This window comes from Cotesia glomerata, linkage group LG2 (assembly GCF_020080835.1).
Source record: "Cotesia glomerata isolate CgM1 linkage group LG2, MPM_Cglom_v2.3, whole genome shotgun sequence".
Taxonomy (NCBI): domain Eukaryota; kingdom Metazoa; phylum Arthropoda; class Insecta; order Hymenoptera; family Braconidae; genus Cotesia; species Cotesia glomerata.
Genome location: NC_058159.1, coordinates 17,166,283 through 17,238,371, shown reverse-complemented (window position 1 = coordinate 17,238,371; position 72,089 = coordinate 17,166,283). Strand labels below are relative to the sequence as shown.

Genomic DNA, 72,089 nt, shown 5'->3' with positions numbered 1-72,089 from the left:
CTGCTGTCTAGCAATGCTAGCAAGGTTACAGGGAGTACGAAATCAGCCCAGATGGCAGAGAACGGACAGCTGAGCAACATTCCTCCAAAAAGTGGAGGACCTTTTGCCCCTGTCACTAATCAAACCTACCGAGGAAGAATCAACTCTGTACCGACCGTTACAGGCCAACAGTCACCAATGGAGAGGCTCGGCATCAAGATCGAAGAGTTAGCCGAGTTTATAAAGGACAAGAAGAATCTCCATCATTAGATTAGAAAATTGGTTACATCTATCACTACAGCATATAGGTTAGCCAACAAATCACCAGGCATGTCGGCCTCAACGACCCAAACAACTCCGAGTCTGACCAAAAAACCACAGCCATCTTTGGTCACTCCTAAAAAATTACCACAGCAAGGAAAGGACAATAACAAGAAGAGGCAGCTGTCCACGCCCAGCCCTTCTTTAATAATCGAGAAGCCACCACAGAAAAAGACAGCCCGGGAGGACGTCTGGACTGCAGTGGACCGAAATAGGAAGAAGAAGGAAAAAGAGCATGAAACAGCGGCTCCCCCTAATAAAGCTCAAAACCAGTCAAGTAAGGGTGCCTCTAAGAAACCGAGGAGAAAAAAGAAAACAACTAAGGCTGTTCTTGTCCAACCAATAGACGGCCAAACTTATGCTGATATCCTAAAGGAAATCAAGGCCAAGGTAAGCCCTGTCGAGACGGGCGTAGACGTAAAGTCTATTAAAAAGACGAAACACGGAGGCGTTCTCCTTGAAATGGCTCGAAAGACCGAAGACAGCAAGGCTTTTACCGATGCAGTAAGGTCAGCCACTGCAAACATCGGTACGGTCAAGACGCGGTCAACACCAACAGCAACGATCGAGATCCTCAACTTGGACGAAATCTCTACCGAGAGCGAAGTCCGTGAAGCATTCAAACGTCAATTCACTGACAGCCTGGAGGTCAAACGGGTAAATTTGACAAAACCCACACCACGAGGAAATCGGGCAGCCTTCTGCGAAGTAGACGAGGCCAGTGCGATTAAGGCCCTTGACAAGACCCATATAATGATCGGTTGGGTGAACTGTCGTATACGCCCAGTTGCAAAAGTAACCCGCTGTTTTAAATGTCTTAGTTTTGGAGACCAAACACGCCAGTGTGCGGGACCAAACAGAAGCAGGTAAATCAACACCAAATCAGCAGGTAAATCAAAACCAAACACCAAGACAGGAAAATCACCTGGCCCTGATGGTATCCCGGCATCGGTGATCAAGATTGTAGCCCTGGAACACCCAGGTATACTACTGAACGCTTTTAACACATGCCTAGCAACCGGCACGTTTCCAACGACTTGGAAGCGGCAGAGATTGGTTCTGTTAGACAAAGGTTATAACGGGTGATTATTCCGCTCAATTGGCGCCTTAAATTAATTAAATGAAAAAATAAAACTAACTAATGAATCTAAATTAATTAATAAAAGGGCGCCACCGGGATTTTTAATCGCGGTTCCCAGAACCGGAACCAGAGCTGGGCTTATCTACAGGGAGAGAGAGTGGAGGAAGGTGATCTGAAATGAATAAATTTTTAATTAACAACGGTACCAAAAATTTATTAACAACAAAATAGAATAACAACTTGTTCACTCGCACGTACACTGACTCACTTAAAACTAACTTAACACTACGATTTATTACTACCGAGGATTCCGGGCTAAAACCGACGCCTCAACTTAACCTAGGTAGCCAGCGAAACACCTCGTACAGAGGCTATCGTATACGACGGCGATGTGTAAATTCCTTATAACTAACAAAAATTCTTAATCCTACAGTACCCTCATATGGAGCGTCTATACTGCAGTTTCTAGCTTACTACCGCTGTACCCCAACTTGGCGTCTATACAACGGTTTCTAAGGTATGTTAATTACTCTACTCGGCAAAACATCAACAAGTAGAGAATGACAACACTCACACACACATATCCCGCACGATCTTCACACACATAACCCGCTCACACACACACACTGGCTCTACTTAACTTTTATTTTTGACTTATAAAATTAAACTCCAAAAATTACAACATTAATTTTTACTAAAATTTTCAGTCATTAGCTCGCAAATAAATCGTAAACCATTTTCACAACTAATAGTTTAATTCTCAAATAAATCTACACTAAAAACCGATGCTTGAATTTATTCCAAATTATCCACGAGTTTAATACTCAACATTAAATAAATTTTTAGGAACAATATCGACGCATAAATTTATTTCAATTCAACTTAAGAATATTTCTTTATAAAATTCTAACTACTTTTCTGGGACTTAATTCACGCCGTTCAATATTTTTATAAATAATTCCAATAAAATAATAATTTTAGTCTTCAATAGTTCAATGTATAAATGACCACGTGGAATTTTTCGATTTATAAATAATTAATAAAACAATTTATCTCAACGTAACATAAATTTACGAAAAATTATCCACGGGTATCCAATCTTAATTGCGTCGAAGTTCAGTAGCCAATTCTCAATAAATTATATTTAATAAATAATACTTTCTTGTAACAAATAATATTAAATAATAACAATTCAATTGTTCTTACTTATAAATTATCACGTGAAATAATTGCCAGGAATTTGCGCGCTCAAAATGGACGCCGATGTTCGTTAGTGCGTAGCAAGCCTTGACCTCGAGTATACGAGCGACGCTTGCCCGATCGTGAGCTGCCGATTGGAATTATTCTCGGTGTTCAGAAATTAATTAATATTTTATTAATAAAAATGAATTTATTTAAGCCAATCTAGGATGTTGATAATTATTAACCGGCCGAATCAATAATTTAATTTCTCACAACTCCTAAACCCACGAGGTCTAGAACATTCCTCGGGTAAAAAATCGCCCAAGAGGAATGCTCACAATGCTAACGAATCGAATCAATTAAAATAATTAATTATTATTGAGCAAAGTATTATAAAAAACAATTGAATTATCAAAATTTAATTAATAATGAGAAGTAGTAAAATTGATGAGCCGGGTATACGACCCCCTTGGCTCATCAAAAATATGAAAGTCTCAATACCTGGTTAAATTTGTGCTGAGGAAACTCTTTGTTCAAAACTGGCTTCCTTCTTGGACTTTTTGGCTGCTGATGTTGTTGAACTGAGCACTGCACTACTTCTAACTCACCGCAGCTACGCGATCAGCCAAGAAACCTCAGACTTACCCCCACTTAACGCTAATGGGTCCCGAAGACCGAGACGCACCAGTGCTGCGTCGAATTATTATCACGCGTGGTCGGTTTTACCGATACAGGGTAAATTACCCTGTTACAAGGTAAAGGTAGCCCTATAACACCTTCGTCGTTCAGACCACTCTGCATGCTCGACATTGCAGGGAAACTGCTCGAAAAGCTTATACAGGGAAGACTACGCAACGACATCGATCGTGCTGGAGGCTTTGCCACAAACCAACATGGCTTCCGGAAAGGATGGTCAACAGTCGGCGCGATCCAGAAAGTCGTAGGGACAGCAAGAGAAGCATGTCTGTTAGCCTCAAAGCCCGCAAGGCGTGTCTTGTCCTCACACTAGATATAAAAAACGCCTTCATTAGTGCGAATTGAGGCGACATCATAGATGCCTTGGAGCACAAATTTGACGTGAAGCCAGAAAATCTAGCAATAATTGATGACTACCTCTACCCCCGTACCATCCACGGGGGAAGAGAGAAGAGTTTTTTTTAGTGGGTAAAAATCCCACACTACCGACCATCATCTTTCAATGATAGCGGTGACTTTGGAAGATTTTTTTCGCTTCTCTATAAGAAAAAAAAAAAAAAAAAAAACACACACACACACACATACACACATACATACATGCATACAGACTAGGATGATTTTTTTTTACTTTATTTTTTTTTTTTTTCGGTTCCATCGAAAATTCTCGTTGGAAATACCCAAAAAAAAATTACCTGAAAGTTTGAGCTCTTAATATTAATTAACGTCCTCGACCAAGGCATGTGAATATTTCCCATTGAAAATAGACAAAAACTTTGATTTTTAATTTATGAATTTCTAAAGCTCAGCGGCATTTCATGGGATCACTTTGATCGAAGATGGTTTTTTCTTAGAATTGAACGTTCTACAAAAGTGCCCATTGCCGCAAAGTCGTAACTCACACTGGCGAGGCAGTACGGGTCACTGAACCTGATTTTTTCATAAAATTGGCGTTTTTTCGCATTTATCTCGTAAATATCAAGAGCTACAGAAAAAATGTTAATGACAAACTTGTAGAAAATTCAATTTTCAACAAAAAAAGTCCTATGGACCAAATCGCTAAGATCAATATTAAGCGAGATATTAAGCCTAGAATATATTTTTTCGTGAAATTTTGGCCGATCATTGATTTAAACTTATTAATATCTTGTTTACTTTCTCTGTTTTTTATATTTTTTCTTCAATATATTTTTTTAAGGCTAGAAAACTAAAGCAAAATTAATAATCTACAATATTTAACCTTTAATGATAATAAACATTTAATCAAACTCTTTTCTCTTTGTTTCTTCTCCGTCAGTAGGTACTTAATAATCTAATGGCAACGTTGCGATGTAACTAACATCGCGGTGATTCCCCCATCAGTTGATCAACAACGTTTGACAAAAAGTACGCGACCAGCGAAAGCTCAGTCATTGTTCGCAAATCGAAAGCCTCTCTCCTCTCCGAAAATTCCTTCTTTTACGTAACCTTGAATTAGTTTAATAAATCGCCCGCCTAATTGCAGCGCTTTCTTTGTTCTTTATTGTGTGATATTAATGCCGCAAATATCGAGAACAAAGCTCAGTGAACACTGAATGTACTCGCGTCGCATTAGTATGCTTTACGTTGCGTTACATTTTTCTATCATTTTTATTCTTGTCAAAGATGTCTGAACAAATCGGAAATAGAGTTTATAATTATTTAACAGGATTTGAAATTCATAATATTAATAATATTAAGTTACCTTCGTGTAGGGATGTATTGAATCTCTTTATGTACAAACATCAATCCTTAAAATTAAGTATACGAGCAAATGCTAGTAGTGTGATCAGTGATACGAATGCTATTTGGGCTAATCTTTTGATTCCAACTTCTCGACCTCAGCACAGTATTAAAAAATTGGAAAAAATTCACAGTGACCACATGAAACTGAAGAATCATCGAAGTCGTGCAAAGACATCGAAAAGACAACGAACAAATGTGGAACAGTTTAGCAAACGTCTTGATAAATTATTTGACATTGCAAATTGTGCTGCACTAAAAAATTTACCGAAAAATTTGCAGCAATTTTTGACAGATTGTCGTAAAGGAAATAGAAATATCCATCTACCAGCAATTGACGTTATACCAGAAGAAACTTCTGGAAATCTATCTGCGATGGAAGTAGAAACTCCCAATAATGAGAAAATTGGTTAGTTCTAATATTATAATAGTTTTGTTTAATTATATTTGATTTGTTTAACATTCAGCTAATATGCTTACTAATTCACTGTTAACATTTTTCATTTCAGGAATGAAATTATCCCAACAGTCGTCCTTAAATAGTTTCTGTAGTTCCATATCAAATTCCAGTGAATTGAAGCGAACTTGTTCAGACTTTGAAGATACAATGCCAGCGCCTAAGAAAAATAAAATTGATTTTCTGACTTCGGAATTAGTATTAGCACTAGAGAGAACTAAAACTAGTAACAGAAATGCGATGTACATCATTTCTGCTGTTATTCAAAGTTTAGGACTTGAGATTGATAAATATAATTTAAGTTACTCCACTATTCGCAATGCGCGTATTTCAAAAAGAGAAGAAATTGTCGATACGATCAAAGAAGAAGAAATTTTTGATGACTCTCTCGTAGTGGATGGAAAGATGCTTTCTGCGGGAAATGGTCAACCAAAAGCAGAACGATTATCAATACACGTCACCGGAATAAATACTGATAAAAATTTTAAAACTCCGATTCTCTCTGATGGCACAGGTGAAAGCCAAGCTTCAGCCATTTTTGAAACGCTGATAGAGTGGGATCTTTGCGATAATGTTAAAGCAATGTGCTTTGATACAACTAGTTCAAATACCGGTAAGTTAATGTTGTGGTTGAATGAATTTATATCACAGTATTTGTTTTTTGACTTGGGAAGAAATTTTCAAATAAGAATTTGATTAATTATTTTTACGAATGTTGAGTTAAAATTTAAGCTGAGTCAAAAATTTGAATAACTGATAATTAAATAACAGTTAATCAATAACTAATTCTTTGTTTTAGGTTGTTTTAATGACGCATGTGCATTATTAGAAGATAAAATTGGCCGTGACTTATTATATCTTGCTTGTCGCCATCATACTTCTGAATTGATGTTACGAAATGTTGCAGAAGTTGCTTGGCTAGTGACGAATAGTCCAAATGTACCAATTTTCAAAAGACTCAGAGATAATTGGGAAAAAATTGATAAATCTGCGTATGAAATCGGCACAGAGGAAAAAGATATTTCACTTATTTTAAATCAAAGAAAAGACGATATTCTTGACTTTATAGAAAATCAACTGAAGGTATTAATTAATTCATAAATAGTTTTACCATTGAAAGAATTATTATTTATAAAGTTAATTTCTTTTACAGTCATTAGATCTTTCTGATACACTGATAGAAGGACTTGTTAATATTTAATAAGCTTTATTAACTGTTAATAAATGATTTTTTAACATCATGGGATTTGATAAATATTTATTAACAGTTAATTAGTATTCATTACGTAGAATTTATTAACTGTTAATAAATATTTATTAATTTATTAATAGTTAATAAATATTTGTTAACTGTTAACAAATATTTATTTAGGATAAAAAGCAAAAATAGCAATTTTCTTTTGACACTTTTTATAACCCTATAACTGGAATACATTGATAATAATTCAATTCACTTAATAAATTAACGTTTTTAATATGTAAAAATATAAAAAATAATTATGAGCTGTGATAGAATTTGGTAGTTTACAATAAATGTTATTATAATGTAATATAATTAATGCAAATAATTTATAAGGATGATTTTTGTTTATAGACAATCTTCATATCATATGACATTGCAAGCCAAACAAATTCACTCAACCAAGTATTTATTAACTGTTAATAAATATTTGTTATCTATTAATAAATATTTATTAAATATTATTAAATGTACTTTTCTCCCTAATAAATATTTATTTAATGTTAAAAAATATTTATTAAATTAAATTATTATCTTCAAATAAATCAAATTATTAATAGTAAATAAATCCTTTTATCAGTGTAGTTATTTTGCATACTTCGATATAACTCGAATTTTTAAGTGATTTAGTTTTATAAATTTTGCCTTTTTAAATAATATTTTTTACTTTAAAATTCTGAAAATATCTTCTTTTCTGGCCGCAATTATTAAATTTTTCTTATTTTTTGTTAGAATCATCATCCGAGAAATGATTACAAGGAGTTTTTGGAGCTGAGCTGTATCTTTTTGGGTGGTATCAAAAGTCATAGAGCCGAATTTAAAGCACCTGGTGCTTTTCATCACGCACGGTGGTTATCAAAAGCTCTCTATTGCTTGAAAATATAAATGTTTAGAAACCAGTTTAAAATGGGAGCAAACGAAAAAAAAATTTTGCAGAAAATATGTGTTTTCATCGTAATATTTTATGTAAAAATATGGTTTACTGCTCCTAATGCAATAAATGCTCCAAACTCGGATTTGCAATTAGTAAAAGATCTTATTGACTATAGAAAAATACATCCAGAAATTGCAAATGCAGCACTCGATAAATTGTCTCGGCATTTGTGGTACTTACACGAAAATCTTGCTTGTTTAGCTCTTTTTGATGAAACTGTGTCAGTAGAAGAAAAAGTAAAGATCGTACAAAAAATAAATTCCCAGGTAGCGGTCAAAAAGCCTAATAAACGTTTATCAGTCGCTTATGAAGAAATAACGTCGTTATCTGAGAAAAACATAAGCGATTTTGTTAATCCAAACTCGCTGTTTATTTTTGAGCAATTTGAGCTCCCCTATGAATTTTTGCATACAGATCCAAGTTTGTGGGAATCAAATCTTGAGTATAAACGATGTTATGATACATTCAAAAAGTTAAAAGTAGTAAACGATACTGCGGAAAGAGGAGTAGCGCTAGCCGAAAGTTTTAATGAAGTATTGACTTATAATGAAGATGAAAGACAAAGAATTTTTCAAACTGTTCAGCACCATCGATCTCAATACACATCGTGTAAAAAATCACAGTATATTGACAATGAATTAATCTAACAATTCAGTTTTCTGCTTTCAATAATAATTAATTGGTATTGTTGTTTTTATTTTTATTAAATACTCATTGTTGTTAATATAATTCGAACTATTATAATTTAATAAACTGTTAATAATATATAAATTATTTAAGTGTAATTGAATTCATAAGTTTTATGCAGAAACTCGTAAATCCATTATTTATTAAAGATTCTTAAGATATAAGCTTTTTTAATGTAAGATACTTATCATATCCTGTTTTTCTAGCCTTAAAAAAATATATTGAAGAAAAAATATAAAAAACAGAGAAAGTAAACAAGATATTAATAAGTTTAAATCAATGATCGGCCAAAATTTCACGAAAAAATATATTCAAGGCTTAATATCTCGCTTAATATCGATCTTAGCGATTTGGTCCATAGGACTTTTTTTGTTGGAAATTGAATTCTCTACAAGTTTGTCATTTACATTTTTTCCGTAGCTCTTGATATTTACGAGATAAATGCGAAAAAACGCCAATTTTATGAAAAAATCAGGTTCAGTGGCCCGTACTGCCTTGCCAGTGTGAGTTACGACTTTGCGGCAATGGGCACTTTTGTAGAGCGTTCAATTCTAAGAAAAAACCATCTTCGATCAAAGTGATCCCATGAAATGCCGCTGAGCTTTAGAAATTCAAAAATTAAAAATCAAAGTTTTTGTCTGTTTTCAATGGGAAATATTCACATGCCTTGGTCGAGGACGTTAATTAATATCAAGAACTCAAACTTTCAGGGAATTTTTTTTGGGTATTTCCAACAAGAATTCACGATGGGACCGAAAAAAAAAAATAAAGTAAAAAAAAAAATCACCCTAATACAGACATAGTGACACCCTCGCGGGAATAGTCAGGGAAGCTTCCTAGGACTTCAAAACGTCGAGATCTGATGAAAACTCGATTTTCGAAAAACGGGGTAAAAACAATAACTTCCCGATTTTTGAAAATCTTCGATTTTCTTAGCGGGAAGTTAAAAAATTTGACTATAAATTCTTGGACTTAATATCCACGCTGATAAACAATTAACAAATAATTTTTAATAAAATGACGAATTAATTTATCTAAATAATTCCCTGAACTTAAGTTCAATTCAATAAATTACTACGTAGAATTATTTCAGTCTAAATAAGTAACATGTACTAAATTATCTCAACCTCAAATTAATTACCATAAAAATTCTTCGATTAAATCGATCATAAACGCGTTGTTATATTAATAAATAAATTCGCAATAAAATAATATTAATAAAATCAATTCAATAAGTCCATAATAAAATATTCAATATAAATAATTGACAAAAATTTGCGTTTTCGAAATGGATGCATGCCAAATATTCGTTAGTGCTTTAGGTTTGACCTTGGGTCCCGGATTATCTACAACGTAAAATTCAACCGCCACTTGACTAGGAATTCGTGAGAAGACAATGGATTTCGTGAAAAATTTTACTATTGGTTTTATCTGACTAAATTGTGCAATATAATTAGTACAATTTAGAACCGCTTTCAGATGTTAAATAATTTAATAAATTACTAGTTAAATTTTAATTTAATAAAAATAATTCTCACGAAATTAAACGAAATTTTTACCTTAAGGTATACTGAGTAACGCTCGGGTATAAATTCTCTTGAAAATCACTCAGTCCGAACTAACGAATATTGATAATTATAAATTAAATAAATCTTCAAACTGTTGTCAATTAAATAATCAAATTAAATAAATAATAAAATAGAAGAGAAGTAAACCGAGTATTAGGTAAACCGCGGTCTACTTCTAGCCCACAGAGTAATTTTTGATACCTTGATGAATAAAATGACGATCTAACTCACTGCTTGAGGATGAAGTCCTAGTTGTTGTTGGCTTTCTTCGTCTCGTATCAACTCCGGGGATCGGTCCCTCTTGATTCCCGGCTCGAAGGTCGAGACGCGCCAGCAGTGTTGCCAGATTAGGCTATTTACCGCCAATTGGGCTATTTGAATTGTCAATTGGTGGCTAAATTTTACTGTTGGTGGTTAATAGCCATTTGGGCTATTTTGAATTTCACATAATTTTATGCTACATGGAGAGAATTTTATATTAACCCTAACAATACTTGTTTTGTAGATTTTACTATCTTTGATGATAATAAATTTTATAAAAGTTAAAATGATAAATATAACAATTTAAATTATAATCAATACAATAATAAAATAATAATTCCTAAAATAGAGCAATCCCACTATTTGCTATCGAGATGGTTACATTTATGACCAACACCATATATACGTGATAGCGATGAACGTGATACGATGAAATTTGTGAAATAATCCCAATTTTTACAAAAATTCTTGGATAGTAAATAATATTATGATGTTTGAATATCCATTGTCCAAGAAAAGTATATTATGAGATTGCATGTAAGTAACTAGTTATATAGGAACTCAAATTATTATGAGTACCTTTTAAAACAGATTTAGAAAGTTATTATCGAGATAAAAAAACTATGTTTTTTTAATGTCTGCCATATTTTTGTTATATCATTGATAGTTTAATTTTTTATTTTTTTGTAAGATATTTAAAAATTTGGTATTTATTTCCCTCCGCGATTGGGCTACTTTTAGGCTACTTCAGCGCTGCTCATCGGCGGGTTTTAGAATAAACTTTCTGGCAACACTGCGCGCCAGTGCTGCGTCGAATAATTATCGATATCCGGTGACTTATCGATTCAGGGTAGTTTTACCCTGTTACAGAAGAGTTTATGACCTACACTGAGAAAAAAGTATTTTGATACTAAGGATATTTTTTTTGATAATCAAAATACTTGGTATTGTGCTACTAAGAATACGTAATATTTTGATAATCACAATAAGTTTACTGATTATCACAATACCTAGGTATACTGATTATCACAATACCTAGGTATACTGATTATCAGTATACCAATATAACAGACTATTAGATTTTTATAACCTCACTTTACTGGCACAAATCAATTGACTTATAAAACTAACACAACAAATAAAAATTAAAATTAAAAGTGTAATAATAATTTTTTTTTAAGCTAATATAATAAATATTATTTGAATTCTATTTTCACCAGTGCATAAATCAAATAAACTGACTGACAGTGTTAAAACTTCGATGGCAGTGACAGCGCATATATTATAGTATTACTGTGCTGAGTATAGTTCTTGAACTGATTTATATTTTGATAATTACAATACGTGGTATTTTGATTATCAAAATACCTGATATCCTGATTATCGAAATACTTTTTTCTCAGTGTACAACAAGTGTTGTGTTTTTTTCATAGTTTTAAATGAAAAACCGTAATACTTTTTGTTTATGACATATATAATAATAAATATTGTTTTTTTTTAAACGGGAGATATTTTTTTCAACAATTAATTAATTAATAAATTATAATTTACTTTCAACTTAACTTTTAACATATTTTCTATACGTCGTATATTTTCACCGTAATTCGAAAATTCGGATCCATTATTAAGGATTTGAGTTTTTTGTTAGAGACAAAAATATTAATTTCAAAATTACGGCAAAATTGTTTGTTATCAAGGAAAATTATTATGAGATATTTTTTTTTCAATTTAATTTTTAGCAATTTCTTTTCCAGAACTTTTTTTATACAGTTAATAATTTCACCGTAATTTCAAAATCAAGATTTTTGTAATTATCAAAAATTTGAATTATTAATTACGATTTTGAAATCATGGAAAAAATATAAATTTATTTAAGCTATTTTTATCAGTAAAATGAAAAAAAAATTACTTTATTTTGACACCTTATTAGGTGCCTGAATAGGATGTTACGGATAGTGTCTCAGATAACTTAACTGGTAGAGCCTCGGGTGTGCAACTAAATGACCCGGGTTCGAGTCCCAGTCTCGACTGTCCAAACTATTTTTTTTTTATTTCATTGTTTGTGACAGTGTGAATTTACCGTGATTCGACAGTATATTGAGCGTACAGTGTCAGTCATAACGTCGTAGATTCACTTGCGTACACTGATAGCCACACTTTGAGTCAAAAAACCTAAACTGACGGGATTTTAGCCAAGTTGTGTCAAAGTTCACTCAAAATCTTTCACTGCAGGAATCTGTATTGAATCTGTACTGAAGTTGCTTAAGAAATTCAAATAAATCTACACCGACATCTGAAGTAAAGTTATTGACAAGAATTTATTTGTAGAAGGCTGGCTAAAAGTTGTAATGAGATTACTGTGAAAGTTGATGTGAAGCTTGACTATAAATTATTTTAAAAAATTTTTCATTTACAAATATAAAGAAATAAATACGTTGATAAATAATTTAATTTTAGTGAATAAATTAGCTTGAACTTAGATTTAAGTTATTACTGTAAATGATGGTACAAAATACGACGGCCACTCGCTCGAGAAAAAAGACGAGGAAGATCTCCTTCAAGATCATCAACGACGAGAAGATGGCTGTCCCAAGAGCGAACAAGACGACGGATTACTCGGAACTTGGAGTGAGCAAGCGGCGCAGGCGTGAAGTCGGAAAGCTGGCTGTCGAGCGCGCCAATGCTCCAGCCAATACAGCGTTTGAAACGTTGATATTGAAAAATTGGATATGCGGCGCCATCTCTGAAGTTCAAAGCTAACGATGGACCCAGCAGAGAGGAGAGAGAGGTGAGGAATGCGGCATATGAAAGTTTTTCTTTCTTCCACGTTTTCTGATTGCCGCGTACGCACACGTTTTTGCATTTTAATTTTTGTTTGGAAATTTTCTTGTTGAAAATACTTGCTATTGAGAGATATTAATGTTATGTAAAGAATTTTTCTTTACATATTTATTAATTATAAAAAATTCGAGTATGATTTTATTGCATTTTTTAACGATTGTAAAATATAATTCGAGTGTGATCATTAAGTGTCTCGTTCGACTCCTGTAAGAGGCCCAGGGAATTTCCCGAAATTAGTTTGGGCCCAGGTACATTTAAGAGATTAAATAGATAAATGGGAGTTTTGTTATACGTAAGCAAACTCACTTATACTTAAAATAAAAAAATACTTAAGTAATGACAAAGAATATTAGATAAAAAGATTTATTTTAAACCAAAAGATTTTAGAGTAACTTAAGCACAGAATTTTGAGTGTTGAGACAAATGTCTAAATGAATTTTAATATTGCAAGTTTTAAATAATTTTTAGATAATCAAAATTAAATATTAAATGAGAAATGAACTTTACGAATATGAAACAGATAAAAAAAATAGTACTTGAAAGTTAAGCAATTTAAAATAAAAAAATATTAAATAATGAAATTCTAAAATAATACAACAAATTTATAAAATGATAAAACAGAAGTATTTCTACCAATAAATAATTAAATTCAAAAAACGTAAGAGATGCTAGAATCAAGTACATATCTATTTATTCGATTTAAATAAATAAATTATTGTTAAACAGTACAAATGTACTTTATCTTTGCCTTTGTCTTTATCTATACGTAAATGCGCTTACGTATACACAAACACATAGATGTTTAATAGAACATAAGAGTAAGTAAGAAAACTATATTGCACTCTGACCCAAGTAGAGGGGACTCATGCGATATTTTTGAACAACTTAATTGGACATTTGGTTCCCCCAATGAGTGGAAATTAGTAACGCCCTAAAATTCGACACCTTACAATTTTCACAAGAAAATCTCTCTCGTTGTCCTGACGTCCTAGTGTTAACATCACCTAAAGTTTTAATAAGTCTGAATAGACCACGTGTTAAATTTACCGAATAACGAATAAAAGATTGTAAAATTAAAAGTATATTTATGAAGTGAATCAAATCTAAAGAGTAAGTCAAATCAACAAAGTTCATCATTTTTATCAGGTACATTTTAAATAACTAATATTTGTGAATATATAATAATATCGTAAAATCGTTATATGAAAGAAAAAGTTAACTTTGAATCACTGTGTAATAATTGTAATTTAACTAATGATATTAATTTTTGATTTAAAAAATATATGTATTAAAATTATTCAACGTCCAATTTATTCAACAAACCTATCATTCTCAATAAATAGAAACTCGGAAGTTCCCGGTCTATTAGCCTAACACGCTAGGACCGAATACTTAAACACAATAAATAATTTAAATGTAAAATCAATTAATTTCCCTAAATTAATTTTTCTTACATAACATTAATTAATCGATTTACGAAGGAGTACGCTAGTAATTTAATTATTGCTATTTTGTTTATCGAAATCAATTAAAGTCGACGATAGTTGGCTGTTGTTAATTATTTTTGACAAAATTGTCATCAAATACGACGTGTGTGTGAGATTGTCGGCCGGCGTGCCCCGACTTCCGAGTCTTCGAGAATATCCTCGCCGAGAAATTAATTATCCATCGAAGTCCGACGCGTGCCGAGCTCACCGACACCAGCTCGGAGAACGACTTGTCGAGCGACAAACCTACGGACGGGATTTGAATCTGCGCCCTGAATAAAAAAAAGTATTGACACAAAGAAAAAAGTATTGAAAAGTATTGGATTGACTAGAAAACCAATTCTCTTCAATACTTTTTTTTTATCAGGGCGTCTTCGACCAGGGTGAGTGGCCTTGTTTCTATTGAAGTAGCTCGTGGAATTGATTTGAATTTGAAATTAGTATGAGTTGAATAACAAATAATTTTTATTTGTTCTTAATTGTCGTCGACACTGGACGTGAATCATTGTATAAAAATTTCAAGGCTGCGTTGTGTTACTCAGTAAAGATAATCCCACGAGGTATTTAGGTACCGCCATTTTTGTTGCTTACTGCTGTTCGATTGTTATTATTATTATTGTTTGATTCTACTCCCGGGGTAATCGTTAACCGATTACCCATTGATCGAGCTTCGGGCTTGCGTGATTTACCGACACCGAGTAAAAGGTTCGCTTCCGGAGAGGGAACCTGACAGACGGCTGTCACGTCCAAGGCAGTCAGTCGGCGCGCAACGTACCCACTCCCAGACGCAAGATTGGGACTTAGCGAAATTTTGAGCACAGTGTGAGACGCGGTGACGGAACACTGTGAGTAAATATTTATTGCGAACCGACCTTTACGATTGACGGCGTATTATTATTATTGTTTTTATTGCGATTAGCTCACCAACGACGGGTAAATCGATTAATGATTAAAATTCATGATTAATAGCCAATTAATTGCGACGTTTAAGATTATTTATTTTTTTTTAATTTCTTTCGAGCTATCTTTGGCTGTGAAAAAATTTTGTTTACTATTAATTATCATTAATTAAATTTAATGAGAAGATCTGATTAACGCTAATTATTAATTAGATTAATTGCGACGATTTGGTTCTTTTGTTATTTTACTTAATTAATTATTAGTAATTAATTTTAGCCGAAGATTTGAGAATTTTTTTTTAATTAATTATTATTAATTAAACTCGGCGATTTGATTATTTTTTTTTAAATTTAATTAATTGGTATTAATTAAATTCGGTAATTTGATAATTTTTTTTATTGTTTAATTAATTATTATTAATTAAATGAGGCGATTTAATTATTTTTTTTTTGTTATTTTAATTAATTATTATTAATTAAATGCGGCGATTTGATTATTTGGTTTGTTTACTTAATTAATTGTCATTAATTAAATTGAGCGCAAAGATTTGATTTTTAACTTCCCGTTAAGAAAATTGAAGATTTTCAAAAATCGGGAAGTTATTGTTTTCACCCCGTTTTGCAAAAATCAAGGTTTCAACAGATCTCGACGTTTTGAAGCCCTAAGAAGCTTGACTATTTTTAAGATGAAGTCCGTACGTCTGTATGTTTGTGTGTGTGTGTGTGTGTGTGTGTGTTTTTTGAAGGGGGGGGGGAATCCTTTTTACGGATTATAGGCATAGCGGTTTGGCCTGGATATGCGGCGACTCGACGCAGTGTCAAACTAAAACTCGACGCTAGCGCCCCTACCCACTAAACCCTAAACCCCTTTTCCTCTTTCCCCTAATCCCTCATGGAAACCGCCGTCAGGCATTACTTCGTGAGGGGAGGATCTAACTACTGCTCTTTCTTCTGGTGGCTAAGGTATTATTCTTTCCTCCTTCTAATTCGCGTCATTCGCTCTTCTTCTTTCTATGGACCGCAGGTCTGAGAGCACTTCCGTGACAAACGTGTTTGTGGCGTTCCAGGCAGCCTCTGATGACAGCATTGCTTCTAATATTGTCTCTGGTTGGATTTTCCTCTTCAGGATATTCTCCAGCTCATCTCGCTGTGGATAAAAACGTGGGCACTCAAAGAAGACGTGCTCGGCATTTTCATTGACTCCTGGGCAGGACGGGCACTCTGGGGAATTATCATGCTTAAAGTGGTGGAGATACGCCCGGAAACAGCCGTGTCCTGATAACATCTGCGTAAGATAATAGTTGACCACACCATGACTCCGGTTTAGTCAAACGTTGATCCTTGATATGAGACGATGCGTCCACCTACCCTTCACTGTGGCATCCCACTGTAGTTGCCATCGACTTATGCTCTTCTGCCGTTCTTCTGTTCTAAGCTCCTCAGCGCTTAGTGTGGTTGATTTCTTTCGTTGGTAAATGATCCGTCTTGCCTCAGCTAAGACTCTGAGAGGCAAAGTTCCGGAAATGACACACACTGCTTCCATAGATATTGTGCGGAAGGCGCTCGCTACTCTTAAGGTACTCAGACGGTAGACTGGTCCAGCCTTTCTCCATGATTCTTGCTTCTCTAGTGCGTCCGCCCAGATAGATATTCCGTAAGTGAACATTGATGTGACTACAGATAATAGCAGTAGTCTTCTGCTCTGCTTTGGGCCTCCGACGTTTGGCATCAGTCGTGCTAAGCTAGCTACCACTGCTGATGCTTTTGCACTCACGTGTTCGACTTGCTGCTTAAAGTTGAGTCGGGCATCAAGCATCACTCCCAGATATCGGATATATGGTTGTGATGTGATTTCTTGTTCTCCGACTTTCAGCTTTATGGTCTCTATCACTTTTCTGCTGGTAATAAGCACAGCCTCAGTCTTCTGTTTAGCCAGTTGTAGATTCATTGTGTCCATCCACCGGTTAACTTTCTCAAAGGTGATACTGAACATGTGGTTTATCTCATATAGGTGTTTAGCAACGATTACGATAGCTACATCATCTGCATATGCAACAAGCTTGACACTTCTTGGAAGAGTCAGTCTCAGCAGGCCATCATACATGACATTCCACAGAAGTGGACCCAGAACGGAACCCTGGGGTACACCTTCGGTAATATCATACTCTTTTGGACCATTCTTCGTGTTGTATCTCAGGATTCTGTCCGTGAAGTAGCTAGCCACTATCCTACGTAGGTATCCTGGTACGTTTTTCTCTTCCAGGGCTTGCATAATGCAGTCCCAGTTGGCGGAGTTGAAGGCATTTTTGATGTCTAAAGTGGCCACCAGGCGGTACTTCTTCGCTCCACCCTACCATCTGATCCCTTCGATTGCCTCCTTGGCCGTTGCAACAACCAGATTGATTGCGTCCAGGGTTGATCGTCCTTTCCGAAAACCATACTGGTTATCTGCCAGGAGTGGATCGACAACTGCTTCTATTCTTTGGTGGATTATAGGCTCAAATATCTTACCTGCCGTGTCTAACATACAAAGTGGTCGATAAGATGACGGTTCTTCTGGTGGCTTTTTCCCTTTTGGAAGTAGTACTAGTCGTTGCTGCTTCCACTTCCGAGGGAAAATCCCTTTCTTGAGGCATGTGTCGTAGACGTCCAGGAATAATGATGGCACTGCTTTTATAGTTGTTTTTAAAGCAATATTGGGGACCCCGTCCAATCCCGGCGCTTTATTGTTCCCTACACGATCACAAGCCTCCATCAGTTCTTCCTCTGTGACAGATGGAATGTCATCCGTTTCATTCTGCGCTAGTAGGTAGTTAAACTCGCTTTATTCGGGGAACAACGCGTTTACGATCTTCTGTAGGACCTGAGGACACGTGGGTGATGGCATTAGCTTGTTTTTTAAGATGGGTCATGACCACCTTATACGGCCTACCCCACAGATTTCTGTCCACCTCGTTGATGAGCTCCTTCCAGCATTTTATTTTGCTATCTTTAATGGCTTCGTTCAGGGATCGACGGGCTTTTTTGTACTCTGCAACCAGCTCCGCAGAGTTAGGTCGTCGGTAGCCATGCTGAGATATTCTTCTCTTCTGATGACACTCTTTACGAAAGGTGCTGATATGGTCGTTCCACCAGTGAACGGAAGGTCTTGTGTTCATGCCACGTCTACGAGACATACTGGCGTCACAAGCCTGGGTCACTCTTTTCATCAGGTCCTTGGTCTTCTCTCCTGCGCAGCCCGCGATAATCTGGTCACTATTGAGAGCTACTAACAATGCACTTGGGTCAAAAGTTTTTACCTTCCAACCAATGGTGTTAAGTTGCTTTTTAGGTCTTCTCGGGCTCTGGACGTTTGATATTTCCCAGAGAATAGCGTTGTGGTCGCTGGCTGTGTAGATATCCATCACCTTCCAGTTGATATTACCTCTGGTGAGGCTGCTACTGACGAAAGTGAGATCTACAATAGAACTTGCGTCTCCTTTGGTGTAGGTTGATGTATCACCACTGTTGAGCAGTACTACATCTAATGTAGAAAAAACTTCTAGTAGTTCCTTTCCTCGCGCGTTTGTATGCTTTCTGCCCCAGTCTACTGCCCAGGCGTTGAAGTCCCCGGATATTGCCACTGGGTGGTAATGCTTCGCGTCCTTGGTAAGTCAATCCAGAAATGCGGTGAATTCGACAGTAGAGAGGCTAGGTGTGTGTGTGTGTGTGTGTGTGTGTGTGTGTGTGTGTGTGTGTGTGTGTGTGTGTGTATATCTATATGTAAACCTCTTATAACTTCTGAACGGCTTGACCGATTTGATAGCAATTGGTGTCATTCGAAAGGTCTTCGCCAAACTTAGATTTCCTGTAAGTTGGAACCGATTCAGACCAGTAGATTTCGAGAAATTGCAAAAAAAGTGAAAAAAAAAGTTGTTTTTTTAATTCTTTTTAAATATCTCCGAATTGGTTGAACCGATCGACCTTAAAAACTAATTAGCTCTTAACGTTGAAAACCCGCATTGATCACCACCAAAAGCGTCAGAATCGGTTGATGCGTTCGTGAGATATCGTTGTCGAAAAAAATGTTTTTTTGTAATAATTTCGAACATTTTTATCAGATTAATTTTTTTGTTTAGAATTATTTATTAAACTCAACAAACTACATCGATTGCCGCTAACCGCGTGCAAATCGGTTAATTCATTCGAAAGTTATAGCAGTTTGAAAATAAAAAATTTAGAAAAACGGTTCACCCTAAAGGCCATCCCTGAAACTTCCCGCTAATTCCATTCCTGGGCGCTTAAAATTGTACTTATGACATTCTTGAGATTTTTGAGCTCAAAATATTACTTATGTGATATTTTGAGCTCGCTGAAATCAAAGAAATAATATTTCTAGGCATTTGAGCTCTCCCAGCTCAAAAGTCTGATAGAAGTTTCATAGGACACTATTTTTGGAATTTTCAAACCGCAATAACTTTTGAATGGATCAAGGAATTTTCACGCGGTTGGCGGCATTCGACGCAGTTTTATCATCCTCATGAGTTATTTTCAGGTTTTATTTTATTAAACGAAAAATTTCGGAGTAATCCCGGAAAAACACTTTTTTCGGTTTTCTTTCGTTCACGATATCTCTCGAAAAAATCAACCGATTTCGACCGGCTTGGTAGCGATCGACTTGGTTTTTCAAGCTTAAAGGCGGATCAGTTTTTGAAGTTGATTGATAGAGCCGTTTAAAAGTTATTCCAAAAAAACCACTTTCAAAATAATTTTTTTCTTATTTTTTTTGAGATTTTTCAAAATTTCTCAAAATCTATCGGTCCGAATCGATTCAAATTCACAGGAAATCTAAGTTTGAGAAAACTCTTCAGAACGCCGTTTAGTAGATTCCGACCAGTTGTTCAAAAGTTATACATTTTTACAAATATAAATAATGCTGTGAAGCGGAAAAGAATAGGAGTTACGATAATTATTACGTAAAGCGTTCCACTCACACACACACACACACACACACACACACACACACACACACACACACACACACACACACACACACACACACACACACACACACACACACACACACACACACACACACACACACACACATAGTGACAACATCGCGGGGATAGTCAGGGAAGCTTCCTATGACCTTAAAACGTCGAGATCTGATAAAAACTCGATTTTTGCAAAATGGGGTGAAATCAATAACTTCCCGATTTATGAAAATCTTCGTATTTCTTAGCGGGAAGTTAAAAATCTTGTTTCATCGAACTTTGATAAGATTTTTGAGCTCGATGAGCTCAAAAACATCATAAATGCAATTTTAAGCACTTAGGTACGAAATGAGCGGGAAGTTGCAGGGATGCCCTTCAGGGTCAACCGTTTTTGTATTTTTAACTTCCCGCTAAGAAAATCGAAGATTTTCAAAAATCGGGAAGTTATTGTTTTCACCCCGTTTTACAAAAATCGAGTTTTCATCAGATCTCGACGTTTGAAGATCACAGGAAGCTTCTCTGACTCTTACCGCGAGGTTGTCACGGTGTCTGTATGTATGTGTGTGTGTGTGTGTGTGTGTGTGTGTGTGTGTGTGTGTGTGTGTGTGTGTGTGTTTTTTTTTTTTTTGTTTTTTTTTTAGGGGGGGGAATCCTTTTTACGGATTCTAGGCATAGCTGTTTGGCCTGGATATGTGGCGACTCGACGCAGCGTCATACTAAAACTCGACACTAACGCCCCTACCCACTAAACCCTAAACCCCTTTTCCTTCTTTCCTCTAATCCCTCATGGAAACCGCCGTCAGGCATTACTTCGTGAAGGGAGGATTTAGCTACTGCTCTTCCTTCTGGTGGCCAAGGTGTTAACTACCTTCCTTCTATCTTCTGCTATTTGCTCTTTTTCTTTCGGTGGAACGCAAGTCTTTAAGGACTTCTGTTGCAAACGTGTTGGTAGCGTTCCAGGCAGCTTCTGATGACAACATTGCTTCTACTAGTGAATCTGGTTGCATTCTCTGGTTCAGGATCCTCTCCAGTTCTTCACGCTGTGGATCGAAACGAGGACATACAAAGAAGACGTGCTCCGCGTCTTCAGCAGCTCCTGGGCAGGACGGGCACTCCGAAGAGTCATCGTGCTTAAAGCAGTGTAGATACTCTCGAAAACACTCATGTCCCGACAACATCTGCGTAAGATAGTAATTGACCTCACCGTGATTCCGGTTAAGCCAAATGTCGATCCGAGGTATGAGACGGTGCGTCCACCTACCCTTCTCTGCAGCATCCCATTGTAGTTGCCATCGGCCTATGCTCTTCTGCCGTTCTTCAATTCTAAGTTCTTCAGGGCTCAGTGCAGTTGACCTTTTTCGTTGGTAAAGGGTCCGCCTTTCCTCTGCTAGAACTCTAAGAGGTAGGGTTCCAGCAATGACGCACACTGCTTCTTCTGATATAGTGCGAAAGGCACTAGCTACTCGTAGGGCACTCAGTCGATATACTGGTCCAGCCTTTCTCCATGATTCTTGCGTCTTTAATGCGTCGGCCCAAATGGATATTCCGTAAGTGAGCACCGATATGACTACTGATGACAATAATAGCCTCCTGCTCTGTTTTGGGCCTCCGACGTTCGGCATCAGTCGTGCGAGACTAGCCCTCACTACTGACGCTTTGGCACTGATATGTTCCACTTGCTGCTTGAAGTTGAGTCGGGCATCAAGCATCACTCCCAAATATCGGATATAAGGTTGTGATGTGATTTCTTGTTCGCCGACTTTCAGCTTAATGATCTCTACCACTTTTCTGCTGGTAATAAGCACTGCCTCAGTCTTGTGTTGCGCCAGTTGCAGGTTCACTGCGTCTATCCACCGGTCAACGCGCTCAAAAGTGAGATCGAACATATGGTTTATCTCGTCAAGGTGTTTGGCAACAATCACTACGGCTACGTCATCTGCACATGCTACGAGTTTGACGTTTCTTGGCAGAGTTAGTCTTAATAGACCGTCATACATAATATTCCACATGAGCGGGCCTAGGACTGAACCTTGTGGTACACCTCCAGTAATATCATACTCCCTCGGACTGTTCTTCGTGTCATACTTCAAGACCCTATTTTCAAAGTAGCTTGTTACGATCTTAAGAAGGTATTCTGGTACATTCTTCTTTTGGAGGGCCTGCATGATGCATTCCCAATTGGCGGAGTTGAATGCGTTTCTGATGTCTAGGGTCGCCACCAGGCAATACTCTTTCGTTCCACCCTTCCATCTGGTTCCTGCGATTGCTTCCTTGGCCGTATCAACAACCAGTTTGATTGCGTCCAGGGTTGATCGTCCTTTCCGGAATCCATACTGATTGTCTGCCAGGAGTGGGTCGACTACTGCTTCAATTCTCTGGTGAATTATGCGTTCAAATATCTTACCCGCTGTATCTAGCATGCAAAGTGAGCGGTAAGATGACGGTTCATCCGGTGGTTTCTTCCCTTTAGGTAACAGTACCAATCGTTGCTGTTTCCACTTATGCGGGAAAGTCCCCTCCTTAAGGCATGAATTATAAACGTCTAGGAATAATGTTGGAGCTGCCTTTATGATGGTTTTCAAGGCTATATTAGGGATTCCGTCCAATCCCGGCGCTTTATTATTCCCTACACGGTTACAGGCCTCCAGCAGTTCTTCTTCAGTGACAGGTGGAGTGTCATCCAGTTCGCCTGGCGCGAACTGGTAATCGAAGTTGCGTTGTTGTGGGAATAGTGCAGTGACGATTTTCTGGAGAAGTTGAGGACACGTAGGTGATGGCATTTGTTGTTTTTTTAGGTGGGTCATAACCACCTTATAAGGCCTACCCCACACGTCTTTATCCACCTCGTTGATGAGCTCTTTCCAGCATTGTCTCTTACTATCCTTGATAGCTTTGTTCAATGATTGACGGGCTTTTTTGTATTCTGCGACCAGCTCCGCAGAGTTAGGTCGTCGATAGCCACGCTGGGATATTCTTCTTTTCTTTAGACACTCTTTCCGAAGAACACTGATGTGGTCGTTCCACCAGTGCACTGCCGGGCGTTGGCTTATGCTGTGTTTCCGGACCATACTGGCGTCACAGGCCTGGACAACTCTTTTCATCAGGTCCTTGGTCATTTCTTCTGCGGATCCAGTAGTAATCGGTTCACTATTAAGGGCTATTACCAATGTGCTTGTGTCAAAAGGCTTCACTTTCCATCCAATGGCATTGAATGACTTGATTGGTCTTCTTGTATTCCGGTCATGTGATATTTCCCAGAGAATTGCCTTGTGGTCACTGGCTGTGTAGATATCCATCACTTTCCAGTCGTATTTCCCACTGATGAGGCTGCTACTGACGAAAGTGAGATCTACGATAGAGCTTGCTTCTCCTTTAGTATAGGTTGGCGTATCACCACTGTTGAGCTGGACTACATCTAGTGTAGAGAAAGCTTCTAGGAGTGCTTTTCCTCGCGCATTTGTCTGCTTGCTGCCCCAGTCTACTGCCCAGGAGTTGAAGTCACCGGCAATCGCGACCGGATAGTGCTGCTTGGCGTCCTCGGTCAGTTTGTCCAAGAATTCAGTGAATTCAACAATGGATAGGCTAGGTGGTGCATAACAGCTGTAGAAACGGATGCCGTTAACTGTTGCTGCTACAAAGCCGGCATTATCATTGTTAACTACACTCTGGAAGGGATGCTTACCACAAGATCAGATGACAGCCTTGGTGGTGCTGTCAGATTCCCAAGGCTGGGTATTCAGGTATCTGTATGGCTCTGCTATCATTACTAAGTCTAACTCTAGTTCTCTTGCTGTTTGCATAAGCAGATCATGTGCAGCTTCGCAATGGTTTAGGTTTAGCTGCAATATCTTCATGTCTGTTTGTTTGTTATCTTCTGGAGTGCCTCTTTAAATACTGGGCACCTGGATGCGCCGGCATGATGAGCCGAGTTCTCCGCACTTTGATCCGCGCATAATACACATTTCGCTGGGTTTTGCATTCAGCAATCTTGTGTCCCTCTTGTCCGCACCTAATACATAGCTTAGACCGATCCACATTGCTCTTGCACTGGGATCCAAGATGTCCAAAGTGCCAGCACTTGAAACATTGGATTGGTCTCCTCGTAGCTCGGATTCGGCAGTTGGCCCAGCCGATCCGGACTTTACCGCTTCCTGTCAATATCTTCCGCGCTGCAGCTGCTGGTAGTGTCACAACAGCTGTCTGAGTACCTCTGTAGGCCTTATGAATCTTAATTGTCCCTAGTGGTATCTCGCAGGTTTCTCCGATTTCCGTTTGCAAGGCAGCCTGAATATCCTCCTTGGTTGTGGTACCGTCAAGATCTCGGATTTCGACGTCTTCCTGTGGCCCTTTGCAGATTACCTTTGCGTCTTCTTGGAGGATGTCCGCGATGGTCTTCTGTAAGGCTTGGCCTCGGTCAGCGCTCTTCCTCGAAAGCGTAATCAGCAAGCTCCCGGTCCTAGTTCTTTGGATCTTATCCACTGTAGTACGGACCTGTTCGTCAGGGACGTCCTGCTTTATTCGCTTCAGAATTTCAGCATACTTTGCCGTCTCTGCAGGGCGGATGATCAGTGCGTCCGGCCTGATCCGTTTGCGCGGTTCTTTCCGATTAGGCTCTGGCCTGGACTTCTTCGGCGGTTGCTTCTGGAGCTTTTCTACTGCTTGCTCTCTCTTGGACTTCCTTGACTGGACTTTTTGCCATTCATTCACCTCCTTTTTTCCGCCGTTCTGTGTAATTGCGTTTTTCGGGGGACTTGGTTTAAGGTCCTTCTTCTTCTTTGTACGGCTGGTCATTGAGTCTGGGGAATTTCGTTCTTTCCTTTTCCCGGGCCTGATATCATTTCCAGTTTCCTCTCCGTCTTCAACAACTGACTCGACGTCACCCTCGCCACCTGTGTCCATCTCCTCGACAAACGTGTCGGCTTTTGCTGGTGAAACCGCTGTCACACTCGTCTTCATCACGATATTACCGTGTTGTTGTTGGATCTCCTGCCATTCTTGGTCCAGTTTTTTGAACCTTCTCAGGGCACTGCAGATGTTCGTCGACTTCGACTTGATCTCCTTGTGGACATCTTGCTTGGTTTGGAGAAAGTCCTGCAGTCCACTGACTAGCTTCTCCAGATGTGCCAGCGCATCTGTCCTCTTCATCTTTGCACTAAGTAGCAGTGCGTCTTGCTGGGCATGAGGCCCGTTTTCACTCTTGTTTGTTTCCTGTGCATTACTCATACTTTTTAATTTACCAGCGCATCGTACGAAGTGGAGCGGGTTGACATAACTAGGAACGGGTGTACCCTCGGAGATAGTACTCCTACCCCAGTTCCCTGAGGCCTAGCCGACACTTAGCCAGTCCCGGAATACACGGACGGACTAGACTCGCTCGGAGCGGTGAAGATTCCGATCTCTAACACTCACTGCGTACTTCCTGATCAAGGCCCGAAGTGGCTGGCTCCTGATCCACTGCTGCAACTTACACCTCAGTAGAGCAAGCTCACATCAGCCGTGGCCTGCATCGTCGGAAACTACGATACAGGTTCCGGTCACTCCCAGTGGGTCACAGCAGAGAACGATCGTCTTGTTAGGTCAGTTAGTGTGACCAACCCATTAAAGGGGAGTTTTGTCCACGGGAGTGTATTTTGTTTGGTTATTTTGCTTTGCTCCTACCCGCTGTACCTCATCAACTAAGAGATTAAGTGTCATCCAAGGACAGCGAGCGTTCTCCCATCCGCTCAGGGAGACGCGCCCGGTAGCAGTATCTCTTCTGCCCCGAGTGTGTGTGTGTGTGTGTGTGTGTGTGTGTGTGTGTGTGTGTGTGTGTGTGTGTGTGTGTGTGTGTGTGTGTGTGTGTGTGTGAAAGTATGTGAACCGCTTATAACTTTTGAACGGCGTGAACGATTTAATCGCGGTTGGTGCCATTCAAAAGGGCTTGACCAAACTTAGATTTTGAAAACTATTTGGACCGATTCAGATCAATAGATTTTGAGAAATCTTCAAAAAACTGAAAAAAAAAATTTTTTCTCAAATGTGGTTTTTTTGGAATAACTTTTAAACGGCTTGATGGTTCAATTCCAAAAACTAATCAGCTCTTAAGCTCAAAAAACCACGTCGATCGCCACCAGTCCGGTCAAAATCGGTTGATTCGTTCGAGAGATATCGTGAACGAAAGAAAACCGAAAAAAGTGTTATTTCGGAATAACTCCAAAATTCCTAGCGCGATCAATTTAAAATTTGAGATTCTTTGTGACGCTTGAAAAACTGCGTCAAATGCTGCCAACTGCGTGAAAATCGGTTTACTCATTCAAAAGTTATTGCGGTTTAAAAATTCAAAAAATAGTGTCATCAAATCCCTATCAGACTTTTGAGCTCGAAGAGCTCAAAAGCATAGGAAAACAATCTCTTTGAGCGTGGAGAACTCAAAATAACCCATAAATTGTATTTTTGAGCTCAAAGAGCTCAAAAACGTCATTGGTGCACTTTTAAGCGCCTAAGTATGGAATTAGCGGGAAGTTGCAGGGATGGCCTTCAGGGTCAACCGTTTTTCTAATTTTTTTTTTGTTAGTTTAATTAATTATTATTAATTAAATGCGGCGATTTGATCATTTGGTTTATTTACTTAAGTAATTATTGTTAATAAAATTGAGCGAAGATTTATTTTTTTTTATATTTACTTACTTATTATTAAATTAATTTATTGCGGCGAATTTGAACTTTTCTTTGGTTTGTTCAAATTGAGTCTTGTTTGCGAACTGCGAATCGACGACGGTGTCGATGATTATTATTTGGCGTTTAGTTCCTTTGGTATTGTTCACCTTGACCATTTGTTTTAATTTATTGTTAATAAACTAATAATTTATTTTTTTTTAATTAATTGCGAATTAATAAGAGTAACCCCGAATATTTTCCTCGTTCCTTCTATAATTAAGTCGTACCGTTAAGGCCTGCCAACTGATGAAGAGAGTCCCGGATCGAAGCAGCCAGAATCGACGTGATCGGAGCAAAGCTCCTGGCGCTTAACAAAAGGTAAAGAAGGTAGGCCAATTATTTATTTCGGGCTTCAATTGCTAACGCATGAGGTCAAACTACCCGTTATATAATTTTGCGCCCAACGTTGGGCACAAAAAAGGGCAAATTACGACGCGTTATAATTAAAGTAGAACGTAGATTAGTTAATTGGCGGAATGAGCGAACAAAACGGTAAAACAACCCCGAATGAGGGAGCGGGAAACGATTCCCTGGTGACGTGGATCCAGACCGTTGATGATCAAACGCAACAGAATAACTCGGAAGATGCGAATAGAACGTCGAATCTCGGGGATAGTCCGGTAACAAGTCAGGAAAATATTGTGACGCCTGTCACAGGGCAGGGAACTACTACGACGAGTACTACAGTGCAGACAAGTAGTCCGACGTATACCGTGACCCAGATTCTAACGCTGACGACGAGCAGCACCAGTGTACCATTCCCACCCTTGCGAACTCTACGCCATATTCCGATAGCTCCGAACGCCATCGATGAGAATAAGACATACGAGTGGTATTTGACGCGCAGGGAGGAGGTAAGCGCGGATCGATTGCGGTTGGAAGTGGCTCAGCGAGACTTGGCTGATCGAATCGCCAACGTGTTAGCCCGTGAGGAGGTTATACAGGGCGAGTAAGCCGCGATCGAAGAACGTGACCGATCGATAGGCGAATCGAGCGGGTCAAGCGGGCAGTATAACTGGATCGCGGACGCGTCGCCCCTGCAGGTGCAGGAAATCCTCGTGACGATGAATGCCAACCCAATAGGTAGTAATGCGGTGATTCGTGACCAACTGCATCGGTACTTGCGGCTGAAGCGGTTTCCGGATACAGTCTGGACACAAGAGGACCAGGCGATACCAGACAGACAGATTCTGAATGCGTTCGTGCGAGAGCAGCGACGCCAACCGAGGACGACGCCACGCTCTACTGCAATGATAGGATGTTCAACAGCGAATAATACGATACTGCGGTCGACGACAGTAACTGCGACGACTGCGAGTAATACAATGACGACCTGGACGACGTTAGCACCAGGAGCACTACATGTGGACGTCAATGGACGTACCACATACATGACGCACCCCGGGGTTACTAATCAGTGCCCGAGGATGACGACGGTGCCGCCTGAGCGTTTAATCCCGAGCCCTAGGCAACGTAATGTCCTAAATGAGGAACTTCTACAGTCTTCGGCAAATTCGACACATTTGCCGGCACACAATGTGACATTTGCACCAGGATCGACGCCATTGCAAATTTACCTCAGAACACACACACAGTGAGCACTGCATGCTGTCTGGAATGGGTGTTGGACCACATTACCAACCAGCGATGTATGAGAGAGTGTCGAAATGGAACTTGAAGTTTTCCGGGTTAGGTAGCGCGTGCGTCGAATCGTTTTTGAATCGGTTGAATGAATGTTTAAAGACGTGTGGTATGACAGATGCGGATGCGTTGGCAATATTACCGTTATTGCTATCAGATGTGGCCAAAACGTGGTGGTCACTCATGAAACGTCGTGTTTCATCGTACTCCCAGTTCAGATCCGAGCTGCGTCGACGTTTTGGAGAGCCATCGGTCGGTTGTAGGATCAAATAGGAGGTTATTACGCGTACTCAAGGGAAGCTTAAGATGGGATTAGGCTTCCTGGACGCCGTGATCGTGCTGTGGTTTCGCGTAGACGATCCATTGCCGATGAAGGATCAATGGGACTTCGCATACAATGGTTTACGCTCGGAATATCATCAGAAGTTCGAGCGATACGATTTAAACATCTTCGATGAGTTGTATGAGCACGTGAGAGCGGTTGATATTCCCCGCCAACGTCTCCAACGACGTGAACCGGTACCCGTGGAACAGAGCATCGTTCCAGAGTACGCTTACCAGCCTGAAAAGTACGAGTCGAAGAAACGTACTGCTGGTCAGGTCGCTGCTGTATCGAATCCTCCCCAGGATGTGAAGAAGGATAAAAAGAAGCAGGGCAAATCGAACAAGTCGAACAACACTGATCAGTCAAATGATCAGGTTGCTGCGATGAACTCGCATGCGTTGACGAGCGCGAACCTAGGATCGTCTTCTGGGTCTCCTAACAGAAATGGAGTTCAGCGAGGCTACCAGGGTCCATCAAACAGTCGTTCGAGCCCAAAGCATGGTGGCTCCAAAAGGCCAGTGTGTCGTGACCTCTGGGGCAAATGTTTCAATTGCTTCTCGACGGATCACGGATGGCGTAACTGCCCTGAGACAATACGAGCGAAGTTTTGTTACGGTTGTGGAACCCGAACAGAACCGACGCCTGGATGCAAGTGTTGCATGCTGTTTTTCGAGTACAACCGGCTGGAAAACGACTTCGGGAATCAGTAAAGACGGGTCCAGAACTAATTTCCCGCGACGTAAGTGGGCCGATGGTTGATGTTGAAGCCAACATGTCGAACAAGTCGCTGCCTGACATATTCAACATTAACATCGAGCCTTGCGGGCCCGTGAACCAGTCCTTGGATGCTGGTTCTCCACCGAGATGTGACGTGAAACAACCGACGATAACTGATGAAGACCTTACGCGACAGCGCCATCGCTGTGGCGTTTGTGGCATAGAAGGCAAACTATGGTGATGCTTGGGGTGCAAGAATGCATTCTATCGCTCACGCGAACATCGAGAAGCTGATTGGCCGACCCATCAGTGGAATTGTTTACCGATTGAGGAGCGTGAGCGAATTTTTCTCGAATTAGCCGACGAAGTATGTCCTATGCAGTCCGAGGGCGACGACGTGAGACCCTTTATAGATGTTAGGATAGGCGAAAGAGAGATCAGGGCTTTATTAGATACTGGTTTGACGATGACGTGCGTCAGAGAGGTTGACGAGTTGAATTGGGTCTATGGGTGTGGTGCTCGAGTGAGACCAGACCTCGAAACTCAGCAGCAGTAGTAGATGGTTCGATGATGTCAGTGCAATCACTGATAACGCTGCCCATTGCGATTAACGACGAAATAATGCCGATCGAGGTACGTGTCATTCTGAAGTTGAAGTACGAGATGATTTTGGGCATGGATGCGATAATCGCGTTTGGAATTTGCTACGACGAGGGTTCAGATCGATGGTAGGCTCGACGCATGGGCGAGATCTACGATTGGAACGCGAAAGATAACCTCAACGAGGAGGAAATAGCGGCCATAGTCGAGATAACCCCGGAGCAACAGTCAGCATTAGACGAATTGCTGGCACGACGATTACCTGATGTTAATTACACCGGAGAAACGACGTTTACGAATCTTATGACCCATGAAATCGACGTGCAGGGTCATGAACTGATTCGTCAGCGTAATTATCCGACGTCACCGATAATCGAGGCAGAAATGTGCCATCAGGTTGACGATCTACTTGCGGCAGGCATTATTGAGCCTTCGACGAGCGCTTGGTGTAATCCCGTCATCATGGTAAAGAAATCGACAGGCGAGTACCGAATGAGCCTGGATTTCCGACGATTAAACGCCATTTCGAAGCCATGTGCGTATTCATTGCCGCTGATGACATGGATTTTGGATCAGTTGAGTGGTGCGAAGTTTATCTCGAAGATAGACTTGAAGCATGCGTACCACCAGGTAAAGCTCGACCCTGCGAGTCAAGAGTATACGGCGTTTTGTGTACCCGGACGGGGTATGTTCCAGTATTTAGGCATGCCGATTGGCCTTGCTGGAGCGCTGCCGCATTTCCAGCGTCTAATTAACAAAATGTTGGGACAACGACGTGGGATGAAGGTATTTGGATACCTCGACGATCTGATTATCGTCACTGAGACGTTCGAGGAGCACTTGGAGGTACTCGACAAAGTATTCGACGGTCTAAAAGCCGCGAATTTAAAGATAAACGCTGATAAATGTGAATTTCATACGAATGAGGTTCGTTATTTGGGTTATCGCGTAAACGAGAAGGGTTTATTAGTAGATCAAGAGCGTATAAAACCGATGCTCGAATTCCCGAGGCCGACGACGTTGAAGAAAATGCGAAGATTTCTAGGAATGGCCTCGTGGTATCGACGTTTTATACTGGATTTTGCGACGATCGGGTGGTGACCGCGTGCGGTTGGTAACCACTACGGGTGGTAACCGCGTGCGGTTAGTAACCACTACGGAAGGTAACCGCGTGTGGTTGGTAACCACTACGGGTGGTAACCGCGTGCGGTTGGTAACCACTACGAGTGGTAACCGCGTGTGGTTGGTAACCACTACGGGTGGTAATCGCGTGCGCCGAAATACTATCGTAAGTTGATTGAAGACTCGACAGACATTCCATGTCCTGACACCGCGGCGTGGTTGGACCAAATTGGACGTTTAATGCAATTACATGACTTAGTTGCGGATAATTAAGGTTGAACTTCTGAGCGACAGGCTAGGTATTATAATCGACATCACCGGGATGAAAGATTCACGGTTGGAGACGTCGTGAGGGTGCGACAGCATACGCTGTCACGTGGAGCCGATCGTTTCTTGTCGAAACTGGCGTGTAAATACTCACAGGAGACGTACGTAGTTTCGAAAGTTATTTCGCCGGTCGTTTTCGAGTTAGTGAGTGAGAATAATCGTCCAGCGGAATGACAGCATGTCAAAGCGTTGCGTTTAGTTGAGCGGGCGCCCAACGTGGGGCCACGAAATCAAGAAGATATCGGAATACGGATTTGCGTCGTTAAAACGAGTTAAATTTAAGTTGAAAAATTTTAGTAGAATTTGTTCGAGATTGATTTTTGCGATTAAAATGGTTGAGAGTATGAGTCATTGTGTGTATGGCTCTGTTGTGTTGAACGCGTGACTCATCGTCGAACGCTGAAGACAGGCGAGAGGCCGAGGGCCCGAGAATCGCCGAGTTTGACGAGAGACCGAGTGCTCGAGAACCGTCGCGTTGTAAGTCAAGATCCGAGTTTGGTTTTTTTGTAGTAGTTAAAATCGACGTTTATACGAGAGTTATTTTGTTATTTAGAGACGAAAGTTAATTTCGTGAGTTTTGTTTCGAGCTGTAAGAAATATGAATTTATTTATTTCAAATCGGATTATTTTATTCAAGACATTCCGGTGAGGATTAGTTCAAACTTAGTAGTCAATCGAGTGTCGAGCAGTTTGCAGTTGAAAAGTGGGATAGCCCAGCAGTCAGCCGTAGCGAGCGAGCGGCCACCAAGAGTGGGAATATGACGTTAGCTCAGGTGCCCGATAATTCAAGCGTACGGCTGTAAAGCGAAAAATTTCGGTTTTTTTTGTTAATATTCGACGATATTGAGGAGTTTATTTTTCGTAAACGAAGACGGAAAATTAGTCGAGATTTCAGCGATTTAAATCACGTTTTTGTAATTTGAGTTATTAGTTGTTGTTGTTGTGTTGAAACATTGAGCGGCAGACCGGAAGTTTCCGGCTGCTGAGCAGATGTTGTTGTGCTGCAGAGGCAGCATAGGTTTGATTCTGAGTCGAATTCTGTGACGATGGACGGTAAGACCGGAATTATTAATTGTTTTGTCTCTCGAGAGTAGCAGTGTGAGAGCGACGCCGACGATCTTGGAGGGTTTGGTCCACCAATGTAGGACGCACGAGGCATATTGGGGGTGACACGATGCCAAGAAGGTGATTCGTTTCACACACCGGCGCTGATTAGTGAAATCGAAAGACCAGATAACCGCCGATTTTGTTGAGACGCATTTGAGACGAGATCAGATATGCTGACGTAACAAATGCGTTGTCAGTAGTTTTTTTTGTTTTTGTTTGGACTTGATTTGAACGCTGATATTTGAGACTACGACGTTATGCTGCTATATAATTAGTAGGAATCAAAGGATCCGAAATCGAGGTTAATAGTACGACAACGATTGCCGACTACTTAAATCGAAAATTTAATTTTGATAGTTGAGTCATAAGTAATTTTTGAATCTAGTTTGACTTTGTTTTTTTTAATGAAGCTGCAATTTAGAGTTTTTTTTTTCTTAAATGTCGACGGGCGCGACAAGTGAGTTATTCGTCGGAGTCAATTGAGTTCGACCGACAGATCGAAGTTTTGGAGTTTGTTAATATGGCTCTTTACCGTAAGATGGACGGTGGCGTTATTTGCTCGGTGGGTCTTGGATACGTGACTGAATAAAGTAGTCAGTACTTGTCTCGGATAGCTTAACTGGTAGAGCCCTTGGCACGTAACCGAGAGATCTGGGTTCGATTCCCAGTCTGGGTTGTCTGATTATTTTTTCAATTACGGAAAAATTCCCACTGAGTAGGTCCCCCCCTTTCCCCTATCCGTTCTTTCCCAACTCCCTTAAAAAATTTGCTTTAATATGGCACCGTCCAAAGCACCTCGTACAGAGGCTATCGTATACGAGGGCGATGTGTAAATTCCTTATAACTAACAAAAATTCTTAATCCTACAATACCCTCATAAGGAGCGCTTTACTGCAGTTTCTAGCTTACTACCGCTGTACCCCAACTTGACGTCTATACAACGGCTTCTAAAGTATGTTAATTACTCTACTCGGCAATTCATCAACAAGTAGAGATCGTTACAAAAATTCTTAATCCTACAGTACCCTCATAAGGAGCGCTTTACTGCAGTTTCTAGCTACGTCGCGCTGTCCACTGGACCCTCATGCTCTTTCAAAATTATTAATCCTGACGGTACCCTCTTATGGAGCGTCTATACCGCAGTTTCTAACTAAGTCGCGCTGTCCACCGGACCTTCACGCTCTTAGACTGTACGAACTACTCTACTCGGCAAAACATCAACAAGTAGAGAATGTACACACTCACACACACATATCCCGCACGATCTTCACACACATACACACTGGCTCTACTTAACTTTTATTTTTGACTTATAGAAGTTATTACAAAATTTAATATCAGAAAATTATTACGTCAAAATTTTTGCTTAATTAGTTCAGTCATTAGCTAACAATTAAATCGTAAAACATTTTCACAACTAATAATTTAATTCTCAAAAAAATCTACACCAAAAACCGATGCCTAAATTTATTCCAAATCAACCATGAGTTTAATACTCAACATTAAATAAATTTTTAGGAACAATATCGACGCATAAATTTATTTCAATTCAACTCGTAATTTATTTCTTAAATTTTGAATAAATTCTTAAGAATATTTCTTTATAAAATTCTGACTAATTTTCTGGGACTCAATCCAGGCCGTTAAATATTTTTATAAACAATTCCAACAGAATAATAATTTTAATTTTCAATAGTTCACTATATAAAATGACCACGTGGAATTTTTCGATTTATAAATAATTAATAAAACAATTTATCTGAATGTAAAATAAATTCACGAAAAATTATCCACGCGTATTCAATCTTAATTGCGTCGAAGTTCAATAGCCAATTCTCAATAAATTATATAATATTAAACGAATAATATATTCTTGTGATAAAGAATATTAAATAATAATAATTCAATTGTTCTTACTAATAAATTATCACGTGAAATTATTGCCAGGAATTTGCGCGCTCAAAATGGACGCCGGTGTACGTAACTGCGTACAAAGCTTTGACCTTGGGTATACGAGCGGCGCTTGCCCGATCGTGAGTTACCGATTGGAATTATTCTCGGTGTTCAGAAATTAATTAAGGGGGTATTCTGGTTTAGAAGCCTAAATTTTAGGCATTTTTCAAACTAACATAAAAAAAAAATTAAGAACATTTTTATCATCGGTTTTTTTATATGATGTTTATTAACGTTTCAAGAATATAAAAAAAAATTGAAAAAAAAAAAAAAATGATAAATTGGACAAATTACAGGTCGGTGAAGTGGGGGCTACAAAAAAAACGGTGCACCCTGGTTGACATGATTCCAGCCCTTGTAGTGATCTGAAACAAAAAAATTTGAAAAATTCTCAATCTGTAAAGATGTCGCTATCGCGTTGACCTTAGTCAAGAAAAAAAAAAAATTCACAAAATGGCGTCGACATGAAATATCAATTTTTTTTTACCCCCTTTTTTTGACCTTTTCGAATTTTTTAAAAATACTCCAAATTGAAATTTTTTAAAATCAAAAACAGACGCGATAGAGAGATATATAAAGAAGATTCCCACTAAATTTCAAAAGAATCGGTCGGGTAGAACTTGAGATATCATGTCAACCACTTCAAAAAAAGTAGTTTTGAGAAAAACGCGTTTAAAGTTTGAGAAACAATTATAGTAGAATAACTCGTATAATAACATTCAATACTCACTTTGGATTAATCGGCGATTCCAGATCCATACATTGGGCCTTCCTCAACTTCATATTCGATGTTTTGTGAAGTTCTTTCAGCTAATCGAGCTGTTCTGCCTTCTTTGGAAGCAGCAGTAGCTCGTAGCTCAGAGCGCTCAATCCGAACTTCGTTACGTCTGATAGCAAATGAATGAGCTTCAGTACCAACGGTGATGCCCATAAGTTCCATCATTTTTAAGATGGGTAAATAACCTTCATTAAAAATGGCAACAGCTAAATAATTCGCAATTTGAATTGTTTGAGATCCAGCGTGAATATGCTTGGGAGCAAAAGTCCATATTAATGAATTGAGCGATTCATTGTTATTTTGAGTTTCGGATCCCAAACATCGATGTAGTAAATCGCCTTGGCAACAGCCTTGACAAAAACTAGATTTTACGACAGTATCGATAACTTTTTTACTGTATTTACCAATAAGGGTTGTAACGCCAAAAAGTGAAGTAAACCCTCGCTTCTTCCAGGTGCCATCTCCAGAAACCGTCAAGTGTTTTGGATTTTCATTAGGCTCAAATTCTGATAATAATTCTTGCTCTTCTTTTACAGCTTTTGATATTAGCTGATCGTAAATTGCACTTGCGGCTGTATGTAAATTATCAAGACAACTGTAGTAAGTACTGATACATAAACCTTTGCATATATCCATGACACTACAAAAAATATTTATTCCTTCTCTTCCTACTCCTAAAGTCTCATAGCTGTAACGATCCGGCGATTAATTTCATAAGCTTTGTTCACCAACGGACATGATTGAATGTATCGAACATTTTCACAACTGCACTGTAATGTAATTTTAAATCCTAAACCGCGTGGTGCCGTTTGAGAAAATTTAATTTCTTCTTTGCAGGTAGCACACACAATTAAAGTTGAGAGAGTTTGAAAAACTGAGAAAAATTCCAGAAGACAGTACCCAAAATTTTTGTTAATAACTATTTCCTCATCTCCAAACTTTTTTAACTTTGCTGCGGAAGCACTCGTATAACTACAATCTTTTTCAGCGGTAAATTGATTTGATGAAAATCGTTTCTTCTTGTGCCTATCTGGACGACTACTGCTCCCCCGCGCACTTTTTCTATCCATTTTTAAGCAAATAAAAAAAACAAAATTTATTATTTCACAAAACTATCCACAGAGCACTTGTCTACTTCGCTTCAAGATTGAAACTAAACTGAACAGAATAATAAATGATAAACAATATCAACATTATAACTTTCGCATTGAACAGTTCCTGGTATATTTAGTATGTATATTCCTAGTATATTAAGTATGTATAAAGGTATATATAGAAGCATAAAAATATATATTGAATATATATGAAGGCTTATGTCGAAAACAAAAGAGTTCTTGGAAAGAACGAGTGCTCAAGTCTTCCAGGAACTGCCACTGTTCATTGTGTGATTCGCGACGATCGGCCGGCTTAGATGCTGCGTCACAAAATCGACTGTATCTTCGAAAATAATTCGAATTTTGAAAAATCCATTTAAGGACATATTTTTAAGGGTCTAAACTTTGAAAATATGCAAAAAAAAATCGATTTTTTCAAATTTCTAGACCAGAATACCCCCTTAATATTTTATTGATAAAAATGAATTTATTTAAGCCAATCTAGGATGTTAATAATTATTAACCAGCCGAATCAATAATTTAATTTCTCACGACTCCTAAACCCACGAGGTCTAGAACATTCCTCGGGTATAAAATCCCCCAAGAGGATCACAATGCTAACGAATCAAATCAATTAAAATAATTAATTATTATCGAGCAAATTATTATAAGCAATTGAATTATCAAAATTTAATTAATAATGAGAAGTAGTAAAATTAATGAGCCGGGTATACGACCCCCTTGGCTCATCAAAAATGTGAAAGTCTCAATACCTAGTTAAATTTGTGCTGAGGAAACTCTTTGTTCAAAACTGGCTTCCTTCTTGGACTTTTCGGCTGCTGATGTTGTTGAACTGAGCACTGCACTACTTCTAACTCACCGCAGCTACGCGATCAGCCAAGAAACCTCAGACTTACCCTCACTTAACGCTAATGAGTCCCGAAGACCGAGACGCGCCAGTGCTGCGTCGAATAATTATCATGCGTGATCGGTTTTACCGATGCAGAGTAAATTACCCTGTTACAATATGTACGCGTAAACATTCACCGAACAATGAATAATTACTGAAAGAGCGGAAAAGCGGGGATCAGGTTTAGGTCTGGATATCTCAATTAAAACGCGTAAATTATTATAAAAAATAACACTAGGAATTTATTTACATTAAATACACTCAATATTTAATATATTTAATAGCGGATTGTTAAGATAAAAGCGGATTTATAAATTACAGCGTGGTTTGCAAAAGCGAAGACGGTTGACACGTGGTTGAACACTTTGCCGGCACTGAAGAAGCGGTGAAATAAATGCACAAATAACACAACTTACCTGAAACAAACTAAAGCGAATTCTTAGCGGTTAATTTAAGCAAATTAAATTATTAAATAAGCGAAATGCGGTTTATTAACGAAAAGCGAAAGTAAAGAAATACTAATGGCGACTTGATGCAGCAAATGCGTGGAAGCGAAAGATAATAATAATAGTCCGTCTTCTTCCTCGTTGAGTTGGGGAAGAAGGATATTGCGCATGTCTAGTGGGAGCGATCAGCCAATAAAGCGGTCGATTCATGGCGTGATCGAGAGGCTGATTTTCTATTGGCGGTTCGATTTTTGCGGGAACTAGCGGTAGACAGGTGCGTCTCTTGAATTTAGGAGTCACCCAGGAGCGAGTTAATCGCTACTGGGCCTTGTTCACCGAACATTCTCCCCCGGGTTGGCGGCTGCGTCGACAAGATCATCTTCTTCATGCGTTAGCGGCAGGACACAGAGCTTTGTAATTGGACGTACCAGCTCTGTGTTAACTGTCTTAACAGTTACCACGCGGATTTGTCCATCTTCACCTGGATGGACAGCAATTACTTTGGCTAATGGCCACTTGGTTGGCGGGAGATCCTCAGTGGTGATCAGTACAACTGAACCCACCTTGATCTGGTTGCGTCGATGATGCCACTTTGAAATGGCCTGGTAGCGGTGGATGCAGTCCTGGTAGTAGCGTTTCCAGAAATGTTGAACCATTTGCTGGACTTGTTCCCAGTGCGAGAGCCGAGCAGGTTGTAAATCTGTCAGCGATGGCTCTGGGATAGCGGTCAGTGACTGTCCGATTAAGAAGTGACCTGGAGTCAGTACAGCCAGGTCAGCAGGATCTTCATTCAGCGGTGTGAGCGGTCTGGAATTCAATATGGCTTCAATTTGAGCCAGTAGCGTTGAATATTGCTCAAGCGTCAACAGCGAGTCTCCGATTGTTCTTCGAAGGTGAAATTTGATAGATTTCACAGCGGCTTCCCATTTTCCTCCAAAATGTGGAGCTCCAGGCGGATTGAATTTCCAGTTCGTGCCATCTTGAGCGATCAAGGTTGATAATTCTCGTAATGTGCGGGATCCTGCAGCGAATAGTCGTTTCAGCTCTTTATCTGCTCCTACAAAATTGGTTCCACAGTCTGAATATAGCGTGTGGCAGATACCTCGGCGACTAGTGAAGCGGCGATAAGCGGCGATGAAAGCGGCAGCGGTGTAGTCAGTTACTAGCTCTAAATGTACAGCTGAACTGAACATGCATACAAAGACTGCAATCCAGCCTTTGTATGTTTTTGCTCCACGTCCTTGAAACGTTTTCAGCGTGATAGGTCCAGCGTAGTCGAGTCCTGTATGCAAGAAGGCTCGAGTTGGCTGTACTCGTGCGGCGGGTAGTTGACCCATCAACTGTTGAGCGCGTTCTCCACGGTGTCTCGTGCAGATAACGCAGCGTAAAATAAATGATCTGACTGGAACACGGCCTCCAATGATCCAGACACTCTTGCGTAAGTCAGCGAGCGTAAGCTGAGTACCTCCGTGAAGCGTTTTGCGGTGCGAATCATCAATCAAAATTGATGTAAGCGGTGATTGTCGCGGTAGAATCGCTGGATGCCTCTCTTCTGGGTCCAGCAATGCGTTTTCCAAGCGGCCACCGACTCTCAGGACCCCCTGATGGTCGATGAACGGAGTCAGCTTAGTGATGCTGTTATTTTTAGGCAGACCATCACCATCTTGTAGCGTGTGAATCTCTCTAGCGAAGTATTGTCCTTGAGTGAACTTTATCAAGGTCAATTTAGCGCGCTCCAGGTCTGATGGAGTAAGCGGGTAGGCCAGCGAAGATTGTGGAACTCTTTTAAAGCGGTCGATGGCACGATGCCAGATGCTAAGCTTCCGTAGCAGTGGAAACAGCTGCGTGTAATGCGACAGTAATTGTTGGAGCAGGCAATTTTCTGCTTTCCAAGTTACTAGTGTCAGACCTTGGCGTTCTTCTCGATGCGTTGCGTTGTCGGTTGGAGGCTCCAGAGTGGGCCAAGAGGATTCTGGTTCATGAAGCCAAGTTGGTCCATGCCACCAGAGAGCGTGTTGTTTCAGTTTTAGCGTAGGTATACCTCTTGAAGCGCAGTCAGCGGGGTTTTGTTTTCCTGGAATAAATTTCCAGGAGACATCTCGAAAGCGTTTCTTGGATTTTTCCCACTCTATTGCGGACGAATGTCTTCCAGCGGATTGCTGGACTTTTAATCCATGCGAGAGTCACGGCGGAGTCAGTCCAGAGATTGATCCTGACATTTTCAAGCGACTGAACTTCTTTGACATGAAGTATCAGTTGTGTTAGCAACCATGCGGCAGATAATTCCAAGCGTGGGATTGTCATGGTCTTCAGCGGTGCTACTTGCGTTTTGAACACAAAAGTGAGACCTTTGTGTTCCCATCAGCGTCAGTGACTCTCAAATAAACAGCGGCAGCCATAGCGTTTTGCGAAGCGTCTGAGAACCCGTGCAATTCCATAGTTGCTCCAGGTGCTATATTATTCCAGCGTGGAATGCGGATGGATTCGATGTTTCGAAGATCCTCGCGGTATCCAGTCCATTTGTGAATGAGTGATGGTGACAATTGTTCATCCCATGACACTCTATCTAGCCACAGATCTTGCATAAAGATCTTGGCTTTGACGACTATTGGTGCGAGAAGTCCTAGCGGATCATACAGCTTAGCGATTTCAGACAAAATAGCTCTTTTTGTCTTGGGCGTCTCTGGCGGTAGCGTGTACTTGAACTGGAGAGCGTCAGTGCGTGAATTCCAGTACATGCCCAGGACTTTTACTGGTGCATCACTGATTTCTTTAAGCGGTGTATCCAGCTGCTTTTCTGGAGCGACTTCAGCGAGTAACCGTGGGCTATTGCTAGCCCATTTGGCAAGCAGGAAGCAGCCTGCTGCACACAGAGCTTTTGTTTGTACTGCAGCCTTGATAGCGTCTTCTTCGTTGTCTGCTCCACCGTAGATGTCATCTACGTAGCGTGTTTTCAACATTGGAGCAACAGCTAGCGGAAAGCGGTGTCCTTCATCCTTTACTAGTTGGATAAGCACACGTACAGCGTCAAAAGGTGCACTAGCGGTTCCGTATGTGACTGTCTTGAGACAGTAAGCGTCTATTAAGTCATTCTCATCTATCCAGAGAATGCACTGAAGCGGCCAATCAAGCGAGTCGACCTCAATCTGTCTGAACATCTTGGTGATGTCAGTAGCGAATAGAATCCTGCTGCAACGGATTCTCAACATCACATCAAAAATGTCAATTTGCGTTTTGGGTCCTGCGTGGAGAATGTCGTTCAATGAAATTCCTGTAGATGTTGCACAGGAACCATTGAACACTGTGCGGAGCTTCGTAGTGGCACTATCAAGCTTCAATACCCCATGGTGAGGCAAGAAGTAAGCGTTTGCGGGCAATTCGTTGACTGGTACTCGTACCATGTGTCCTAGTTGAATGTATTCTGCCATGAATGCACGATACATGTCAGAATATTCTCTTTCTCGCGACAAGCGAGTTATTAATCTGCGGAGTGACCCCATAGCTGCGTTGATAGAGTCGCCAAGTTGACTCTCAAGGGCCTTAAGCGGTAATCTCACTACGTAGCGTCCATCAGGCTGTCGATAATGCGTTTGACGAAAGTGAATTTCACATTCGTCTTCTTCAGCGGTGTTGAGCGGTGAATTTCCTGATGGAACTTCTTCCTGTTCCCAAAACTTAGCGATAGCGTCTTGTAATTCAGTATCTACTGACGCATGTAGTGCTGCGTGTGATGTTGAAGCGTGTTTAGCGGTGACAGCTCCATAGACAATCCAACCAAGCGTGGTGGATTGTGCAATAGGAGCATTGCGAGGTCCTCGTTGAATCTCTGCGTTCATGATCTGTGCGGCTGGTGATGCACCTAGAATAATATCTACAGGGCGTGGCTGTAGATACTGCGGGTCAGCGAGCTTGAGATTCTCAAGATGCGGCCATTTCGGATCAGCGATCACGAACGATGGAAGATCTACCGTCAGTGTTGGTAGAATATGCATGCTGACATGCATTGATGCGGTCGTACACAGCGAACGAAGCTCAATTGTGCTCACACCTAGTGAGCTTCCTGCGGAGACATTGCCAATGCCCTTGAGCATGACCATGTCACGCTGTAGCGTTGTCCAAGCTTCTTGAAGAGCGACTGTCTCATAAATGAGAGCTCTGAACCTTGATCAATCAACACTCTGGCGGTGATTGGATTACCATGATGCGGGCGTACCTGGACTAAGGCGGTAGCTAGCAATACTTGAGCGGAAAGCGGATCTGAAATAATCAACAGTTAATTTCAAGTTGTAAACGGTCTAAAGGGAACGATTAGTTGCCTGTGCGGAAGATGTAGACTGCGGTGAAGCTGGTTTCGTTGGTGCATCCAAAATGGATGGACATGTGGTGACGTTGACCACATTTTCGGCAATCTTGAGCGGTCTTGCAATCTGCGGCGCGGTGCGGAACACGAAAGTTGAAGCACAAATTGCATTTTTCAACTATCTTGTGTAATTCTCCATAGCGAGGTTATTTAAGGCCCGAAGCCGAGTTTTCAGTCTTAATAAACGGAAAGTTCAGCGTACCGGTGTACGAATGACTATCAGGAGCAGCACCCGATGTGCTCTGCGATGCTCCTGACACTCGACCTTTCCTAGCGGTATTACACTTCACTTAACACAGCACAATTTTTAAGCGGAATGATAAATTAATTTAATTGAGATAGAGCCAGCCTGATCCGGCTCAAGGGACCAATGAATAATTACTGAAAGAGCGGAAAAGCGGGGATCAGGTTTAGTTCTGGATATCTCAATTAAAACGCGTAAATTATTATAAAAAATAACACTAGGAATTTATTTACATTAAATACACTCAATATTTAATATATTTAATAGCGGATTGTTAAGATAAAAGCGGATTTATAAATTACAGCGTGTTCAGTGAACAGGCCCACTTAGTGAGCACTACGTCACTGTGGGCTCCCCAAATTTACAATACGCACCTGACAAGCGCTCGTTCCCGCTAATTTTCACACGCTTGCGCCAATCGACCGCTCGATCACGCCACATGTATTGAATTTTACTATTGGCTATCGATGTCGACATCAATAGAACGAATTATTGATTGGCTATCGCTCTCGCTGGACATGCGCATTAGCCTTCTTCTCCAAGTCAACGAGGAAGAAGACGAATTATCATTATTATCTTTCGCTTCCACGCTTTCGTTGCAACAAGTCGCCATTAATTCCGCTTTACTTTCGCTTATTGTTAATTAACCGCATTTCGCTATTTTTATAATTTAAATTGCTTAAATTAACCGCTAATAATTCGCTTTAATTTGTTATAGGTAAATTGTGTTATCAGTGCATTTATTTCACCGCTTTTTCAGTGCCGGCAAAGTGTTCAACCACGTGTCAACCGGCTTCGCTTTTGCAACCCACGCTGTAATTTACAAATCCGCTTTTATCTTAACAATCCGCTATTAAAAATATTAAATATTGAGTGTAATTAATGTAAATAAATTACTAGTGTTATTTTTGATAATAAATTACGCGTTTTAATTGAGATATCCAACCCTAAACCTGATCCCCGCTTTTCCGCTCTTTCTGTAATTATTCACAGCGTGGTTTGCAAAAGCGAAGCCGGTTGACACGTGGTTGAACACTTTGCCGGCACTGAAGAAGCGGTGAAATAAATGCACAAATAACACAACTTATCTGAAACAAACTAAAGCGAATTATTAGCGGTTAATTTAAGCAAATTGAATTATTAAATAAGCGGAATGCGGTTTATTAACGAAAAGCGAAAGTAAAGAAATACTAATGGCGACTTGATGCAGCGAAAGCTTGGAAGCGAAAGATAATAACAATAGTCCGTCTTCTTCCTCGTTGAGTTGAGGAAGAAGGATATTGCGCATGTCTAGTGGGAGCGATCAGCCAATAAAGCGGTCGATTCATGGCGTGATCGAGAGGCTGATTTTCTATTGGTGGTTCGATTTTTGCGGGAACTAGCGGTAGACAGGTGCGTCTCTTGAATTTAGGAGTCCCCCAGGAGCGAGTTAATCGCTACTGGGCCTTGTTCACCGAACATTCCGTATATGCGTAAATATATGTACGCGTACATGCGTAAATATATGTACGCGTATAAGCGTAAATATATATGTACGCGTATATGCGTAAATATATGTACGCGTAAATGCGTAAATATACGCGGAGTTATATACAGCATATAATCAAAAAAATCCATCGAAGTATACACAGAAACACAAGTAAAAATATTTGTAGAACTAGAACGCTGCTGAACTTATCAAAAATAAAAGCCTTTCAATTAAGTTAATATAGATTATAGGTAAGCATAAATTATTATTATTTTTTAGGAATAATATTTTTGCAATATTGTATGATTATAAATTTTGAGTTTATTCGTAAAAAAATGTTTGATACACAAAGTTTAACTATTTTTTTCTTTTTTGTGGTACTTAGTAGAAATATTTTATTAATTTCATAAATTATTATTTTTATAGTAGAAAAAAAAATATTATAACACTCGTTAGTAATTAAAAAAAAGCCTTATCAATTTTTATTATTAGTATCTTCATTCGGCTTTTCCTTGGTTTTTTTCCTGTAACATTAAATAATTAATATAATTATAGTAACTAAGTTTTAATTGATGGCCGTAGTAAAATCTTGATTATTGTCAACTCACAGTATGACGACGATTTTCGGTTCTCAATGAAGCTAATTTTGTGTTTATAGCTGCACCGAATTCACCTTCGTTGAAACTACTTTTAAATCGAGCTTTGACAGTTACTATAAAAATATGTTTGATATAAGCCACAATATTGATTAGTTAACTATCAAATAATTATTTAACGTTTACCTTTTATCACTTCAATAATTGTTGAATCTAACGCATTATAGTGAATACTCTTACCTTCGGGCTTTTTTATTTTTGACTTACCACCCTTGTAGTTGCTATTAAGTAGTGTTTCCTTTTCAAATAATGCCACAACTAAGGCAATTCCTATCGATGTAAATGTAGTTTTTGATTTTATGCAATCCCACTGCTCTCTGGTTACGTAAATTTTACTTCCATTTTTTCCTATTTCCTTGTGTAAAATATAAATAATGATTAATAATAATTGATATAAACCCATTAATACTAAATTAAAATGAAAAATAATATACTAAATCAGGATCCATATTTTCAACTTCTTCGGGCTTACTAGTACTTGCTTGACATTTATGATCTTTTTTTCGTTGACTATTAGTAAGAAAACTTTTCATCTCCGCTAAAGCTAAACATACACGAACAAAATTATACTTGTATTTAAACATGTGTTAAATATTAAAATACTGTAGATGATAAGTACCTGCACTCAAGTCATGTTTTGTTACGAACTGATTTGGAGAAGTTTGAGTTTGTAGTGGTCTACCAATGTCAGAAGAAGAGGAGGTCTTAGCTTCGGAGGATGATGGGAGACTTCCTTTATTATTTAATCCACTTTCGACGTCTACAATTTCTAAAGAGTCAGAGTTTGACTTCTTCTTTTCATTAACACTAAAAATAGTCGGCGAAATCTTCGTACTAATGTCATCATCTTGGAGTTGGATGACTTCAGATACTTCTACGTCAGATTTACGATTATTCTGAAACTAATTGAACTATTAATATTTATTCACTGTTGGCTCATACTTACATAAAATATTTTTCAAATAAAGTCTGATAAAATAATTATAAAAAGATCCTATGAAAGCATTACTTGAACTTGATCATCGTCTAGAGAATTATCGCTAAAGTTAATTTTTTTAGCCGCTGATGGCTCAGAATTGTCAACCTGAAAATGAATATCGTTAGTTCTGTGAGTAATGTATTTTGTTATTATCGTCTTATACGTTTTAATTCAATTTTTTTTTAACAATAATACTTAAAAAACAAAATTGCTTAATTTTACCTGATTGGTTTTACGTTTAAAAGAATGAGCATTGTTAGACATAGTTAGATCATCATCATCATCCTCCTGATTATGACAGTCACCATCGATAACTTTTATTGGAGATTTGATTCCATCAAGGGTCTCAAGTTTTTTTTCCAACACTTCAATCGATTCTAAATAAAAAACAAATACAATTGGTGATATTGTTATAAATTTTATGTAATACAACTTCACTAAAATCAAGTAGTAAAACAACATGAATATTTTTCTAATCTAAATGACTTTAAAAATTCACCTGAGACTGCAATGATCATTGCATTAAAACATTCCCACCCACCAAGGGGTTCTTTCTTAGAATCACGCCACTCTACTACATATACTTTGTCAGGCTCTTCTAAATCATTTTTAAATTTTACATAATCAAATTCTTTTATCCATTTAACGTTGATTCCAACTGTGTATTTTTTATCATCGGGTCCTCCTATCCACTTGAGTAAAGCAAAAAGTTTTTTGGACATCCTGTAGACATATATGTGGAAGTAATATGCATATATGTAGATATATATGTACAAATAGTAATCGCTATTGTTTTAGGTTATTCTAACATGTTATTTGTTTTTACATGTAACAAATATTATTTTAGGTATTTATTTAGTTATATTTTTCATTTCACGAATCCTAAATATTATTTTATTTATATTTATTGATGCACAGTACTATCGCAATTACTTTATATTATTAAATCGTATGATTTACATGTAATTATGATAAATTTATACTATTTAGAAGCAACGAAAATTAATATAATTATTTTTCTAGAATTAGTTAATAACTTACGTTCTCAAATTACAATTAATTGGATTTTTTACTTATATTGTCTTGATAATCTTTCTGCTTGCGATCGTCTAGCGGTCAAAAGGAATTGCTGTGAGTTGAGTGTAAATCTAAGTTGTTACCTTTACATCCCGCTTCACTGCTACCAACTTAAGGTTTTATTTATTTTTTTTTTTAGAGGGACTATGAAACATTTTTCGTAATTTTTAATTAAAATAAGAACACATATTTTAAAAATAAATAATTATTTTATTTATACTTGCTTCATTTTTTTTTTTTTTTTTCAGTCCTTCATAATTGTTTAATAGGTTCACTATTATGACTCCCACGATAAATGTTACCGACAGTCATTCTTTGATCGTCAAAAATTGAGCTATATTAATTTTTTTTCGCATTTTTTAAACGTGATTCTAATTATCATCATCTTGTTATGATTTATTATGTTTATCGGTCTTAATGGTTTTTATTTTTGGATGATAACCCGGGAAAAAATTTTTCCATGCAATTTAAAGAACTTACATAAAATTTAAATAAATTATATGAAATTTAAATAAATTATATGAAATTTAAATAAACTATATAAAATTTAAATAAATTAAGGTAAAAGCCCCAATAGATGATCATGTACCAGTATATGATCACTCCATGTATTTGCATACCTATATTTGTGAATATAGATATACAAATACATGGAGTGATCATATACTGGTACGTGATCATCTATTGGGGCTTTTACCTTATATAAAATTTTAAAAAATTACATAAAATTCAAATCAAGTATATAAAATTTCACAAAATTTTGTATAAATTATCTAACGGTTATTTGATAATATTTTATAAAATTTCATACAAATTAAAAAAATTTAATTTAACTTCATAGAAATATATAAAAAATTTTTTCCAACGAGGATATATAATTAGTTCCATTAATTAAAAATTCTGTCTAACAAATTCATTGAATTAGTTAGTTTAAAAATTTTTTATTTTACAAAAGTATTGGAGTTCTAACAGCTTAAATTTTATTGCCGTAGAAAATACAAATCATCGCCATACTGACTTTTATTAAACTAGCTGTTACTCACCCGCTCCGCTGGGCGCTTTATAGAATTGCATTTTTAGATCTAGACTTGAAATTTAATTAGAGTATTGTTTTGATATTTACACAGATTCCCAATTCTATCGAATTGGCATGCACCTTTTATCCATGTAATTATTCTAGCTAATATTATTGTAACTTTCAATGTGCAATCATTATAACATTCCCGTGACTTTCTTACAAAAATGAATAATAATTGATATGAAAAAAAAAATTTGTAATGAGCATTGAAAGTTTCAGTTAAAGAAATTGCAGGTCTCATAAGTGAAGAAATCTGCCTCTTATATAAACATAACCAATAGAATTTAAAAATTTATTTTAAACAAATGACAATCGAGTAGAATAAATTTAGTTACAATAAAAATTCATTATTTCTAAATCAAAAAAATATAGGCTCCGGATAAGTAATCACCAACAAATCGTATACTAAAATCTTCTCCGAAACACGCTGCATCTTATGGTATAAGTATTATTCCGATCGGTTTAGTAGTTTTTTTCAGTATAACCGGTCAAAAAAACCGGCTCTCCATTTATTAGTATAGATATCTTGCATCACCTTCATTATCAATCAAGCCTTTTTTACAACTTAACATAGAATTTTTTTATGATAATAATTCATATCGATTGGGATGCATACATCCTACAATTAAGTCTCCTTCTGGTATTTGAAGGATAGTAATCTTCTCCTTTATCGTTGTAAGATCGATCGCTGCATATCCCATGGTTGACTTCTTCATAAAAATCATGTGGTTTAATCTTCTTTCAGGAAACAGTCTTGTTGAACATATTTTATATTATTGTCCTACTGTGTAAGACTTTAAAATATTGTTTACTGTAAATACTAAGTACATCAGAATTTTGAAGACTTCACCATTCGTAAGTACAACTGTATAACTATTCCTTTTTGTTACTCTCGTATATTTGATGCTATGAATAATTTCACCATTAATAATAATACGATTGAACATTTGTATCAAACAATTCGCGTCAGGCGTAATATTTATCCTTTGTAAAGCAAGATAAAACGCTGTGGGTACATTATTTTTAATAATTGCTTTGCCCACAAAGTTTACATTGCCAAGTATGAGTGATGGCTTTGATCATTTCTTCAAATTGAGAGTTTCATTCAAATATTTGAGTTGGTCAAATGATAATTGAGGCTTATATAATGCAAGTAGTTTCTCAAAAGCAAGTTTAGATCGAAACGACTCTAAAATTTGAAGATTCGCTGCATTGGAACTCTTCACAAAATTTAGTATAACCTGGTAATAATCTTCATAAATAAATGCTCTATGCGTTTCGAATGGACCCCAATTCAAGACACTTTGAGGTAAATGTGTGAGCAAATGTACATTAAATGAGATATTCTCGATGCCATACAATATTTCAATATCTTTTACGAATTTAAATATACATCGTCGAGCATAGTAAACTTCGATTTCTAGTATTGATGATTTCAATAAAATTGCAATTGCATCAACTAGTAAGCTCCAATGGTCAATATATTTTTTTGAGAATATCAATTTTAAAATCGGTAAACTAAAGTATAGAAGCCATGCAACCCATTCGTGTGCCTTCCAATGCGATCTTTCGGACATTTTTCTTAGTGTTCTAGAAATGTCTTTGGAAGGTTTCACAGAGAGTAGATAATCATCGATTTTTGTTAGAAATTCACTGAAATAATATTCTTTACCGTGGTTGTTGGTGTCAAACCAAAGTTTCGCAAACTGTCGACAAACTCCAAGGGGAACGCAATGCATCCAATCGACGTCTAAGTTGTGGATTATGTCGAAATTTGGAATATCACACAAATTGGAACGTTGCTTGATGCCTTTAGCGCCTACTGTTGCATGTTGCAATGTTTCATAATGAGACCTAAGACTTTCACCAAAAGCATTACCTTCATCATCGATCGGGTAGACTCGGACATGCCCATTGCCTTTTGGCTTTATTTGTCCTTCATGTTTACAGAGACCACATCCATATGAACCACGAAACAGTGAAGAACATCGAACGCTTGACTGAATCACATATTCCCATTAATATTCGACATTTTCTACGATACTTTATTCCATTATAAGTATATTCGAAACCATCATTGTTCAAAGATATTGCTTCTGAAACAAATGACTTGATATATTCGTTCATTTTTGGCTTCGTGGATCCAGTGTACAAGCTGCAGAGAAAAAGGTGTTTTTTGCAAATTTGAATTTCTAATTCATTAATTATACAAACGATAGGTGTTATGGAGGTATTCGAGCTTTTGAATAATGGAGCCCCATCTACGCTGAAATTAAGACTAATTGTACTTTCATAATTTTCTTCAAAAGTAGGAGTTCCATACAGCTTACCATCACAAATGTCTTCAATTGCATAAGAAGTTGTTTTATTTTGTGGATTCTTATAAATTAAAGTATCGTGATAAAGTCCGAAAGTATCTTTCAGCTGTTTAGCTAATGATAAGTACAAAAATATATTACCAGACAAGCAATTATCATAAACATTGATATCTTTGATACATATTAAACATTTTAATATTTCTCCTGCATTATCACCATTATCATTTGGTTTTTCAACATTACATTCTTTTCCAATGTAGGAAGAACAACTTGGACATAAGTGATGAATTTCTATTGGTGTAGAAAAGTAATTGATTATCTTTTTTAGAGGATACGATGTCCCCAAACCCAAAGATTCACCCTTTATTATGTCAGTTAATTTTATCACATTTTCTGCCGCCTCATTTGTAACATTTAAGGGGGTATTCTGGTCTAGAAATTTGAAAAAATCGATTTTTTTTTGCATATTTTCAAAGTTTAGACCCTTAAAAATATGTCCTTAAATGGATTTTTCAAAATTCGAATTATTTTCGAAGATACAGTCGATTTTGTGACGCAGCATCTAAGCCGGCCGATCGTCGCGAATCACACAATGAACAGTGGCAGTTCCTGGAAGACTTGAGCACTCGTTCTTTCCAAGAACTCTTTTGTTTTCGACATAAGCCTTCATATATATTCAATATATATTTTTATGCTTCTATATATACCTTTATACATACTTAATATACTAGGAATATACATACTAAATATACCAGGAACTGTTCAATGCGAAAGTTATAATGTTGATATTGTTTATCATTTATTATTCTGTTCAGTTTAGTTTCAATCTTGAAGCGAAGTAGACAAGTGCTCTGTGGATAGTTTTGTGAAATAATAAATTTTGTTTTTTTATTTGCTTAAAAATGGATAGAAAAGTGCGCGGGGGAGCAGTAGTCGTCCAGATAGGCACAAGAAGAAACGATTTTCATCAAATCAATTTACCGCTGAAAAAGATTGTAGTTATACGAGTGCTTCCGCAGCAAAGTTAAAAAAGTTTGGAGATGAGGAAATAGTTATTAACAAAAATTTTGGGTACTGTCTTCTGAATTTTTCTCAGTTTTTCAAACTCTCTCAACTTTAATTGTGTGTGCTACCTGCAAAGAAGAAATTAAATTTTCTCAAACGGCACCACGCGGTTTAGGATTTAAAATTACATTACAGTGCAGTTGTGAAAATGTTCGATACATTCAATCATGTCCGTTGGTGAACAAAGCTTATGAAATTAATCGCCGGATCGTTACAGCTATGAGACTTTTAGGAGTAGGAAGAGAAGGAATAAATATTTTTTGTAGTGTCATGGATATATGCAAAGGTTTATGTATCAGTACTTACTACAGTTGTCTTGATAATTTACATACAGCCGCAAGTGCAATTTACGATCAGCTAATATCAAAAGCTGTAAAAAGAAGAGCAAGAATTATTATCAGAATTTGAGCCTAATGAAAATCCAAAACACTTGACGGTTTCTGGAGATGGCACCTGGAAGAAGCGAGGGTTTACTTCACTTTTTGGCGTTACAACCCTTATTGGTAAATACAGTAAAAAAGTTATCGATACTGTCGTAAAATCTAGTTTTGTCAAGGCTGTTGCCAAGGCGATTTACTACATCGATGTTTGGGATCCGAAACTCAAAATAACAATGAATCGCTCAATTCATTAATATGGACTTTTGCTCCCAAGCATATTCACGCTGGATCTCAAACAATTCAAATTGCGAATTATTTAGCTGTTGCCATTTTTAATGAAGGTTATTTACCCATCTTAAAAATGATGGAACTTATGGGCATCACCGTTGGTACTGAAGCTCATTCATTTGCTATCAGACGTAACGAAGTTCGGATTGAGCGCTCTGAGCTACGAGCTACTGCTGCTTCCAAAGAAGGCAGAACAGCTCGATTAGCTGAAAGAACTTCACAAAACATCGAATATGAAGTTGAGGAAGGCCCAATGTATGGATCTGGAATCGCCGATTAATCCAAAGTGAGTATTGAATGTTATTATACGAGTTATTCTACTATAATTGTTTCTCAAACTTTAAACGCGTTTTTCTCAAAACTACTTTTTTTGAAGTGGTTGACATGATATCTCAAGTTCTACCCGACCGATTCTTTTGAAATTTAGTGGGAATCTTCTTTATATATCTCTCTATCGCGTCTGTTTTTGATTTTAAAAAATTTCAATTTGGAGTATTTTTAAAAAATTCGAAAAGGTCAAAAAAAGGGGGTAAAAAAAAATTGATATTTCATGTCGACGCCATTTTGTGAATTTTTTTTTTTTCTTGACTAAGGTCAACGCGATAGCGACATCTTTACAGATTGAGAATTTTTCAAATTTTTTTGTTTCAGATCACTACAAGGGCTGGAATCATGTCAACCAGGGTGCACCGTTTTTTTTGTAGCCCCCACTTCACCGACCTGTAATTTGTCCAATTTATCATTTTTTTTTTTTTTTCAATTTTTTTTTATATTCTTGAAACGTTAATAAACATCATATAAAAAAACCGATAATAAAAATGTTCTTAATTTTTTTTTTATGTTAGTTTGAAAAATGCCTAAAATTTAGGCTTCTAAACCAGAATACCCCCTTAACTTCAGTTTAAAAGCAAGTATTAGTAACGATCGAATCATGACTTCCTTTGTATATTTTTCAATCATTAATTCTTCGTGTGTCGAGTTGTCAAAGCTTTCCTCACTCTGCTCATCTTCTTCTGCTGGGGCATTTTTAAAAAATTGATCACATAATAAAGTTTCATTCGGGTTACTACAATCAAAATTCCAATCAACTGATTCATCTGAAGACTCATCATTGCTATCGATAGTATAATGTCTCATTGAACTATCACTTGACTCATCACAGCTTGAAAATGCTATGGTGTCATGCTCCGAATCGACATAGCTATTGTCCTACAACAAATCCAAGTTTTATAATAGAAATAAACCATATTGTATATATAACTTTTAATGGGATTAAAAAATTGATTACAAGACTTACTAGGTTTGTGTCAAATGATCGATTAAAGTTTGATTCTGCTTCTGTATGTCCTACGGACATTGCTTCCGACGAGTTAGTATTTTGTAGCATATCGGATACCATTAAAACAGTATTATCTTCACCAGCCTAAATTTATAAAAAGCTAAAATATATAATTCAAATGTTCTCGTGAGCAGCCTTCCCTGATTCAGAAAGATGATTTGGAATGATAACCTTCATGTTAATAGTATATCTATATAGTATTAAAATCCGATGCTTTTAAATCATTTCAAATCATTTTAAATCATTTCAAATTAGATTTCTTAATCAGGGTTAGTATTATGAAAATAAATCGTAATTCAATATAATTTCATTGATAGAAAGATTTATTAACTATTAATAAATTAAATTATTTGAAGCCAATTATTTAATTTATTAAATTTTAATAAATATTTTTTAACATTTAACAAATGTTCATTTGGGAGTAAAGTACAATTAATAATAGTTTATAAATATTTATTAATAGTTAATAAATATTTATTAATAGTTAATAAATATTTTGTTGAGTGAATCTGTTTCGCTTGCAATGTCATATAGTATGAATATTGCTTATAAATAAAAATCATCTTTATAAATTATTTGCATTAATTATATTACATTATGAAGGACTTTTATAATAATTTGTGGAAAATAGGAAGGATGGCTATTCTAGTAATAATATAACACTTTGATTATATATACGTCTATATGAAGTTGCAGCTTCATTATGTCTTGTACACAGAACTTCTAGATGTACGTGTGATCGGTACAGAGCTATAGTCAAGAGTGAGTATGTCACAATGTAAGAGACTACTCTAGAGGCCTAGTAATTACTTTAAACGTCTAATAGATGGTGCCTCATGTATGAGCAAAGTTAACTATTTCTGACACTTCCTCCCTTTGCACATACATATTTTAAATATAATGAATAACATATAATTTCAAAAATTAGATCTAAAATCGATTAACGATCATGAACACATCTAATATTAAATATTAATAAAAAAAAGGTAAAGTCTTTATCTGAAGTTCCAATTAAGAACAAGGTCCTTGAACTTCTTTGATTTTCTCCGCTGCACACTCTGCTAAGATTGAATATTAACTTCTGTAAATATTAATTAATTATATGATTAAACTTATTAGTTTGAATCTTCTATATAACATCTATATTTAACATCTAAAATCAACATCTATATTTAACATCTAAATTCATCATTTTATTTCTGAGTTTGATATGTGATGTAGAGGGTAAAGGTTTAGTCATAATATCCGCAATATTTTCTTTAGTGGATATCCATTTGACCTTTATTTTGCCCGCCAAGACACATGATTTAACAAAATCACCATGAGTTTCAGCCATTTGAGGTTTCTTGCCTGTTCTTTCTCTTTCAGCGAGATTGGATTTGATAAGCTCAACGTCATCATCAACATCTTTCAATTTGTGACTTCCCTCCATTTGAGTACAGTCACTGGCTGATTTATTATCACATCTAATAGTGACTGGATACATAGTTTTACCTATTATATCTCTAATCGCTTTATCCAAGGAAATCATTTCCTTACAAGATTCGCTCATGGCAAGATATTCTGCTTGACAAGTTGATGTAGCAGGAGAGGACTGTTTGTGGCTTTTCCAAGCTACTGTATCGCCGTACACTTGGATGATGTAACCACTTGTCGAAGTCGAATTTTCACGATCTCTGAAGCTAGTGTCAGTCATAGCTTCCATAATTTCGGTTTTACCTCTATAGTACAAACCCAAATCAGTTTTTCCTCTAAGATATCTGAAAATTCTTTTGACTTCAGTCCAATCTCCTTTGATTGGATTATTCTGTCTTCTAGACAATAAATTTACAGCATATGTTATATCTGGTCTGGTTGCACCAGCAAGATACAACAGACTCCCTATAGCCTCTCTATAAGGTGCATTAGCTGGAACATTGGAATCATCTAATTTTCCTATGTTTTTATTGTTTCTATTTTTGACTTGTCTAGTTATCATGGATGTGTCTTGAGCATTACATTCTTTCAGATCGAAACGTTCTAGGATCTTTTCAGTGTACTCAGGCTGTGTAATAGACATTTCACATTCATTTCTATCACGGTGAATTTTCATCCCAAGAAAATTCTCCGGTTCTCCCAAAATTTTCATTTCGAAAACGTTACTGAAATGATTTATAATTTCATTTAATTTTTCGGGTACATTGCTAGCTGCAATCATATCATCTGCGTATAGGATTACGATGACAATTTTTCCATCTTTTCTCCAAGTAAATAAGCATGGCTCGTTTAGATCATTCTCCAAACCTAGTTTCAGTGCTTCTTCAGTGAACTTTTTGTTTCATCTCTTAGGACTGATCCTCAATCCATAAAGAGATTTTTCAAGCTTCCAGACCATCTTTTCTCTGATTTCATCACTGCAATCATAGCCTTCTGGAATCTCTATAAAAATTGCTTTTTCCAGAGTCCCATACAGAAAGGCAGTTTTTACATCCATTTGTCTAAATCAAGTTTATTTATGATTGCTAGTGCTAATCTGATTACTGGAAGTCTTGAGACTGGAGCATAAGTTTCTTTCAGCTCATACTCGTTTACATCTAGAAAACCTCTTACAACCACTCTAGCTTTATAGATGGTTTCTCCAGTTTTGCCAATTTTGGTTTTAAAAACCCATTTAGAGTTCACTACATTAGCATCTACAGGTCTTTTAACTAAATTGTAGACTTTGTTATCATCTATTGATTTTAATTCTTCTTTAACTGCTTTCATCCAATCAACACAGTCTTCCCGCAGTAAACACTCTTTGTAATTACTGGGATCCTTGTTGATAGAAGAAAGCATAGCATGTATAAAATCTTCTTCATCTACAATCGTGAACTTTTTTATTGTTTTGGCATAAACGAAGTTATCTTCTATCTTGGGTTTTGGTATTCTTTTTGAAGCTCTCAACTTCTTAAATTTGGTATCAATTGATACATTATCATCTAATTTACGCTTTTTAGATTTGTCTGAATTAACTAGTTTATCTTTAGAGTTTATTGTTACAGGAGTATTTGCATCAGAAGATTCAGAATCTATTTTCCCATCAATTGAATTATCATCTACTTCTACATCTTTTTGTTTTTCAATTGTTGGAGAATCTTCAACTTCTAAATCTTTTGTTTTGTAAATATCCTTATAAACTAGTTTTTCATTAAATCTGACATGTCTTGAATTTAAGAATTTTCCAGAGGTCGGCTCCCACAATACATAACCAGTACGTGAGTAACCTACCAGTATGGATCTTATTGCTCTTTCAGAAAATTTATTTTCTGATATTGGAAGTTTAACATAAGCTAAACATCCAAACCTTCTAATTTTATTCATATGTGTGCTAATCTTTGCATTGAGTTTATTTAATGGTGATACAAAATCATTGGTTTTGTGAGGTGTTCGATTGTACATATTAACAGCTGTTTCAGCTGCCAATATCCACATCGATTTAGGCAGGCCAGAGTCAAATAATAACGCTCTAATTTTCTGTTGTATTGTTTTATTAAATCTCTCGGCTTTACCATTTAACTCTGGAGTATACGGTGGTGCATAATCTGATTCTATTTTTTCTTTATGCATAACATCTACAAAATCACCTCCCGTAAACTCCCTAGCATTATCAGTTCTGATATAGCACACTTTATCATTTTTACCTAATAAATTTCTAGTTGTATTTATGAAGCTTTCTAAACAACTAGCAGCTTCATTTTTATTTTTAATAGAATAAATTTTTGCAAATCTAGAAAAATCATCTAAAAACACAATAATGTATTTGTAAGCACCTGGGAACGAATTTATTTCAAATTGTCCCATAGTGTCCACATGAATTGTGTGTAACGGTCTATCTGCTATTAGTCTAGATTCTTTAAAGAGTAATTTTTCCATCTTAGCTAGAATACAGGTTACACAATCTAAAATATTTTCTTTAAAGTTTAGATTACACAACGACTGCTCAGATTTTTTAAGTTCTTTTAGATAATTCAAGCTTGGATGACCTAGTCTTATGTGCCATAACATACCTTCATCTATTTTTATTATTTTTAATTGTTGTATATTATTTTCAGCACTTTTAATATTATTAAATTCTTCTAGAGCATCAGCTGAATTAAAATCTAAAATTCTTCTAATTAAAGTTTGTTAATCTAATAAAAAATCTGTGATTTCTGCTTCTATATTACTTCTATCTTTCTCCAAAAGACTTTTCTTCTTACTCTCCCTCCCAAGCTCAGATGATGTTGATTTATGAGAGGAAACATCTAAATCTCCCTCCATCTTTTGCAAATTTAAATCAACAGGTACCGTCTGAGATTGTTCGGAAAATTCATTTGGAGAAATAATTTCAGCAGTACAAGAGTACGTTGTGTAATCTGGCCTATTAACCTCCTCAGCATATTTTACCTCAAAGGTAACAAGCCAGTTAGGTTTAACATACTTTCCTGTTAAACATATTTCACCTGTTTCTTTATCGAATATTTCTAATTTTTTATCATCTAAAAATATTCCTAATCCAGCATCTACAAATCGTCTAAGAGAAATTAAATTATTTGCGATATTTTCTGCAGATAATACGTTCGTTAATTTTATTTTGCTAAGATTTGATTTTAAGTAAAGGTCACCGACTCCATCTATTACTATGTCAGCTGACTTATTTTTATTTGCACTTTTAATTACCTCGCCTGTGCAATGTTTAAAATTACTTAAAATCAAACTCTTGTTAATTATATGCTCAGTTGCGCCTGAGTCCGCAATAAACGTAATATTATCTACATTATTTATATTTTCAAAATTCATACCTGCTTGTCGTGCTTGTGGTTTCTTTTTATCTCCATCCTTTGGTGGGGCTGCTTGCTTTTTGAACGTCTTCGACTTGGATTTGGTGTATTCTTTGGATTTGCCACCAATACCTCATTTGAAGAACGTACCTCTTCTAAAAGCACCTCTACCTCTACCTCTACCTCTACCACGACCACGACCACGTCTGTAGTCAGACCTGCCTGAATTTTGACTGTCCTCATTTTTGGACAAGAATTTGTATTGTGATCAGTGATCACTTTACAAATATAACAGTACCATTCACTAGTTGCTGCTAAAGGACACTGTTTGACGTAGTGACCCGTCTTATTGCATCTATAACAGTTGTCATAGTGTGATTTAAACCGTTTTGCTTGGTTTGCACACGCGTCTTGTTCTTGAGAAGTTTCTGACTTCTTCTCAGCTTCCAGCTGCAGCAAATGAGACCTCAACTCAACCAGAGTCATTGATCTGCCTTTAAATTGCCTATGCAATAAATCAGCAGTTCGGCGGGCTTCTGGAATTACTTAACTGACAGCTTGGTAAAAAGCTAATCGTTTCTCTTCATCCGTCAGAGGTACTGGGTTATCATAGCTCTCGTATTCAACGATGGTGTTGTCGAATTTATTCCAGAAGTCATCAATACTCTCTTTTGGTTTCAGTCTCATGCCGTACAGCTTCGTTCTAACAGAAGTGTGAGTGACATTCTTTTTGACCCTCTTAGCTTCTTTTAGACTTAATATTACCACAATAGGGTCTGTTATAGTGAGAACCCTCTTATAGTATTTATCATCTAAATGGCTAGTAATGATTTCTCTTACTGCTTGCTTTCTTTTTGTAATTGTTTGTACTTCTAAATTATCAGGACCAATGACCGTTGGGTCAATAACATCTAATAGATCTTTTGATGATAATTCAGATTTAAGTTTATCCATCCAAATATTGATGTCACTATCTGAATTAAGAGTATACTTTCTTGGTACCTGATAATTTTGAGATTTTTTGTTTGACTCTAATGTACTTTTTAAAGCAGTAATCGAAGCATTAAGAGCCTTAGTTACTTCTATGTTAATATCTTGCGGGCTGGATTGAGCATCTATTCCAATGCCCGTATGAGTTGAACTTTCGTCTAGAAAAGTGATCGAGTTAAGTAAATTACCTCGAGTACCTTGCATTCGAAGCCGTTCTGCAGCCAATAAATTTTCAGATGTCTTATTAATTAGGCTCATCAAGGTTTTCATTGCCTCAAAACCTTTGTTTTGAAGCTCGATGTTTTCGCGCTGTTTACAAAGGAACTGTAGTAGTTCTTGTTGTACAGTCTGTTCAGTGGTAGGGGTACTACCACTGCTGCCACTCGATTGAGTTGTTGTGAAAATCGGTGGATTTTCAAAGGTGCTTGACAGAGTTGTTGGTGTACTCGTCTGAAAAGCAGCAATTGACTGAGTCGTTGGTGTACTCGTCTGACTTGCAGTAATTTTTGACTGCGTTGTAATTGAAGGAGTAGTTGTCGACATTGCTGGGCTTTCAGATACTCCAGGCCCTTTATAAATAAAATAATTTTATTTTTAGTTTGGATTTTATTTTACGATTAATTAAATAAACGTAACTTCTAATCATCTATAAAACTTCTAAACATCTACAGAACTTCTAAACATCTATAAAACTTCTAAACATCTATAGAACTTCTCAACATCTAGAGAACTTCTAAACATCTGTAACAATACTTTTCCCCAGAATTTAACTAAATTCGACCGATGGCAGAGATATCGTCTGGGTAGGGTATTTTACGCTCGCCCTTTTAAATATATAATAAATTAACCCGGAAACCCCTCAGGCTGGGTTAGTGCACATTTGGACGCCAGGTAATTTTTGTGAAAAATTACCAAAAATAATAACAATTCCAGGGGCCGCGCCGGACGGTCAATTAACGATTTAAATCAGTATGAGTGAAAAATAAGCCACGAGGAAATCAAGGTTAGGATTAGAATGGACCTCAGAATCGGAAATAATAAAGAATTAATTATAAAATACTATTTTATGATAACTAGGTAAGATAGGAAGATGAGTTGCAGGAAAGAACACAGGAAAGTCAAATAGTTAGCACAAAGGAATTAATCTAAGAAAATATTTAAAGAAAAATGAAATAGTTCAAAATAAATTCTTATCTATAAATTTATTTAGATTAAGGCCTAAGAGGTTTAAATCACTGAGATCCTCCGTGGGCCAACTTAAGTCTATTTCATATTACAAATAAATCCTTTGTGAAATTTTTGATTAACAAATAACTTTCTATTCAACTTAAAATATAATATTATTGCGCTCGGAAATAATAACACTCGCAATAAATTAATAATCTTAACAATAATCGAGATTTAATAATATTAAATAAGATTTGCGCTTGAAAATAATACCTGTGATGGCAATTAACATTTAATAATAGTAATCATAAATAACGCAAAATAATAATCGCTTTGATGATCAATAATACTTATGAATTAAACTAAAATGATACTCATAATACTCGACGCCTGATGTCATCAATCGCAAAATGATAGTTGTAAAAGTAACCAAACAATATTTATCTATATTATTTGTAAATTAAATCCAAACAATAATTGCAACATCAATTAATATTTAGTAATATTAATTGTTAATCACGCTCCAAATAACGATTGTAATGATTAATAATTAACAATATCAATCGTGAATCACGCTGTACAAATTATAAATATAACAATAATATGTCGCGTGGGAAATAATAATCACAAAAATACCGCAGTACCAATTTTGGCTCAAGTACTTACGTAACAAATTAACGCGAGTCACAGGACGCGATTAGGCAATCAGCCGCCGTGAGATTTTCCCGAAAGGCCTTTCTTTAATTTTAACAAACAAATTAGCCCACGTTTGAATATAACTGAATTTAATTTTCTTATCAAATTGCTCACTATAATTAATTCATTACGTGTCAGCCACGTGGTCAAGATGGCGGCCTCACGTGGAAAACCGGCGCCGGTTCCCGCCCGGGAGAATCTCAGTAATTACCGCGGTGGAATAATATTCAAGAGCTTACCAGAATGCGTTAATACGATCAGCCAAAATCACCAAATTAAGTCTCAAACAAACCAAATAGTAACTTAATAACGAATTGTTGAGCAACTTAAACAGCAATTGCAAATTATTATACCAAAATTGAATGGCTTGACCACACTGGTGCTTGCAATCTAATATCACGCCTGTGACTAACTATCTATTCCGCCGGCAGCATGCTGCCAGCTGCGGCTACCGACCTGCCCTCATGAGGGACTTCCCGTCGACTCGGGCTACCGCCGGTACCGTTCTTTTTCCAAAATTTCCAATTCCACCGAATACTGAGTAATTCTCCCCCGAAGCGCAAATCGAGCCGGCATCCGCATGCCATAACATTTCGACAATAATCATAATCATTGTTTAGGTAGTTATTTAATAATTCAAAATCAAACGTGAGTTTAAAAGATAAATTTGAGCTGAGCGTCAGGCTCGTCTGCTCCAGACTAGGGGCCTCGAGTATTCTCAGGCCCGTCGGCCACTCACTGGAGCCCCATCTAATTTAATAAATTAAATTAATTAAACAAATTAAATTCTTTAAGTTAAATCTCAAAGTTAATTACGCTAATTTCAATCACCGGCGACCATCCTGATCGCCTTCTGGGCTGAAATAAAATCTATACAAACAATATTAACTTAAAACTAAATCTTATTCCTAATAAACTTTCTATTGTCAGATCGGAAAGTACCGCCATCTGGTGGAGCCTCCCACCAGTGTGCTCAAGCCCGGCGGGAAATGCCACAGCGTGTAAACACTGTGACACATCTATAGAACTTCTAAAGTATCATCTATTGATAACTTCTAAATATTTGGATCCACTTCTAAAATAAATTTAAAAACAAAATTACCTGTTTTTAAATTTTTGTCTGACGTCTCAGATTTAGTATCTTCAGTCTCATTATTATCGAGCCTATGTTTATCGTTCTGCTCATTAATTGTTCCTTTGTTCATATCTTCTAGATATCAGTAAACTTCTAATTATGAACAATCTGAAACATCCCTGATTAAAAATATTCATTAAAAAAAATTCACTGTCATGAGATTTGAATTTTTTTCAATAATTCCAATTGATTTCAATTGCTCAGTATATATCTATAGATATATAATTTGAATGGAGAGAATTTTTTTAATTTTTTTCAATGAATATTTTTAAACAGGGATACCAAACTTATCAGAGACTGATATTTCACCCCTATTCAAAACTGCACTGCAAGTTGTAAATAAAAAGTGAAATCAGCTGTAACCCCCGCATGCAACAGCATGGTACACGTGCTCCCTCCCACCTCGTGACAAACGGCACAGATCGTTGAAACGTTCGGGGATGGCCGTACGTACACGTGCGACATACAAATCACACACCAGAGTAACAACCGATTAAATTGAAACAAAGCTTAGTGCTGTACTACAGACTTTACTTTGAGACAATTATTAAATTAGTTATTATTAACTTCCCGCTACGAAAATCGAAGATTTTCAAAAATCGGGAAGTTATTGTTTTCACCCCGTTTTGCAAAAACCGAGTTTTCATCAGATCTCGACGTTTGAAGGTCACAGGAAGCTTCCCTGACTATCCCCGCGAGGTTGTCACGGCGTCTGTATGTATGTGTGTGTGTGTGTGTATGTGTGTGTGTGTGTGTGTGTGTGTGTGTGTGTGTGTGTGTGTGTGTGTGTGTGTGTGTGTGTGTGTGTGTGTGTGTGTGTGTGTGTGTGTGTGTGTGTGTGTGTGTGTGTGAAAGTATGTGAACCGCTTATAACTTTTGAACGGCTTGACCGATTTCATCGCGGTTGGTGCCATTCGAAAAAGCTTGATCAAACTTAGATTTTGAAAACTATTTGGACCGATTCAGATCAATAGATTTTGAGAAATCTTCAAAAAACTGAAAAAAAAATTTTTTCAAATGTGGTTTTTTTGGAATAACTTTTAAATGGCTTAATAGTTCAATTCCAAAAACTAATCAGCTCTTAACCTCAAAAAACCACGTTGATCGCCACCAGTCCGGTCAAAATCGGTTAATTCGTTCGAGAGATATCGTGAACGAAAGAAAACCGAAAAAAGTGTTATTTCGGAATAACTCCAAAATTCCTAGCGCGATCAATTTAAAATTTTAAATTCTTTGTGAGGCTTAAAAAACTGCGTCAAATGCTGCCAACCGCGTGAAAATCGGTTTACTCATTCAAAAGTTATTGCGGTTTAAAAATTCAAAAAATAGTGTCATCAAATCCCTATCAGACTTTTGAGCTCGAAGAGCTCAAAAGCATAGGAAAACAATCTCTTTGAGCGTGGAGAGTTCAAAATAACCCATAAATTGTATTTTTGAGCTCGAAGAGCTCAAAAACGCCATTGGAGCAATTTTAAGCGCCTAAGTATGGAATTAGCGGGAAGTTGCAGGGATGGCCTTCAGGGTCAACAGTTTTCCTAATTTTTTTTATTTATATATTTGCAGTCTTTTAAAAAGACTACGTAATAACTAAATTTAATGTCAAGATATAGTTTATAAATATTTATTTCGGTAAATATTTATTTCAAGTTTAAACTTCTAAAATTTCCTTCTTATCTTAAAATAATTATAATTTTAAACTATAATTATTATCAATCTTACAAAACCAACTATATCTTAAACAAGTCAACTACTTCAACTGTATTACTCTATTTATTTTCTTGAGAGCAATATTATTTTTCGTCTAAAATATATACATCGATATCCGATTCTCAGAATCTGAGAGTCGTAAACCGTCTAACTTGTACGCGACAAGCGCGCTTTTGTTCTATGATATATACAACTAACACAATGTGTATAGCTATATAATATTACTCGAGCCAGGCGGCTTCAAAAAGTTTAAACTTGACTTTGTGTAACATACACAACAGTAAAAAAAAAATTTTTTTTTTTTTTAAATAATTTTCCTCAAGCAACAAAGAAAAATAATTTTTTTTTAATTTCTTCTAAAATCAATTTCATCTAAATTTATTTATTTATTTTTTTCTTTAATTTCAACTTCTTTTAAATTAAAATTCTTCTAAAATTTAATTTCTATTAAATTTAATTTTCATCTAAATTTATTTTCTTCTAAAATTTCAACTTCTTTTAAATTAAAAATCTTCTAAATTTTAATTTATTTTAAATTTAATTTCATCTAAATTTATTTTCTTCTAAAATTACAACTTCTTTTAAATTAAAAATCTTCTAAATTTTAATTTCTTTTAGTTTTAATTTCAGCTAAATTTAGCGTCCAAAATGCACTTCTTAGGATAAAAAATCAAAAACTTACCAGTTTATTTGATTTTCTTCAAATTTTAAAAAGCTTAAGCCTTTCAAAAAAAAACTCTTTATGCACAATTCGTTGCACTACACAAAGCCAATCCTTTTTCTAATCCCTTTCGAGATAAGAAAACACGTCCTATGCGTGAAGGGTCCTTAACCTGAACGACTTTTATAATAATTTGTGGAAAATAGGAAGGATGGCTATTCTAGTAATAATATAACACTTTGAATATATAAACGTCTATATGTAGTTGCAGCTTTATTATGTCTTGTACACAGAACTTCTAGATGTACGTGTGATCGGTACAGAGCTATAATCAAGAGTGAGTATGTCACAATGTAAGAGACTACTCTAGAGGCCTAGTAATTACTTTAAACGTCTAATAGATGGTGCCTCATGTATGAGCAAAGTAAACTATTTTTGACACATTATAATAACGTTTATTATAAAATCCGAATAAAAACAGTTTCACTGTAAAAAAGTCGCGCCAAGTCCACGTTCATAACCCGGGAAAAAATGATCAGATCTGATCAGACATGAACAGGCATGAGTCTTCAGGTCTGATCAGGTATGAAAAATGACCGGGTCTGATCAGACCTGGCCAGGCATGTTCAGGTCTGATCAGATCTGTTCATGTCTGACTCGATCAGGTCCATAAAAAAAAAAAAATCGGTGCCAACGGGGATTCGAACCGTACACCTCGCGCTCTTCAGACTGACACTTTACCTCTTGACCAAATGATTCATCTTAACTTGAGAGTATCTTTCGAGCTACTTCAAGTAATTCAAATTTTATACGTGATTTATCCTTATAGTTAACGGAGTTCTATACCTAATTTATTAATTATTAATAATTAATCATATATTACAGTGATTTATTCGGAACGGCTATGTATTTTTTTCGCTCCATTAACATATGGTTCTACACTGAGAGAGAATTTTATTCAATAGTAATAAAACAGTTTATTTGGACTTGAAAAAAAATTTAGTTAATATTAATAAAATTATATTTCATATAAATAAAATTATATTAGTATTTAATAAAATTTCATAAGTATTTAATAAAATTTTCTTAAATACTAATATGTGTTTATTAAAATAACCACGAACGACGCTTTCGTTTGCTGTCATTAATACGAATATTAAGTCATTAAAAGAAATAATCTCAAAAAAAAAAAAATTAATATTCATCAATTAATTATAATATATTCAAATATATTTTCACAGTAAAGTCTTTTAATAAATAGTATTAAGATTTTTTAACAAGACATCCTAACCTAACCTATTTGTTTACTTCATGACGAATCACATGTAGAGATTTTAAATAATAAAAATAAATAAATATTCGATTTAATTTATGAAATCATAGTCTTTATTTTTAACAAATGAGTCCCTACATTGTCTGGTTTTCTGCTTCTGTTTTCATTTTATTAAATAATGTCTAACTCTTATCGATTCATTTGTGAAATTTTTAAATTTAAGTGCATAAAAATTAACATCCACTCGGATAACAACAGTTGTAGACTTTGTATTTCAAAATATAGTTCCGACAAAATTCAATTTTACTTAATTATTTATTCAATTAATTACTGATCAATACTTGTTAGTTAGTTGATTAGTGAATTTTCTTTATATTACATGTAGATAAATATTCATTACATACTAAGAAACATTTATTAGTATTTAATAAAATTTTTATTAGTATTTAAGGAAATTTAATTAATATTTAATAAATTTTTATTTGGGATTAGCCAAATAAACGTTTTATTAAATAGTAATAAAATTTCATTACTATTAAATAAAATTGTCTCTCAGTGTTGGCTAGATATCAGACATGGACAGGTCTGATCAGGTCTGAGCGTATTTAAGGCTTCAGACATGAACAGACATGAGCAGGCATGAACAGGTCTGATCAGATCTGAACGTATTTAACGCTTCAGACATGAACAGACATGAGCAGGCATGAACAGGTCTGATCAGGTCTGAGCGTATTTAATGCTTCAGACATGAACAGGCATGAGCAGGCATGAACAGGTCTGATCAGGTATAATTTCAGGCCTGATCATACATGAACAGGCCTGCTCAGGTCTAATTTCAGGCCTGATCAGATATGAACAGGTCTGCTCAGGTCTAATTTCAGGCCTGATCAGATATGAACAGGTCTGATCAGTCCTGATCATTTTTTCCCGGGAAGACTATTAGGAAAAAAAATTTTTTTTTTCTTTACAAAAAGATACAAAATAAAAAAATTAAAAAATCCGAGTAACCGATATGATTGTTTATGATTTTCGGAAATTAAAAAAAATTTTATTGTAAATTTAAAAATTAAAAAAAAATTTTAGAACGTATTTAGTGTGCGCGGTTACAAAATATTTTACTTTTAATGAAATTCGTAAAATCTATTTACTAGGACTTTAAAAAAATTGAAACACACAATGACGCACACCAAGTACGTTCTAAAATTTTTTTTTCAATTTTTAAATTTACAATAAAATTTTTTTTAATTTCCGAAAATCATAAACAATCATATCGGTTACTCGGATTTTTTAATTTTTTTATTTTGTATCTTTTTGTAAAGAAAAAAAAAATTTTTTTTCCTAATAGTCTTATGAACGTGGACTTGGCGCGACTTTTTTACAGTGAAACTGTTTTTATTCGGATTTTAGTACTTTTTGTAATTATAATGAAAATTTACAATTGATAACAATTTAAATCTCGTGTTGACTGCATTTTGTACTGCAAACTATCCCCTTGAAGCTACAGTTTATGTAGATGTAATTCCAGTGCACCCTGGCAGCCATAGATGCAAGCTATGAATCACTTTTTTTTACTGTAGTTGCGTGTCTATAGGAAGGATGACTACACATTTTTATTTTATCTAGTCTGTGGCGCTGATATTCCCCATCGAAAAAAAGTCAGGATCGAAATTTCTGGGCTTACTATAGTTTGTGCTGATAAAATTTAATAATTTTAAGTGAATTAAGTGTTATAATTGATTATAATTAATTAATATCAGTAAAATAAAGTATAAATTACTTTTATAATATATCATTTTGGAAAAAGGAGATCCATATAATTAAATAAAATTTTGCAACCTCGAAATACCGTTCTGCTTACAGTAAACACAGTAGGTAGTCTGGCGCTCCGTTTACAACGGATTTGAACGGAACTTAGCGCCAGATTCTACCGAATCTGTGGATACCAAATCCTATCACAGCTCATAATTATCTTTTATATTTTTAAATATTGCAACCGTTAATTTATTTAGTGAATTGAATTATTATCATGTACTCCAGCTACAGGGTTATAAAAAGTGTCAAAAGAAAATTGCTATTTTTGCTTTTTATTTTAAATAAATATTTGTTAACAGTTAACAAATATTCATTAACCATTTATAAATAATTATTAATTGTTAATAAATATTTATTAAATCTTATGATATTAAAAAATCATCTATTCAGTTAATAAAAGTTATTAAATATAAGCAAATCCTTCTATCAGTGTTGGAATGAACAGAGTTGGAGTAGAAAATATATTTGCATAACTCAGATGACGATTCACTATCAGAAATTATGTGTACGTTGGAGTTTTCACCTCTGTTAAATACAAAAATATGATCAACTTAATAGTATTCATAGAGAACTTCCATCATTGTAAACTTACGAGCAAAAACATTCAGAGCGATTTTGTCTGGATTTCCAGTAATTCAAAGTTCGCCGAGGAATTTTATCAGTACTGCCGTGATTGAGAAATTTTTTATATGGACCTCGTTTCCGTTTGTTTGATAAAGAATCCATGAAATTAAATATTAATTATACACAGAAAGTATTATTGTGACGTTGAATTTAACGTAGAAAATATTTTATAAATAACTCGATAACTGTCTACATTGACTAAATACGTGGTCATATGTAACCTCGCGAAAAATGACAGGGCGAGTAACAGCTAGTTTAATAAAAGTCAGTATGGCGATGATTTGTATTTTCTACGGCAATAAAATTTAAGCTGTTAGAACTCCAATACTTTTGTAAAATAAAAACTTTTTAAACTAACTAATTCAATGAATTTGTTAGACAGAATTTTCAATTAATGGAACTAATTATATATCCTCGTTGGAAAAAATTTTTTATATATTTCTATGAAGTTAAATTAAATTTTTTTAATTTGTATGAAATTTTATAAAATATTATCAAATAACCGTTAGATAATTTATACAAAATTTTGTGAAATTTTATATACTTGATTTGAATTTTATGTAATTTTTTAAAATTTTATATAAGGTAAAAGCCCCAATAGATGATCACGTACCAGTATATGATCACTCCATGTATTTGTATATCTATATTCACAAATATAGGTATGCAAATACATGGAGTGATCATATACTGGTACATGATCATCTATTGGGGCTTTTACCTTAATTTATTTAAATTTTATATAGTTTATTTAAATTTCATATAATTTATTTAAATTTCATATAATTTATTTAAATTTTATGTAAGTTCTTTAAATTGCATGGAAAAATTTTTTCCCGGGTTATCATCCAAAAATAAAAACCATTAAGACCGATAAACATAATAAATCATAACAAGATGATGATAATTAGAATCACGTTTAAAAAATGCGAAAAAAAATTAATATAGCTCAATTTTTTGACGATCAAAGAATGACTGTCGGTAACATTTATCGTGGGAGTCATAATAGTGAACCTATTAAACAATTATGAAGGACTGAAAAAAAAAAAAAAAAAATGAAGCAAGTATAAATAAAATAATTATTTATTTTTAAAATATGTGTTCTTATTTTAATTAAAAATTACGAAAAATGTTTCATAGTCCCTCTAAAAAAAAAAATAAATAAAACCTTAAGTTGGTAGCAGTGAAGCGGGATGTAAAGGTAACAACTTAGATTTACACTCAACTCACAGCAATTCCTTTTGACCGCTAGACGATCGCAAGCAGAAAGATTATCAAGACAATATAAGTAAAAAATCCAATTAATTGTAATTTGAGAACGTAAGTTATTAACTAATTCTAGAAAAATAATTATATTAATTTTCGTTGCTTCTGAATAGTATAAATTTATCATAATTACATGTAAATCATACGATTTAATAATATAAAGTAATTGCGATAGTACTGTGCATCAATAAATATAAATAAAATAATATTTAGGATTCGTGAAATGAAAAATATAACTAAATAAATACCTAAAATAATATTTGTTACATGTAAAAACAAATAACATGTTAGAATAACCTAAAACAATAGCGATTACTATTTGTACATATATATCTACATATATGCATATTACTTCCACATATATGTCTACAGGATGTCCAAAAAACTTTTTGCTTTACTCAAGTGGATAGGAGGACCCGATGATAAAAAATACACAGTTGGAATCAACGTTAAATAGATAAAAGAATTGGATTATGTAAAATTTAAAAATGATTTAGAAGAGCCTGACAAAGTATATGTAGTAGAGTGGCGTGATTCTAAGAAATAACCCCTTGGTGGGTGGGAATGTTTTAATGCAATGATCATTGCAGTCTCAGGTGAATTTTTAAAGTCATTTAGATTAGAAAAATATTCATGTTGTTTTACTACTTGATTTTAGTGAAGTTGTATTACATAAAATTTATAACAATATCACCAATTGTATTTGTTTTTTATTTAGAATCGATTGAAGTGTTGGAAAAAAAACTTGAGACCCTTGATGGAATCAAATCTCCAATAAAAGTTATCGATGGTGACTGTCATAATCAGGAGGATGATGATGATGATCTAACTATGTCTAACAATGCTCATTCTTTCAAACGTAAAACCAATCAGGTAAAATTAAGCAATTTTGTTTTTTAAGTATTATTGTTAAAAAAAAATTGAATTAAAACGTATAAGACGATAATAACAAAATACATTACTCACAGAACTAACGATATTCATTTTCAGGTTGACAATTCTGAGCCATCAGCGGCTAAAAAAATTAACTTTAGCGATAATTCTCTAGACGATGATCAAGTTCAAGTAATGCTTTCATAGGATCTTTTTATAATTATTTTATCAGACTTTATTTGAAAAATATTTTATGTAAGTATGAGCCAACAGTGAATAAATATTAATAGTTCAATTAGTTTCAGAATAATCGTAAATCTGACGTAGAAGTATCTGAAGTCATCCAACTCCAAGATGATGACATTAGTACGAAGATTTCGCCGACTATTTTTAGTGTTAATGAAAAGAAGAAGTCAAACTCTGACTCTTTAGAAATTGTAGACGTCGAAAGTGGATTAAATAATAAAGGAAGTCTCCCATCATCCTCCGAAGCTAAGACCTCCTCTTCTTCTGACATTGGTAGACCACTACAAACTCAAACTTCTCCAAATCAGTTCGTAACAAAACATGACTTGAGTGCAGGTACTTATCATCTACAGTATTTTAATATTTAACACATGTTTAAATACAAGTATAATTTTGTTCGTGTATGTTTAGCTTTAGCGGAGATGAAAAGTTTTCTTACTAATAGTCAACGAAAAAAAGATCATAAATGTCAAGCAAGTACTAGTAAGCCCGAAGAAGTTGAAAATATGGATCCTGATTTAGTATATTATTTTTCATTTTAATTTAGTATTAATGGGTTTATATCAATTATTATTAATCATTATTTATATTTTACACAAGGAAATAGGAAAAAATGGAAGTAAAATTTACGTAACCAGAGAGCAGTGGGATTGCATAAAATCAAAACTACATTTACATCGATAGGAATTGCCTTAGTTGTGGCATTATTTGAAAAGGAAACACTACTTAATAGCAACTACAAGGGTGGTAAGTCAAAAATAAAAAAGCCCGAAGGTAAGAGTATTCACTATAATGCGTTAGATTCAACAATTATTGAAGTGATAAAAGGTAAACGTTAAATAATTATTTGATAGTTAACTAATCAATATTGTGGCTTATATCAAACATATTTTTATAGTAACTGTCAAAGCTCGATTTAAAAGTAGTTTCAACGAAGGTGAATTCGGTGCAGCTATAAACACAAAATTAGCTTCATTGAGAACCGAAAATCGTCGTCATACTGTGAGTTGACAATAATCAAGATTTTACTACGGCCATCAATTAAAACTTAGTTACTATAATTATATTAATTATTTAATGTTACAGGAAAAAAACCAAGGAAAAGCCGAATGAAGATACTAATAATAAAAATTGATAAGGCTTTTTTTTAATTACTAACGAGTGTTATAATATTTTTTTTTCTACTATAAAAATAATAATTTATGAAATTAATAAAATATTTCTACTAAGTACCACAAAAAAGAAAAAAATAGTTAAACTTTGTGTATCAAACATTTTTTTACGAATAAACTCAAAATTTATAATCATACAATATTGCAAAAATATTATTCCTAAAAAATAATAATAATTTATGCTTACCTATAATCTATATTAACTTAATTGAAAGGCTTTTATTTTTGATAAGTTCAGCAGCGTTCTAGTTCTACAAATATTTTTACTTGTGTTTCTGTGTATACTTCGATGGATTTTTTTGATTATATGCTGTATATAACTCCGCGTATATTTACGCATTTACGCGTACA

At 36.2% G+C, this 72,089-nt stretch overlaps 7 protein-coding genes and 1 long non-coding RNA gene across 8 annotated transcripts; 3 read left to right on the top strand and 5 right to left on the bottom strand.

Moving 5' to 3' along the window:
* The first annotated feature begins 5,501 nt into the window (after positions 1–5,501).
* LOC123258878 lies at positions 5,502–7,730 on the top strand. The gene is made up of 3 exons (XM_044719142.1): positions 5,502–6,087; positions 6,274–6,557; positions 7,447–7,730. The coding sequence occupies exons 1-3, from the start codon at positions 5,529–5,531 to the stop codon at positions 7,597–7,599; spliced, it is 996 nt and encodes a 331-aa protein (XP_044575077.1). The 5' UTR covers positions 5,502–5,528; the 3' UTR covers positions 7,600–7,730.
* Positions 7,731–27,539: 19,809 nt separating this feature from the next.
* LOC123259021 (mucin-2-like) lies at positions 27,540–28,016 on the top strand. Its single transcript, XM_044719280.1, has one exon. The coding sequence runs from the start codon at positions 27,540–27,542 to the stop codon at positions 28,014–28,016; it is 477 nt and encodes a 158-aa protein (XP_044575215.1).
* A 6,842-nt stretch (positions 28,017–34,858) lies between these two features.
* Positions 34,859–36,306, bottom strand: LOC123258887. The gene is made up of 2 exons (XM_044719153.1): positions 35,586–36,306; positions 34,859–35,220 (listed from the first exon to the last, which is right to left on the bottom strand). Exon 1 carries the CDS (start codon positions 36,267–36,269, stop codon positions 35,592–35,594), a length of 678 nt encoding a protein of 225 aa, XP_044575088.1. The 5' UTR covers positions 36,270–36,306; the 3' UTR covers positions 34,859–35,220; positions 35,586–35,591.
* Positions 36,307–38,415: 2,109 nt separating this feature from the next.
* LOC123259020 lies at positions 38,416–40,387 on the bottom strand. Its single transcript, XM_044719278.1, has 2 exons — positions 40,219–40,387; positions 38,416–40,157 (listed from the first exon to the last, which is right to left on the bottom strand). The coding sequence occupies exons 1-2, from the start codon at positions 40,385–40,387 to the stop codon at positions 38,416–38,418; spliced, it is 1,911 nt and encodes a 636-aa protein (XP_044575213.1).
* A 14-nt stretch (positions 40,388–40,401) lies between these two features.
* On the bottom strand, positions 40,402–42,180 carry LOC123259019. The gene has a single exon (XM_044719277.1). The coding sequence runs from the start codon at positions 42,178–42,180 to the stop codon at positions 40,402–40,404; it is 1,779 nt and encodes a 592-aa protein (XP_044575212.1).
* A 2,402-nt stretch (positions 42,181–44,582) lies between these two features.
* On the bottom strand, positions 44,583–46,054 carry LOC123259018. The gene is made up of 6 exons (XM_044719276.1): positions 46,013–46,054; positions 45,821–45,895; positions 45,431–45,713; positions 45,246–45,355; positions 44,764–45,166; positions 44,583–44,679 (listed from the first exon to the last, which is right to left on the bottom strand). The coding sequence occupies exons 1-5, from the start codon at positions 46,052–46,054 to the stop codon at positions 44,927–44,929; spliced, it is 750 nt and encodes a 249-aa protein (XP_044575211.1). The 3' UTR covers positions 44,583–44,679; positions 44,764–44,926.
* Positions 46,055–52,860: 6,806 nt separating this feature from the next.
* On the bottom strand, positions 52,861–53,603 carry LOC123258893. The gene is made up of 2 exons (XM_044719161.1): positions 53,294–53,603; positions 52,861–53,205 (listed from the first exon to the last, which is right to left on the bottom strand). The coding sequence occupies exons 1-2, from the start codon at positions 53,393–53,395 to the stop codon at positions 52,861–52,863; spliced, it is 447 nt and encodes a 148-aa protein (XP_044575096.1). The 5' UTR covers positions 53,396–53,603.
* Positions 53,604–69,335: 15,732 nt separating this feature from the next.
* On the top strand, positions 69,336–71,229 carry LOC123258904. The gene is made up of 6 exons (XR_006508165.1): positions 69,336–69,501; positions 69,820–70,043; positions 70,166–70,320; positions 70,438–70,902; positions 70,978–71,087; positions 71,167–71,229. It is a non-coding gene; the product is annotated as an uncharacterized LOC123258904 (long non-coding RNA).
* Positions 71,230–72,089: the final 860 nt, after the last annotated feature.

Coding starts and splice junctions, on each gene's coding strand:
- LOC123258878 (XM_044719142.1), top strand. CDS start 5,529: ATGAAATTATCCCAACAGTCGTCCTTAAATAGTTTCTGTAGTTCCATA. Junction 6,088..6,273: donor TACAACTAGTTCAAATACCG/GTAAGTTAATGT, acceptor TCTTTGTTTTAG/GTTGTTTTAATGACGCATGT. Junction 6,558..7,446: donor TTATAGAAAATCAACTGAAG/GTATTAATTAAT, acceptor ATTTTTTGTTAG/AATCATCATCCGAGAAATGA.
- LOC123259021 (XM_044719280.1), top strand. CDS start 27,540: ATGAGCGAACAAAACGGTAAAACAACCCCGAATGAGGGAGCGGGAAAC.
- LOC123258887 (XM_044719153.1), bottom strand. CDS start 36,269: ATGGATATATGCAAAGGTTTATGTATCAGTACTTACTACAGTTGTCTT.
- LOC123259020 (XM_044719278.1), bottom strand. CDS start 40,387: ATGACAATCCCACGCTTGGAATTATCTGCCGCATGGTTGCTAACACAA. Junction 40,158..40,218: donor CCGCTGGAAGACATTCGTCC/GCAATAGAGTGG, acceptor AATTTATTCCAG/GAAAACAAAACCCCGCTGAC.
- LOC123259019 (XM_044719277.1), bottom strand. CDS start 42,180: ATGGTCATGCTCAAGGGCATTGGCAATGTCTCCGCAGGAAGCTCACTA.
- LOC123259018 (XM_044719276.1), bottom strand. CDS start 46,054: ATGTCTAACAATGCTCATTCTTTTAAACGTAAAACCAATCAG. Junction 45,714..45,820: donor TAGACGATGATCAAGTTCAA/GTAATGCTTTCA, acceptor TAGTTCAATTAG/TTTCAGAATAATCGTAAATC. Junction 45,167..45,245: donor AAAATATGGATCCTGATTTA/GTATATTATTTT, acceptor ATTTTACACAAG/GAAATAGGAAAAAATGGAAG.
- LOC123258893 (XM_044719161.1), bottom strand. CDS start 53,395: ATGGTATCCGATATGCTACAAAATACTAACTCGTCGGAAGCAATGTCC. Junction 53,206..53,293: donor GATCATTTGACACAAACCTA/GTAAGTCTTGTA, acceptor GATTTGTTGTAG/GACAATAGCTATGTCGATTC.